Source organism: Nymphaea colorata, chromosome 9, assembly GCF_008831285.2.
Source record: "Nymphaea colorata isolate Beijing-Zhang1983 chromosome 9, ASM883128v2, whole genome shotgun sequence".
NCBI classification, from domain to species: domain Eukaryota; kingdom Viridiplantae; phylum Streptophyta; class Magnoliopsida; order Nymphaeales; family Nymphaeaceae; genus Nymphaea; species Nymphaea colorata.
Window position 1 is genome coordinate 11,052,607 of NC_045146.1, and position 72,089 is coordinate 11,124,695.

At 39.1% G+C, this 72,089-nt stretch overlaps 2 protein-coding genes across 3 annotated transcripts; one reads left to right on the plus strand and one right to left on the minus strand.

Annotated features, from left to right (window-relative positions):
* Nucleotides 1–1,206: 1,206 nt before the first annotated feature.
* Nucleotides 1,207–13,350, minus strand: LOC116260861 (peptidyl-prolyl cis-trans isomerase CYP22). The gene is made up of 7 exons (XM_031639382.2): nucleotides 13,100–13,350; nucleotides 5,424–5,447; nucleotides 4,635–4,722; nucleotides 4,150–4,242; nucleotides 2,772–2,804; nucleotides 1,719–1,775; nucleotides 1,207–1,626 (listed from the first exon to the last, which is right to left on the minus strand). The coding sequence occupies exons 1-7, from the start codon at nucleotides 13,270–13,272 to the stop codon at nucleotides 1,516–1,518; spliced, it is 579 nt and encodes a 192-aa protein (XP_031495242.1). The 5' UTR covers nucleotides 13,273–13,350; the 3' UTR covers nucleotides 1,207–1,515.
* A 20,192-nt stretch (nucleotides 13,351–33,542) lies between these two features.
* Nucleotides 33,543–59,096, plus strand: LOC116260765 (uncharacterized). Of its 2 annotated transcripts, none has more exons than XM_031639237.2 (7): nucleotides 33,543–33,794; nucleotides 33,870–33,991; nucleotides 34,954–35,033; nucleotides 35,386–35,527; nucleotides 35,619–35,768; nucleotides 35,854–36,055; nucleotides 38,264–38,471. In XM_031639237.2, the coding sequence occupies exons 1-7, from the start codon at nucleotides 33,686–33,688 to the stop codon at nucleotides 38,299–38,301; spliced, it is 843 nt and encodes a 280-aa protein (XP_031495097.1). In that variant the 5' UTR covers nucleotides 33,543–33,685; the 3' UTR covers nucleotides 38,302–38,471. The 2 variants fall into 2 exon arrangements, with proteins under 2 accessions (XP_031495097.1, XP_031495096.1); XM_031639236.2 differs by lacking the exon at nucleotides 38,264–38,471 and adding an exon at nucleotides 57,986–59,096 and having other exon boundaries at nucleotides 33,551–33,794.
* Nucleotides 59,097–72,089: the final 12,993 nt, after the last annotated feature.

The window sequence follows — 72,089 nt, forward strand, 5'->3', positions numbered from 1 at the left end:
CTGATAAAGGGTCTCAAGTTCAAGCTTTCGAGAGTCCGAGTGTTACAAACATGAATTGAGCAAATGTTGGAAATTTCTAGTAAAACAAATAGATTTTGTATTATTTGTTGGTAAGGTATTCACAAGCTTGACAGCCTGCTAATTCATGTTCTCTTACCAAGGCAGCACGCTCGAAAGCATGCTATAGGCTCTGATATTTAGTAAATAAACCATACGAGTTAAAACAACTAGCACCTATAATTTTAATTCATTACCTTTATACTTCATTGACAGCAAGTACATTTCAATATACTATATCGAACAACATAAAAACATCAATGACAATCAAGACCCTATGCTGGCTTCGCCTATTAGTTTCCCCATGTATTAGGCTCTGCAGTTTTGGTGAACAAATTGAAAAATAAATAAATAAAGAGCAACCGTACCTGATTTTGTTCCTCAAAATAATTTGTTTCACACCAGCAGTTTAAAGGAAACACAACATTTTAAGCACGAGACCGAAGTCGAATCAAGCGCAAGTTTTTCATGCACACACCTCATAAAATGTTAAATGAATATAAGTTCTAAGCCAGAGCAACTTAAGAGAGAAATTTGGAAACTGGATGCCATTGTAGGAGGCAAGTGTTAGGAATCCCAAGATTCTCAATTGCTCCTCATCAAATCCCAGGAGCATCTGCCTCAGCCATTCGCCAATATTGCACACAAAGGAATGATCAAACCACTAAAGCTCTTTGTTTAAATGCATTAAGCCAACTCACTAATCCATATCTCTCCAGCAATTATGTATAAACAGTAATCCCCATCCACCGGACAAAGCCCTTTCCTCTTTTCCTTTCTATAACGAAAACGCTGGAAGTGATCACTATGCTGAAAGTGTAATCTCTCCAGCCAGAGTTCCATGGAGTAAGGTACCAATATATCTCAAGCTATCAAGCTATCAAACTGGGCCACACCAGAAGCAAAAGCTTCCAATAGTCAGCTGTATTGGTCTTTAGGCAGTGGGATGGATGCCATGTTCCCTTTTCCAGAGGGCCTGAAGGTTGGAGGGGCGACTCACCAGTGGATAAGCTTATTGATAAATCACCCTGACACACGCTCATCCCACCCCAATACTAGGTGCCGTTTGATTGACAAAAGTTTCACGCTGCTCCCCTAGGCCAAGGACCGGGTCAAACCATCATTCCAGGATTTGTAAAAAAACAAGCATTTCAGTATTCTCAAATATCCAAAATGTACTTCAAGATAATGAAAGGTACTCCTCATGAAGGCAGTTCACAAGTCTGATACAAGGATATTTTTCCATTCTTTTTCTTCATTTTCGAGGAAGCAGATTACTTCTGCAAGAAAGCTTTTTCTAGAGCTAGTGATCTAAGGATAATAGTTAATACCCACAGGATTATGGATTGGCATAAGGCTAGACTCAAATTTTGGTGCACTCACAGCTAGACGAGACTTACATATTGTGCACCACTTTAGGCTACAAATAAAAAGTACATTGTCAAGTCATGCTGAGATTTACATCTCACCACACTCACTTATTACACAGGCAAGCTTTGGTCGATTGTTGGGGCCCGTTGAGACATTCTCAATCTTCCTGACAACCAACAAACCTTCTCCAAGCACTCTCTGAATTCCAAACAGATGATAAACTAATGAGCTTGTGCATGCAAAGAGTAACTATATAAAGAGAGAGAGAGAGAGAGAGAGAGAGAGAGAACCCCAAAAACAACATGCTTGTTGTCTAGCCAGTCGCATTTAGCACATGTTATGAAAAACTGCAGAAGATGATAACATTAATCAGCTTAATACATAAAGCAACACGCAAATGATGTATTCATAAAAAATCAACATGTTAACTTGGGACTTCATCTAAGGAAATAAGTCCTTGCTACATCACCATTTGGAACATCAATGACCAACAATTTGACCTATCTTAAAGAAAGATGAATATAGTCATATTAGGTATGCTTTTGGTCACTAAAGCACAAGCTGGGCAGAGTTACTTCTCGTTGTAAGATACAAACAGAATGTGAGGGTCCAAACAAACATAGAGACTATTTATTCAGCCAACTTGTCATACCCACATGGAAGTTTTGGCTTGGGATATATGACATGGTTCCTGTTTCTCGATGCAGGCAGTTTAGCAAAAGCAAGCAAGGACTGGGGGAAAACATTCTAGCCAAGAAATAGCTACAGCAAAATTACATTGCATTTAGTCAAGTTGCCAACTGAATTTCCTCTATTCTTTGTGCCACATTTAAAGAAACTTCCATAATTCCATTTATAGGGCTCACCATTTAACCATAATCCCAAGTGGGCCTATCTATTGCTAACAACTGCCAATCAGGGCTTCAGATTAAACATTATCACTTTCAACATGTGGAACTTTGTACCTTTCTAGCATAGTTCTTACAAGTTTGATAAGTGATCTTGTTTTCACTTTGCTGAAAAGGAAGGGACTACTATAATTTGATGGGCACTGACAGATTCTAACTTGTGTTACCAGGCCACATTTGAAAATTCTTGGGGAGAGCGAGGGACATGTCAGGAAATTTCAGAAGCTTGAGGCCCTTTGGTTATTATGACTAAGGTGGCGGAAATAAAAGGTCGTAAAATTTTTCTGTTTATAGAACGACAAGTGTTCTATATCTTTTTTGTTTTCTTAGATACAACAGTTAGCAGTTGCCTGTCAAATATCCACATACCACAGGTAATTTAAATTAAATTTAAACTTTTAAACAACCACCAAGTTATAGTTATCAGAGACATACCTGGCATCCATTAGTGTTAGGACCACTGTTTGCCTGAAGGAAAGAAAAGAAAAAAGTTTAAATAGTTGTACAAACAAATGAAGGAAAAAAAAAATGAGTTTGCAGAACTTTAGAAGTAGAACTCAATGTAATCAAAATTGCTAAGTGGTGGCTTCTCAAAATGCAAATGAATAAGATAAGACAGAATACAACAAATGAATTACTAAGACTAATAAAAAACATATAACTATCACTATTAACCAAGTGAAACACGCTGTAGTACACATCATCGCCCGATAATAAACTGATATAAGCCCACAGCACTAGGAATACAATCAGATATGCATGTAGTGTTTATCATTTACAAAGAAACATAAAAGGAAAGTGCAAAATGATATAGATGAATCAAATAATAAGATCAATCAGAAGTCCACAACACAAAGATCGAATTCATACATGTATATGATCAAACTGCTGAACAATGTAGAACAGGAACTGCTGCGAAGATGAAAAAAGAAAGCTACACATAATATGCATCCCACAACTAGTCAATTGGTTACTACCAGTTCCTTTCTTAACTACAAAGACAGCACTGACATTTCCACAAAAGACAAGGGATCAAAGAAGAAAGGTATGAAGAAAATAAATGAACTATTACCTTGACTCCAAGACGAGCACATGAATTCTGATGACGAAAACCAATATAACAATTTATTTCATTGGAACCAATATAACAATTTAATGCATCAAAAGGTTTTTTTTTCACACAAAAGATACTGCAAAAGAATATGAACATTTACAAATAGAACGCAAGTGGCTCGCAACATGTCACTATACCATGTCCTTATGGCAGTCATGAGGTTGCTAGCCCTTCTTTTTCAGAAAATTAGCTAGTGTTCCATGACTATCTTCCTTTTAAGAGCATGTGTAAAATGCATTATGTTCCAGAGACATCTGATATCATAGCTACCTTTGGTCCCCCTTAGATCCTCAATTTCTAGAGTGCTAGTTATTCCTTATTGTCTGTTTGCTTACCATCAGCAATTGCATAGAAGTTATTCTTTTGTTCATCAGAAAACATTCAAATGGTTAGTTACCAAAGACCACTTCAAAATCTTAAATATATTCCCACAGGCTGACGAGAAATGGTAATATGAAGAGAATCATGACGAGGAAACTGACCTCCTAATGGAGAGGTGAATGGAAGATACCGCCTAAGCTAAAAAATTATACATTAAAAAAGGTAAAAATTAAGATATGATACATAAATACTGTAATATAAAATGTATTAGGGCTTCTGGAGCACATTGAACATAAATTTTATAACCTGCTACATCAAAAGTACAGCCATGAATTATTTACTGGCCCTAAAATGGGCTCCAAAGAAAAAGGAACACACCATAGATAAAAGACCAGGGCCAGTATGCTTTGCGACAAAGTTTTCATCTTCAAATTTGCTGCCATAGATGGATACACATCCACTGCCATCACCCTGTAAAACAAGAAGTTGCGAATGAAAATGAATCATAAGATGTTATCAAAGAGATGGATAAAATAAAATCATTCTGACAACAGTTCAGAAACACTGAACTTAATGCTTGCATCAACAACCTTTCATCTAAATAATGGAAGCTCTTAAGAAAAAGCATGAAGGTTGAGGTGAAGTTCCTGTTATCAGGCTTCAACTGAACCACATAGACTGGAATATTTCAGTTCCTTAAACATTATTGAAAATCAATTGTCAAAAGCTATAACTAAGTTGCAACACATTAGCAAGCAAAAGGAGAACCCAATTGGAAGAAATTCTATCAGATGGATCATGGTCCTGCAGACTGCAGAGCACTAAAATTAAAATGACACCTCAATACAAGGACGAGTAATGACCTTCACAAAATCACCTGCTTGGATCATAAAATCCTTGATAACCCTATGAAACTGGCAGCCTTTATAACCTACCGGGATCCCTGCTTTTCTGAAAGGCAACAGAAACACAAAAATAATTGCTTACTATGGCCAAATTATTGAACACAAGAAATCATCAGAAATGCATTTTGCATCACAAAGCTGCCTATACTATGAATCCACATCACAGTCAACTTTATGCAGTAAAAACATAATGGGAAAAGCACAATACTGCCTCAAATCACAGGCAATGTGTGGTTTTCTGTCTTGATAAGGTCAACTTCCCTTTTTTCTCCATCATGTTATCCAGTAAAATAGTGTCAACTGTCAAGTTATTAAGAGCTCGACTCTTTAAAGAAATAAAGACAACTATCACTATCACAATATGTCTCCACTCTCCAAGAACAATGTACACTAGCTTTCAAGAACAAATACCATCATTAGAATTACATAGACCTATGAGTTATTTTAGGTTTTCATGCTCAATAGAGAAACCAATTTTAGCCCTGAGGAGCGCTGGGTCTACCCATTGATTTTTTGAAAAAAAAGCATTTAATAAGGCCGTAACATGACGGGGTTGCACAAGCGGCACTACCAAATTTTTCCATCAATCCCATGCAAAGCCAGATGAACATGCCCAAGTTGCATTGGAAAGTTATAACATGTTGTAGATCTCACTGTTTAATAAATTACAAACTCCTTTGTCGATTTGTAGTGCAACGTTTGTCCAGTTACTTGGTCCAAGCAAAACAGGGAATATCTGCTACTAACCTGTATTCACCAGTGCAGAATTGCCTGAAAACATCATAGAAATAATGCATAAGGTATTCATTTTAAGGCTTTAAATTGAAAAAAAAAAAAATCTAAAAGCATGCGAGAATACATAATTCAGGAGATAAGCTTCTTAAAATAAATTGAAGAAGAAAAAGCACTATCGAGACCCTGAGAAAATAAGTTTATAGGGGTCTATTGCTGGATAATATACTGTGTGTGCGCTCGAATGTGTACGAACATGTCTATCTACATCACAGCTTACATCATCAATATAATCACTTCCCAGTGACGGTGTCTTCCAGTCCTGAACAATTTATGCAGGTTGTTTTGAGACCACGTGTAATTATGCTCTCATAGTCTACAGAGCTTAGTTTATAATGTTGACATCAATCCTGAGGATGCAAAATTTTTAGAGCACCTTCACGTTCCCATGTGATCCAAGAATGGGAGACCATAACCATGGTGTTCCACAGCTGTTTTTGAATCAGATATCTATGGTATTCAGCGTCCTCCACATTCTTTCTGTTGAATATTGGAGGAAGAAGGGGACGAGAGAGAGAGAGAGAGAGAGGGAGAGAGAGAGAGAGAGGGAGAGTAAAACACTTTCTTGCTTATTCACGTGACCCTAATCTCATATTAAAAGAGATTAGGGTTGGCAACATAACAATTACAAAATCAGTCCACTAAATATAAGAAAATATTTAAAGAACTACTATTCAACTTTCTAATATTGCATAAACACTCTTTAACATTCTCCCTCAAGCTGGAGCATAGATATCAATCATGTTCAGCTTGTTACAACCTCTCAGGAAATCGCCTATGAAAAGAGCCTTAGTGAACATATCAGCTGCCTGATCTTCAGAGGAGACATGAATAGTGCTAATAATTCCTTCTTGAACTAAATCCCGAAGCAATCCACTTCAATATGTTTTGTCCTTTCATGAAAAACAAGATTGTTAGCAATATAGGTAGCCGCCTTGTTGTCACAATACATCTTCATTGGGAGATTCACTGAAACACCCAACTCTAAAAGTAATGATCTGACCCATGACATTTCAGCCGCAGTTTGAGCCATAGCCCTATATTCCGAATCAGCACTAGATCGAGCCACCATATTCTGCTTCTTGCTCCTCCAAGAAATAAGATTGTCTTCCACAAAGACACAAAAACCTGTGGTAGACTTCCTGTCATCTATAGATCCTGCATAATCATCATCACTATACGCTTCGATGTCAACACCTTCTCCCTTTTTAAACCATAACCCCTTTCCCAGGGCTGATTTCAAGTATCTGACAATCATTAGAGCAACATCCCAATGAACCTTTCGAGGCTTTTTCATGAATTGACTTAGCTTATTCACAGCAAAGCTAATGTCAGGGCGAGTGATCGTCAAATACAACAGTTTCCCTATAAGTCAAAAGGCTCTGATTCATCATCATGTATATGAATTCGGCTATTCATGGGAAGTGTGGCAGGTTTAGCTCCCAATAAATCTGTTTCCTGCAGAAGATCAAGAGCATATTTTCTTTGAAACACTACAACTCCTTTACTACTACGAGCCACCTCAATACTAAGAAAATAACGGAGTTGTCCAAAGTCTTTTGTGACAAAGTGTTGTTGTAAAAACTCCTTTGTCTGAGCTATTTCTTGATTACTTTCTCAAGTGAGAACAATATCATCCACATATACAATCAATATCACTACTTGATAAACAATGAGTGATCAAGCTGGGATCGTTGAAATCCACACTTAGATAAAACCTCAATTAGCTTATGGAACCATGCACGAGGACTCTGTTTAAGTCCATAAATAGCTTTCTTTAATTTGCATACCTTGGAACACTCCCCCTGTCGCGCAAAACCAGGTGGTTGTTGCATATAGACGGTTTCAGACAGGTCTCCATACAGAAAAGCATTTTTCACATCCAGCTGAAATAGAGGCCACTCTCGCTGGACAGCAAGAGATATAATCAGTCGAATAGTGCCCAACCGAGCCACGAGAGAAAAAGTCTCAAAGAAGTCAACGCCATAAGTCTGTGTATATCCTTTAGCAACAAGACGTGCCTTGAACCGTTCAACTGAACCATCAGAATGATACTTGATGGTGAACACCCATTTGGAGCCAACCACATCACAGTGCATCGGTGGATCCACCAAATCCCAAGTCTCTCGAGAGATAAGAGCATCCATTTCCTCCTGCATGGCTTGCCGCCACCTTGAATCTAACAAGGGTTGATGGTGAGAAGACGGGATGATGTGGTTAGACAAAGCTCGATCAAACTGCAGCAAACTTGTACTCAAATGGTCAGTAGAGACAAAATTAGAAATCAGATGTAGTGTGCACTGTCGCTTGTCCTTGCGAATAGCAATGGGGAGATCATCTGCAGTGTGATCATCTTTTGAACCTGAATCAGTCTGATCAGTGGAGTTTACCTCTTGAGAAGACGTTGGTAGGCGGTTGGAAGAAGGACCAAGACGACGAGTGTAAACCAATGGAGGATCAAAGAAACATTCATGTGACATTGGTTGAGATGGTGGTAAGGACTCAAGGGACACTGGTGGAATGGGAAGAGGAACAAGTATAGGCATCTCAGACAGAGGAGGACTCGAAGGAAAAAAATAAAGACGAGACTCAAAGAATGTAACATCCGCACTAATAATCTCTTTCTTGGTCTGGGGATCAAAGCACTTATATCTTTTTTTATTGGCAGAGTATCTAATAAATACACATTTGATGGCTTGGGCAGCAAGTTTGTTTTTGTCTGGGCCTAGGATGTGTGCAAAGCAAGTGCATCCAAAGGGAGGTATATGAAATAGTGGTCGATTTGGATATAAATGTTGAATGGGAATACGTTCTTGGATGGCTGACGAGGGTAATCTGTTAATGAGGTAACATGCAGTAAGAATAGCATCCCCCCAAAAGTATGCAGGCATGTGAGAATGCAGCATGAGGGTACGGGTCACATTTAGGAATTGTCGATGTTTGCGTTCGGCAACACCATTTTGTTGGGATGTGTGTGGACAAGTATATTGAGGCCGAATTCCATGATTGGCATAAAACTGAAGTAGAACGGAAGATTTGAATTGAAGAGCATTATCAGTGCGAATATTTTTGACAATGAAACCAAACTGAGTTTTTATTTCCTTGACAAATTTAGGAAGAATACATATGACTTCGGATCTTTCCCGTAACAAGAATACCCAACTGACTCGAGTAAAATCATCAACCAAAACAAGATAATACCGAAAACGCGAGTGAAAAGGAACCCGACTAGGACCCCATACATCCACATGAAGGAGATCAAATGGACTTTGACTAGATGGTTCTTGACTCGAAGGAAAGCTACTCCGTGTATGTTTGCCTAATTGGCAAACATCACATAAGAAGGACTCTGATATAGTAATACCTAGAAGCATGCGACGAAGTTTTGACACTGAAGGATGACCCAGTCTGAGATGCCACTGAAAAGGAGAAGGCTTTGAGGAGAATGAAGAGGCAGCAACATTTACTGGGACAGACAAGAAATAGAGACCCTCACGTTCATGGCCGCCACCAATCATCTTCCCAGTTAGTAAATCCTGAAAAGAACATGTACCAGGGTCAAAAATGACTCTACACTTTAAATCAATAGCAAGCTGCTTAACAGATAACAAATTAACAGGAAACTGTGGAGCATAGAGCACGTGGGTAATAGTGCCTAAATGTGGGAAATAAATATCACCGTTGCCCAATACAGGAGATAGTTTGCCATCTGCCAGTCTGACATGTTGTGGTGTAGAAAACCTGACTAATGATGAAAAAATATGTGGTTGATTACAACAGTGCCTGGAGGCGCCAGAATCTATCATCCACATCACATCTGGATCATCGGTAGGAGCACCAACAGAGAAGGAAGAGTCTATCACAGTCGTGCAGTCATATGAGAAAGAATTTCCAGCCATCTTGTAGTCATTGGAACCCTCAAACACATTACCATCAGCCATAGTAAAATTCCAACCAGAATTGTACTCACAATATATATGTATAAGGTGCAGTAGTTAACTTCAACCAAGGCACGACAGCATAGAAGAACCTGGAACACACTTATGGCTCTAATCATCAACTCAGAAATTCACTAAAAACAGGCAGCAACATAGGCCACTAACTCAAGCAGCAACTCAACAAAATAATTTCAGCCGATGGCTGCAACACAAGCAGGAACTTTACGATTAGCAGCAGTCCACAACTAATGAGACCTCAACGTATAGATTTCATATCCACGATTTGTAGATCATTCTGCTCCTCACGTCAAATTATATCCACAAGCAGTAGATTGACTCTGCCCCACACGGTCAACATAAAAATCTGATTACAACAACAATAACCTCCACGAGATCCACTTAAGGATCAGGTTGAACACAAACACAAAACAAATTGGCAGACTGTTTTCAGACGTGGATAGCAGGCAGCACTTTCAGATGTCGATAATAGGTAGCAAACAAGCACAAGTTTGACAGTAGAGAAAACCTGTCTCACTTCAACGATGCAGAGAGAAAACAGAAATCTGCCTACTCCATACAATTTCAAACTTGTCTCACTACAACGATGCAGGAAAAAGACTGAACTTGCCCACACGACATACCTTTGCCTGTGAGAATCCACCAGGCACCACACGGCTAAACAAATCAGACTACCCCAGCAGATCCGATATTCTTTGGCCTGAACATCTTCCACGGCTGCACTTGAGTTAGATTTGATTTTGCAGCAAGGTTTAATCTGATTCACCATTTCAGCTACGTGATAAGCTTCAACGGCAGTAGCTTTCAGCAACTTCACGACAGCAGCAGCAACACAAGGGTGCTAATCACGTTTTCACATGTTAAAAACGTGATTAGCCCCTATCCAACCAACCAATCAACTTGTTTGTTTTGTAAACAACAAGAACCCTAGGTGTGAAACCCTAGTTTGGCGAAAGAGATGAGAGATGAGAGGAGAAGGGAACCCTAGGCGTGAAACCCTAGATCACACAGCCCTAGGTCTAAAGCTCTGATACCATGTTGAATATTGGAGGAAGAAGGGGACGAGAGAGAGAGAGAGAGAGAGAGAGAGAGAGAGAGAGAGAGAGAGAGGAAAACACTTTCTTGCTTATTCACGTGACCCTAATCTCATATTAAAAGAGATTAGGGTTGGCAACATAACAATTACAAAATCAGTCCACTAAATATAAGAAAATATTTAAAGAACTACTATTCAACTTTCTAATATTGCAGAAACACTCTTTAACACTTTCATTGCTGTTTCCAAGAAGCCTCACACCCTACCTTAGCACAAAAGATTGTGTTCCATGGGAATGTGGCGATCTCTGCTATCAAGCAAGCTCTTAAGGAATAACACCTACACATAAGGGAGAGGGAAGGTCCCTTCATGTGAAAAAGAAGACTATATAGAAAACCATCAACTTTGGCCTTTTCCCAAGGGAAAGGACTCCTCACCCTAGAAGAGACATTTTATGTGGAATGACTGTCTCCCATTCCACATGAAATGGTGTAGCCATTCAAGGAAAGCAAGGCTGACACCACGCAATATTATGGACCATTGATTGCCATTAATTTACATCCTCCAGGCTCCAAGAAACCAATGGCACAGGAAAGTTGGTTTTCATGTAAAGCAAGTGAGCAAAATTATATTAGAATCCGCACCAGCCTTTGGCTTTTCCCCAAGTTGGATTTTTACCAAATCTGTCCTATTTTCCCATGAAAAGAAAAAAGAACTATAAGGTTTAAAAGTTACACATATTATATTTTCTGCACTAGAACTTCCTGAACTTTGATGACGGTGATCTTTTTGGCCACTTCTTCTTGACACCCTCCCCCTACCATATTATCCTCAGCCACTTCTTTTATCACTTATATAAGAAACACCTATAGAATAGCGACCATCTTTATACTCCTAATGCATCAATAGACTTTAAAAGATTCGTCCAATAAGTGAATAAGCACTCAAATTTATTAATAGTCACCCTGGTATATCAGATTCAGTCCATCCATCAAACTTGATAGACTTCAAAATAACACATCCACCTTGAGAAAACGTGTATAAGATGACTTCAAAAGATCCACTTTTAGAAAATGTGTACAAGGTGTCTTGTCAAGCCTTCAAACTTAAGAAATCACTATCTCTTTGCATACACAAATTTTTCCCTTTGCTCCCTTAACGATGAAACAAGTTACATAACTCCCTTTCGCACATCCAGAACAACATAGAAGAACAACATAAGAAATATTTCTATCTAAAAGTAAAGAGATATAAAGAGTAATTTCCAACTCAAAATATGGACAAGTATATAGAGCATCCTATTCAAACCCGTATTTGAGTCTCTACAACCAAAAACAAGAATGGTTCTTCCATTGTAAAAAAGAATGGTTCTTGCCAAAGGGGAATGGATGCAAATCGAACAATAGACAAATATTCTCCAGCTTGCTCTTTATCCTCTTTTCCTTTAAATCCCTTCACTACTGGCCAACAACCTCAATCATCAAATAAAGGTCACCATCTGGCTCACCAATTGGGTTAATGAACCCAATTTTAGCAGAAACCACAATATAAAAATGCATAACTGGATTTGCTTCAAGTAGCCATTGACAGGCATTGATCCGAAATTCCGATGTTTCGCTTCAGCTGGTTTGCCTCTGTTGATGAGCACAAAGCAGGCAAGGTTAGGAAGACCGTATTCCGCTTGAATGACCTGAACAAAATTTTCTGATGCGTCTCCTCTGATTAATCAGGCACTAGTAAAGCCTCAGATTTCTTGAATGAGGCAAGCTTCAAGCACAGGAAAAGGTTTCCAAAAAGAAACCATTAGACAACTTTATGACGACGGCTCAACTTATTATGTTTCAACTCTTGCACTTCATATCATAAAGACGATTAAGAATAAAGAATAGGTCTGGAATCGACACATTGATTTTCTTTTTTTGAACTTTTTTGAACCATATGTATCGAAAGGCGCATGTACGGAATCATACATATCATAAATATAGATTGATATATCAATCATTTCCTCAAGCGGGTATCTTGAGCTACCCATGAATTAATTATTTTATTGGAATAAGATTCATGGGCCATTATCCATCAACAAAATGGAAAGGAAATGATTTAAATAAGGTTTTGATGATAATGGTGCTTAGGCAAGCTTCATGAGCATGAAAAGGATATGAAACCAGTCCACAACTTTATGGGCAACGATTCAACTTATTATGTTTCGACTCTTCCACTTCATATCATTAAGACGATTAAGCATGAGGTATATAAATGAGATTTTGATAATAATGGTGCTTATGTGCTTCTACTCCTCGAAAGCTTTGCAGGAGTTTCTAAATGATATTGACGCAGGGAGTAAAGCTTTTTGTCGCCCCTTCCAACAAATATCACCTCCAAGAGATTCATACTAAGCTACCTAAGACATGCTACAAAACAAGTGACTACCGAGAAGGGAGAGGGAAAAAGCGCATGAGATTCCCATAGGGCACAATACTACGCGAATACGATTATCAGCTAGTAGTATCAAGTTATAGCAAAAAAAAAGATCAGCATATCAAAGCACTAAGTCTTCGAATACAAAATAAACCCGTTACAAAAGAAAAGACGTAAGAAGCAGCGTTATTCACTAGAAGGACCCAGTGAAGGAGAGGGACCTGAAGTTCTCGGCCGTTCTGGGGGCGATATCCGCGAAGAGCTCCATTTTGATCCTCCCGGCGGGTATGGTGCCGATAGTGACGTCGAAGAAGACGATCGGATTCTTGGGATTTGAGAGCCTCAGATGCCATTCTACCGCCGACCCACCTCCTCCACTACCGGCCGTCGCCATTGCTCTTGCGGTTGCGGACGCGAGCACTTTTGCACCCCACCCCCCCAAGGAGCGTCACACTGTCGGCTACGGAAAAGACCAAGAATGTCCGGCAAGTTTTTGTATATGCCATAAACGCACCTCAAGGTCAAGGGGCGGACCTCATCACACGTGTTTGGGTTTAATTTTGAAAAAAAAAGACTTGTTTGGGTGTAATTTTGAAAAAAAAAAAACATTCCAATCTAATTAAATGTGACCAGAAAAAGCATAAAGCAGTGAGAGATAAGAATAGTTCCAAAACATTAACATGTAATTCGGTTTGGTATTTAAAAACTTGTAATGACATTGCATGTCAAATATCAAACTTGAACAAGAATGAAAAATGAATTTCTTCACTACATTTGACACATCAAATTTGATAAGACTGAAAATCAATTATATCTAAAATCCATTTAAATCCCTGTTAACAACCAAACTGGGTAAAAATAGTTGTGTCCTATTTTAACTAGTGACAAAATTGCACAAAGAGAACTGAGTTGTGTCCTATTTTAACTAGGGACAAAATTGCACAAAGACCAGGGCAAGGAGACGAAGCCGCCTGTAAAAGTAGGGTATGAACAAAGAAGGGGGCATGAAAGGAGGCCATGAGCGGCTTGAACTCTTTCATCTATACATTAATGGCAAAGAATAAAAATGCCTAAAACTGTTTCACTTCGCAATGAGCTCATGACAAACCATTCATCTTTTATGTCGATACATAGTGACGACGGAATAGGCTTTCATTGAACAAAATGTATTTATATTAGTATAGTTGGTCCGGTTAGTAGGCTGGTGACAGCCTCGTCATCAGTTCAACTTTTGTGGGTATTACTTTCTTGGAGCACAAACAGTCTAAAGCCCTAATGCCCTAGTTGATGGGTATCTATTCCTACCCAAATCCCACAGCAACTCTAGACCATGGAGGCTAAGGGAAGCGGGGGAAGCCTCAGCTTCTCGTTCCTTCAAGATCTTGTATATGATATTTATGTAATCCAAACTAAAATATTTGTTGTGGGTTGACCATGGCTGTCAACACATTTTTCAGTAATAGCATCTTCAGGCAATAGAGCATACATGGTTCAACGGAGTAATGCATCCTCTTGGATCAGTGAGAATATGTAGCTACCACCATGTTCAGTTGTCAGCTTAAAATAATAGGATAAGTATTTGTCACAGGCTGCCTTATTTTCCTTTCAGAGAGTTGAGTAAGGTTCTCAACCTAAGCAGCTTGGTTTGGCCTTTCAAACCTTCGCAACAGAGAGTTCTGTATCGCCTGCGGGATCTAAGATGATCAACTCTAATCGTGTGCTTCACGCACTTCTCTGCACAAGCTGGGCCGATCAACTTGTGTATAGCCTTCGTCCTCTGCAGCGCACTTGCTAGCCTAGATGTTCCAAAGACGCACTGCCCCAAGTAGGGTTCTATCCAAGCCACAACTATTGGATTCTCATCATTTGTTGACTGCCCAATGACTTGGCTGGTTGTGCGAGTAAGTGTTTGCTTTAGACGAAGCCAGTTTGCTTAACTCATGAATCACCCCCACATGTAACTAACTCCAGATAGTAACCTAAGTAACAAAACAACTGGCTAGGCATCGGCAAGCAGAAAGCTTTGGCTTGGCCGAGCTTTTGTTCATGTTAAAAGGCCTTCCCCACCCACTGTGTTCACTATCCCTATCGAACCAGAAAGGTTGTGCAGTGCCTGGTCCTCGGACTGCCAGAGGGACCTATCTCGCTTCCAACTGTTTTCACCATCAAGAAGACCTTTCTATTTATCAAGGAACTACCAGTAGTAGAGAGAGGGACTCCTGGAAGGGATTCAAGAAACTTACGTGAAACACGAGGTGGGACTTAATTCTGAGTTGGTAACTTTAGCTGATAAGCACAGCTGTTGCACGATTTGTATCGTCAAACTAAGCCATAGTGCACCAACTTGACACTCATTTCTTCCAAATCTGTGGTGTCAGTTTTAGCATCATCTCACCTCACCACTGACGTTGAACTTCAAGGGCCCCTTGTGCCGGTTGGCCATCTTTTTCACATGACAGACAGCCTTGGCTAGGTAGGCCTTGACATTCTCGAGTTGTTCTTGTCGTGCCTACATGATCCCACTTGCGTTGGGCACTTGTCATTGTCGGTCATTACTAAGTCTATAGGATTTTTACATTGACTACCCTACAATATTCAAAATTCTATGTTTAGCATTTTTCAAACATTTCGTGATAACTTTACAATAACCTTCAAGGCTTTTCCGCTTCAATCACTTCAATTTATCATGGTCAATTTCTTCTTTTATTTGACTATCAACGGATTTATTTGGATCTAATTTCAGACTTTAGACACAATGCCCAATCTCAATTTAGACTTATTCTATAATTCAAATTGGAATCCGGTTCAAAAACTCATATAGAAGCCTAAAACAAATCCCTACATCTAAATCCACATCCAAAGCCCAGACCTAGCTCTAAAACAGAGCCAAATACTAGCCCTTGACCCAAAACAAATCCCTGGATCCAAACTTGATCCAAAATGGATCCATATCCCAACCTAAATTCTAAAACTGGATCAAACACAACTTTAGATCTAAACCTTCATCCAAATCCCAATTCTAGACTCATTTGACCTAAGGGTGGGCGTCGGGCTGGGCCGCCGCCGGGCTGGCCCGATTGGGCCCGGGTCTGGGCCGAGAAAAACCTGGCCCGGGTCAGCCCGGCCCGGCCATTTAGCCCGTTAAGAATAAAAATATATATATCTTTTAATTTTTTTGTTTTAATAATATATATTTATTATTATTAAATATATTTTATATTAAAAATTATTTTATAATTAAAAATTTTATTTTTAAATTTTAAATGGGCATGCCCACCCTTAATTTGACCCCAATTTGTGCCTTCATATCAATTTAGACTCGATCCAAACCCAAAATTCAAAGTCTAGATCCATATACTTGTTTGGTTCCAAATTCTTAATCTATATCTAAATTTAAATCTAATTCCATGTTTTTACCTCAATCCAGATCTAGATTTGAGATTCAGAACCAAATATGAGTCTTGTATCCAAATTTGGATCCAAATCTAAATATATTATTTTTGATCCATTTTCAACTTTTGATCCAGATCCAGATCTAAATCCAAGAACTAGATCCATTTTTAGATCCCAATTCAATTCAGTCCAAGCGAGACATTATGACATTTTCTAAATATCAATATTTTCTAATCCAAAATTCTCAAAATACCCTTGATTTTTTTAAAATATCATTAAATTTCTCAAAATGACATTGGTTTTTTGAAAATATCATTTCTTTTTAAAAAATAACCTTACTTTTCACAAAAATACCAAAATACCTTTGTGGGGCCCACACCCAATGACCAAGCCTGGTCTGGCCATACCTTGCTCCCGACAGATTTTGACCCCCATTCTGCCATCTGCAGCTAGGCGCGGCCTTGGCCTGGCCAGTCCTGTTCTTGTCTAGCCAATCTCGGCCTGGCCGGCCAATCTAAGCCCAGGCAGGCTTGGCCTACGTGGCTTGGCGCTGCCATGCATGGCCTTGGCGAGGCCATTGCCTGCATTGGCTGATGGCCGTCGTGGCTAGGTGAGACTTGGACTGGTGCACTATAGCTTTGATTGGTCGGTGTCATGCTCATCCTTGTGGAAGGGATTCAAGAAACTTGCGTGAAACACGAGGTGAGAGTTGACTCTAAGTTTAGCTAATAAGCACAACTGTCAATCTTGTGCACGATTTGGAATGGCCCATTGTATCGTCAAACTAAGCCATAGTGCACCAACTTGAGACTCATTTCTTCCAAATCTGTGGTGTCAGTTTTAGCATCACCTCATCACTGACGTTGAACTTCAAGGGCCCCTTGTGCCATCTTTTTCACATGATAGACAGCCTTCGCTAGGTAGGACTTGGCATTGTCAAGTTGTTTTTGTTGTGCCTACATGATCTGATTTGCATTGGGCACTTGTCCTTCTCGGTCATTGATAAGTTTATAGGAGCTTTCCATTGACTACTCTAAAATATTCAAAATTCTATATTTAGCATTTTTAGAACATTTCGTTATAACCTTACGACAACCCTCAAAGCTTTTCTGCTTCCAACACTTCAATTTCACTTAATTATGGTCAATCTCTTCTTTTATTTGACTATCAACTATATTTGGGACTTATTTCGATCTAATTTCAAATTTTGGACACAATGCTCAATCTCAATTTAGACTTATTTTATAATTCAAACTGGATCCAGTTCAAAAACTCATATAAAAGCCTAAAACAAACCCCTAGATCCAAATCAACCACAGACCTAGCTCTAAAACATAGCCATAGATCCAAATCTAGATCCAAATACTAGCCCTAGATCCATAACATATCCCTAGATCCAAACTTGATCCAAAATGGATCCATATCCCAACCTAAATTCTAAAACTGAATCTACAACAGAACTTTAGATCTAGACCTCCATTCAAATCTCAATTCTAGACTCATTTGACCCTATTTTGTGCATTCATATCAATTCAGACTCGATTCAAACCCAAGATTCAAAGCCTAGATCCATATACTTGTTCAGTTCCAAATTCTTAATCTAGATCCAAATTTAGATCCAATTCCATGTTTTTACCTCAATCCAGATCTAGATCAGAGATTCAAAACCAAATATGAGTTTCATATCCAAATTTCGAGATCTAAATCTAAATATATTATTTTTTATCCATTCTGAACTTTTGATCCAGACCCAGATCCAAATCCAAGAGCTAGATCCATTTTTAGATCCGAATTCAATTCAGTCCAAGCATGGAGACATTATGACATTTTCTAAATATCAATATTTTCTAATTCAAGATTCTCAAAACACTCTTGATTTTTTGAAAATATCATTGAATTTCTGAAAATGTCATTGGTTTTCTAAAAATATCATTTCTTTTTAAAAAATAACCTTACTTTTTCACAAAAAATACCAAAATACCTTTGTAGGGCCCGCAGCCAATGTGGCAAGCTGACCAAGCCTGGTCTGGCCATACCTGGCACAGCTAGGCGCGGCCTTGGCCTGGCCAGTCCTGTCCTTGGCTAGCCAATCCCTGCCCTTGTCAGCCTGGCCTACATGGCTTGGCGCAGCCATGCATGGCCTTGACGTGGCCCTTGCCTACGTTGGCTATGGCCATCGCGGCTAGGTAAAGCCAAGCCTAGCCTGCGGCCAGCCAGCACAGGCCTGTGGCTGGCCAACTCGACCAGTTTAGGCCTGCCAATGGGCCAGGCATAGGCTGGGCTAACCTTGGCCGAACAGGGCAGCCTACCCCTTGGTGCAGTCAACCCTCCAGTCAACTTTTTTGGATAGATTTGACTCTCTTAGTGTTTTTAAGCTAATAATGACTAATTAATGGATAATTTCATTTTAAAAAAAGATCACAATGCCCTTGAGCCTCCTTTTTCTATAAATACATCCTCATTCCATCATCTTGTCAAGCCTTTGAGACCTCTCTCTCCTCTCTTAGATTTTTTCTTCCCTTTTTATTTTTGTTCAATATTTTTTGTTTGGCTCTCCTAATCTTCAACTCCAAACCTTCATTTCCAATAAGAGGAGACATTGGAGGAGCTTGTGATGGACCCTTGAGGTGCATCTCCAATCCATTCAAGCCACCATCAATGAGTTCTCTTTGCCCAGAAGAGTTAAGGAGCCACCTCTACAGTAAATCTTTTTTTGAAGGTATTCATAACTTTTTTTTTCTACTATTTTCTTATCTATTTTCTTCATAATAAGCCGATGAAGGTCTAGAGTCTCTTTGGAGCTAAGGATCTTCTTTGAAGCTCCGGAAGCATGACCAAGGCAAGTGTTTTCCTCAAGATTTTTTCTCTTTTTAACTTATCATTTTAACATTTTAACTAGTTCTTTCATTTCTTTTAACTCGTTTATCTCTTTTTAACTTGTATCTCTGTCGTTTTAATTTCTCATCTTTATTTCTTTTTTTTATTCCTCTTTTCATTTCTCGCTCATTTAATTTCTTTCTCTTTCAAATACCTCTCTCTCCCTCTCTTTCCCTCTTTCATCTTTATTTCTCTCTATATATTTTCTTTTTTTCTTTCTTTTAATTTTTTTCTACCTATTCTTGCTCTCTCATCATATATCTATCTTTTTATTTCTCTATCAAATTCTCTATTTTGATGACATGATTGTATGTAGATGTGTATGACGATGTAAGAATTTGACATGAGTTATTTTTTTATTTTTCTCATTTTGAGGTTGGGACATGTCCAACTCGGGAAACACCAAACACGCTTGATATACATGTTAATTTGCATTTAGCATGTCATTTTTTATTTTTCAAATTGCAAATCCATCTTTTATATTTTTTTTATTATTCTTCTAGCATTTCATTGGCTCACCTATATTTTCAATGCACCATTGAGTGACTCGCTAGATGAGATCTTACCTCAATCAATTTCCATCAAATTTTGCTCCATGGATGTATGCTATGATATGAATAGTTTATTTTTTTGTTATGCATATAGAATTTATGTAATCATGCATGCACAACCACTTATGGGACTCACTCACATCTCGAGAGGAAGAGGTTGAAATGACTTGTTATAGTTAGTTTATGCACAGAAAGTGAACTAATTTGTGGGTCTCAAAAGCATTTATGCAAAAAGAAGGTGACACCACCATGGAGTGCGAGACAGAATCTGAGACGGAGGATGCGGAGTAAAGCCCAAATCAGAATGCATGTGCAGGTCGATGGGGAACGAGTGGAGAAATGCCCAACAGAACAAGCGGAGGCAAGCCAAACAGGGATGGAGTGTAAGACAGAGGGAACATAGGTAAACCCTAATCAGAATGCGCGTGCAAGCGATGGGCCGCGTGAGGGAAATGGATGGATGGGCTCTTGGGCAAAGGTGGTGGACATCCAAGAGAAGCCGTGAAATGGAGGAAGCGCAAGTCAGCTTCGAGGGGGAAAACTCAGTTGTAAGACTCAATCCGCAAGCAGTGAAGCGACTGGAAGAGCCCTTCAAATTTGCTGCCACTGTTGGATAGTTTGGAGGTGGTGGGAGACTGAGGACATACTACAGTTATGTGTTCTCTTCCCTAAGAAAGCAATGGGCGAAGATAAAGAACCCATGTTTCTCCATAGTGGAAAATAGGAAGGTTTCTAATCAGGGTTGATGCAGAAGCAGAGTTGGCAGAAGTGGTTCAGGGAAGGGCATGGAGAGTGGACGCGCGCACTCTAATCACCAGTCGATGGCAACCTGGCCAGGAGATGAGGATTAATGCGGTGGAAACGGTTATGCTATGGATCCAGCTACCTCAACTACTGATTCACCTATGGAAATACTGCTACACGGGCACAGCGAGGGCCCTACGAGGACAATATGTGGAGGAAGATAGCTCCTTGGGCAAATGGGAGAAGGTTGGTTTTGCAAGGGTGAAGATTGAAGTGCCGATCAACTTCTCCCCGGTGTCGTGGGTCTCTCTGGAGTTGGGGGATGGTCGACGGATCTCACAGGAGGTTGTTTGTGAGTCGAGGATTTCATTTTGTGGTGCCCTCATTCACACGGGGCCAACGTGTAAGAAACTCATAGAGGGAGAGCTAGCTGCAGCAAACCCCTGGTCCAAGATAAAGATGGCCACCAAAGCTTGGAAGGGGCACCACCGAGAGTTTGGACCACGTTTTGCCAAACCAATCGGGTTAGGTGATGAAACAGTGAGGAATGAATCGAGGGAGTAAGAACACACACCAAGTGTTCATCAAAAGAAGCAAACCAAGGGGAAAGGACTGCAAGGCAACAATGGGGGAGGAGGAGCCAAGCATCATGCTATGGAGTCGAGTCCCCGAGGATAAGGTAATCCCTCCAAAACCTTAACTCCTAATCATGTTGATGTTTTGGCTAACAATAAGAAGATGGAGAATCTCAGTTTCCCTCCCCGTTTCACCTTTGAATCTGAGAGGCCAGTGTTGGGGCTGAACTCTAGTGGGGGCGAGACAAAAGGAACCAAAACCCAGGACAAGGTGGTGAGAAGCACTCCCATTAATGGGTATAGACAAAAAAAGCAGGGCCAACAATCCATTGATACAATTCCCCCAACATACAAGACTAACCTAGGGGAAGGAGAAAACGAATGGATCAGGGTTAGACGGAAGAGAAGGAAAGAAAGATATGACTTAATTAAGGAGATAGGTCGTGTTTTAGATGAAAAAGAAAAGGAGAAACAGCCAGGGGGAATCGAAATGGCAATGGACGAGGGGATGGGGAGAAGTCGGTGATGCACCGATGAAACTCGCTTGTTGGAACATGAGGGGGGCTGCAAGGCCGCGGCCCAAAAAGACTTCGTAAATCTTTGTAAATCTGAAAGGCCTATGATCTGCTTTCTCCTTGATGTGCAAGTTAAGGAGGTGGTGATCAATAGTGTTGCTCATCACTTGAACATGGAAGTGGTGCAGAGGAATGAAGATGGGGAAGATGGGCGAGCTCGTATTTTTTGCCTCCGGAACCAGGAGCATGTTCGTAACCATAGATGAGTTAAAAACCAGTGGTGGTTGGCTGGTTATTTCTCTTTTACTAGTGCGGCGCAGATCTTTCATATAATAGCTGTTTACATGCCTAATAACCCTTTTCTACGACGTAATAGCTTTCCTGAGCTAGGACTTTTCCTTAATGTTCAAGACATTCCTACTTTGATCTATGGAGATTTTAATGCTATGCATATCAACCTCAACAAAACAGGTAAGACCCCAATTGCTCAAACATGTATTGATTTTAATAGATTAATCCAATCTTCCAATTTGAAGGAGCTATGTGACAACCAAAGCAACTATACTTGATCCAATAGGCGCTAGGGTAAGGATAAGATCATATGCAAGCTTGATTGAGATTTCACAAATTCTTCTTAGTAAAGACAGACCAATGTTGTATGTGCTCTTTCTACATCCCCCAGAGCTACTTCAGACCACAAGGTGATCATAGTTAAGATGGAGAGTCCTCTTTGGTAGAGTAAGAATAGAAGATGCTTCAGAGTCATAAAACCCTAGCTGCTGACCAGAGAAGGCCGACATGTTATCAGTTAAGCGTGGGGGGCAACGGTGCAGGGGTGTCCTGTGCTGCAGGTCCTTCAAAAGCTTGAGGTGGTTAAGAATAGCCTGATTCACTGAAATAAAAATTCTTTGGGCATATTGAGGACAACATAAAGTCCCTACAATGTCGTCTCGGGCAAGCACAAGTGAATAGTGAGGTAGGGGATGAGTGGGCTTCTAGGGAAGAGGATTCCATCAAGAGAAAGTTGGAGTAGGCATTACACTTGGAAGAGATCATATGAAAGGAAAAGTCGGGAGTCAAGTGGTTACTAGATGGCGACAAAAACACATGCTTCTTCCAAACTATAGCCAACAATAGATCAAGGAGGAATTGCATTGTAGATCTCGAGGTGGCAGGACAAACTTTCTCTTCAATCAACAACATTTTGGAAGCAGCTAGCAGCTATTTTGAATGTTTCGTTAATGATGATAGGGCTAGTGGCGAAATCCCTAATGATATTTGGCAGGGAGAACTCATCCATTTTGGAACCAGTCACCTACGTGAAGGTCAAGGAAGTAGTTATGTCTCTTGATAAGGACAGTGCTCCAGGGCCTGATGGGTTCCTGAACTCCTTTTATCAAATCATGTGGGAGGAGATTAGACATGATATATAGAGAGTGGGGGACAATTTTTTGAGAACAGGTAAGATAGTGCGAAGATTGAGCAAAACTCACTTGATGCTCATCCCCAAGAAAAGAGGAGCTCGTCGAATGAGGATTTTAGACCCATTGCCCTACGCAATAGCCTTTATAAGGTGATTGTTAAAGTTATGGTGCAGCGCATGAAGAAGATCCTACCCCAAATGATTGAGATAATTCAAGGGGCCTTTGTTAAGTCTAGGGAGATCCATGATCAGATTGCCATGGCCAATGATCTGGTACACCTTTTTGACAAAAGGAAAGAGGTAGTGGCTTGTCTCAAACTTGATATCTCTAAAGCATGTGATAGAGTATCTTGGAGATTCTTGCAAAACAGCCTTCTTTATATGAGATTCCACCCTTCATGGGTGGAAAAGTCATGGTTTGTGTCTCCTTGGTCTCCTATGCAGTGATAATTAATGGTGAGGTAGGGAGAAATTTCACTGCGACGAGGGGTGTTAGGCAACGCGACCCAATGTCCCCTTACCTTTTCATTCTAGTAATGGAAATGGTATCTAGGTATCTTAAGGGACAAATAATGAGGAGGGCCTTTCGCCTCCCCTCCTTAGTTAGAGCCATACCTTATGTCCACTACCTAATGTTTGCAGATGATCTCCTATTGTTTAGTGTTGCTTCAGTTAAATCACTAACCAATATAAAGAGTGTCCTGAGTAAGCTAGAAGAGAGAGTGTGCTTTATAATCAATAACTCCAAATCTTCTCTGCTTACTTTTAACGTTGACGCTGCTTTAGAGCAAAGGTTGGCCAACATTGGTGGTTGGTAGGTGGTAAAGCTGCCTTTGGAATATTTGAGTGTTCCTCTTTTTACAGGAAGCTTAAATGTGGAGCATTGCATAGGGTTGATTGCTAAATTTGAGAAGAAGATGGCTTCTTGGAAAACCCAACTCCTATCCTATGTAGGGCGTGCTTGCCTTATCATTCATAACCTGAGCTCCATGGGTAATTTTTGGATGCAATCTTTCTCTCTCCCGCATGAAGTAGTGAAGAAGCTGGGGAGATGCATGGCCAGCTTCCTGTGGGTTGATACAAAGGCTAACCAACATATTCACCAAATAGCCTGGCATTCTTTGTGTAAGCCCAAGGTGGAAGGAGAGATTAAAATACACCTTCTTGAGGATGTAAATGATCCCTCCTAGCGAGCAGACTTTGCTCTTCTTTTATTAACAATTCACTCTTTGCTCAGTGGTACAGAGCTAGATATCTTAAATCTAAGAGTTTGTGGATTGACTATGCGAAAACCTTGGAGGGGATCTTGAGCTTGGAAAAGCTTAGGAAAATGCTGAAAAAAGATAGTAAACTGGGTGAGGTGGAAGATTAGTGATGGAAAATTAGTCTCTTTCTGGTCAGATTGGTGGTATGATGAAATTCTGGTGAAATCAATTACTGGAGAGGACTATGGTGTCATAGTTGATCAGCTGAAGCTTTAGTAGCCAAGGTTAGGGAGATGGGTGAGGCTAGACTAGCTCTGCGGAGCAAGGCATTAGCCGTGACTAGGTGTATTCACTAGCTAATGAGGCTGACCAACTAGTTAGTAATGCAAAAGAGCTCAAGGATCTAATCTCTAGGATGACTTGGGAAGCCACAAGGTAGAAGGAAGGTCAGGAAGGTTGGCAGAAGGGTATATGGAACGGACACATCCCAGCTAGAGCAAGTTGTATTACTTACATCGCCAGTCACATGAGACTACCCACTCAAGACAGATTAAAAAGGCACAGAGTTCATTTGGCAAATAGATGCCACCTATGCAAAAGGGAGGAGGAGAACAATGTGCATGTCATGTTCAAGTGTTCAGTAGTCCAAAAGGTGTGGTGAAAGACGATTGCAAGTTTTGGCAGGAGTAGGCTCCCATGGTAGAGTATAGATAAGGAATTTCAGCTTTGGAGCAATGTGTCTTTCAAGGCTAAATGACTTAGGAAATGTTGGATGTTGCTTTTTCAATCACGGTATGGAAGTTGTGGTGGTTTAGGAACGAAATGGCTCATGAGAGAATGAACACAGTTACAATTGAACATATCTTTTGTGTTGTTTGGTGCTCAACTAAGGACGCTTTTCAAAGTTTGCAACTGGAGGACGAGGAGCGAAAGGCAATGTCGACTTGGTTCCTCACTGGGATCCTCTGTGAGGGCAGGCTCTCAAGCTTAAACATGGAAGCTAATGTGCTTCAAATTGTCACATGTAAGAAGGGCACTAAAACCATGGTGATGGGCATGTGGAGTTTGAAAGGTATGAAATCCAGTGAGTCCTTACTTACTAAAGCTCACTCTAGGGAGGATGAGGCTGAATTACACATGCTTACTGGCTGGCTGCAATCTATGGCGAGAGCCAATGGTAGTTTTGGGATCATATTGAACAATGAAGGATGGAAGCATAAACTTAGAGCGATGCTGGAAGGCTGGAGGCCGATTAATCAGAAATGGCAACACATTAGAGCGCTCAGCCAACATCTAAGGGTACTTTGCCAACTACCTACTTTAAAGGTTGGGGAGCAGAAGCGTTAGTATGGGGAAAGAGATGGGAGGGATGATGGTGGTTAATGTTAAATAGGCTTTACTAATACTGTTACTGCTTAAGTCTTTTGCCTTTAATCAGGAGCAGCTACGCTCGTGGTTTTTTGGCCTTTTGGTGGCGATTTTGGGGCGGCTGGGTTATGCTTTTTTGTTTTTTATCTTCTACTATGGCTGATGCTCAGCTTTTTGTAAATCTTTCTTCAATCATGTATATATCTTAATTTTTTTGCAATAATAGAAAGAGAGCCTACCTCCCAGCAGCCGTTTATTGACACTTATGGGACTCACGAATGCTCACAAGCACATCTATAAGAGTAAGACAAGATTAAACCATAATGAGGTGATAATCGAATTAAGCAAATCTTGAAACTTACTTAAGTTCAAGGGAAACACCCTTACGAATTATAATATTTTTCTTGTTTTAAATATCAAATCTTCACCTTTTTCAACATATTATTTTGATATTTGAAATTTTACAAAATCTCTATCTTTGGCCCTATGATGAACAAGAACTATGATCATGGTCCATCTATTTTGTTGGAAAACTTGCTTTTCCAAAACATGATAAGTTGAAGTCATGTTTTGCAAAATAAGTCTTTTACAACTATATTTCTAATCATATTTCTTAAACAAATTGGAAACTTCGATTTCAAAACTATCTTTGAATACTAGTTATCTTTTAGTTGAGTTCTAGTGACAATATTTGAAGAACTCAAATGACCTTACAAGTGTTTTTTTTTAACAATTTATTTTCTATACTATTTAGCTATTCCAACAATTCAATCTCAAATTTTAAAAGTTACTAATTATTAAGGGTTAGTTAACCCTTAAGACCACAGTTCTATGCATGAGGGCACTTTTTTTTAACCAAAACACATTTTAATCATTTAAAAATTTGTCTTAATATGTAAAAAAAAAATTATTTAGACTTGAGTACATATGCATATAGGATTTATGATAACATTTCAAATATTTGGATGTGCAAAGCAAGAGGCTAGTTCTTGGTTAGGTTACCCTCAATAAAGGCGTTAGGAATGGCTAGACCATGTACCGACGTGTGAGTTCCTTTTCTTTTTCGTTTCAAAATAAACCTCATTTTTCTGAAGCACTTCAAAGACAAAAATAAAATTTGGAGATGCAAACAGGTAACTAACTCCAAATATCAACCTAAATAACAAGGTCGCTGGCTAGGCCTCGACAAGCAAAGAGCTTTGCCTTGGCTGAGCTTTTGTTTGTGTTACAATAATCCTCTAAAATCATTTGGGCTTAGGCTTCAGATTTTCTCTAAACTTACATCCTTCTGTTTATTCACCTGGATTTTAGTTGAATAGTTTTAAGATTGCCCTTTGATGGCAACATAAACACTGCAAGCATTGCATAAGTAGACAAAACCTACACATGGATTACGTGATTTTTCCATGAAGTACTATGAAAAAAATATATATATTCATTGAAAACTAGTGGAGAAAAATTTATTTTTCAACTTTCATTATATCAATAATTTGGTTCAATTCCACATGGAACAAGATCAAGAGTTGAGTCCAAAAAATCTAACTTGAATATTTACTAGAACTTTAAGAAACTTGTTGGGAAATAATAAGGCTTCACCAGCCAGTTTTGAAACTTTTTTTACAAGAACATGCCAACAAGACTAAAAATTTTGAGATGGAACTTGACATTACACTAATCAAGTTAATGCTAAACCAACCTAGACTACTAACCTTAAAGAAACTATTCACAAAACTTAATTTGGCTGCCATATTTTTAAAAAAGAGATGCTAGAGAAACACATAAGCTCATAGGGGACATGTTAAAAGTCCACTGGAAGTCAACTCCAAAAATTTGATTTTTCAGATTCAACACTAAAATATGCTTAAATCGATTTTGACTCAACCGAGATAGATACATAGGTGATCGCCCCATCTAACACCTCTCTGTATAAAGTCTCTTAATCCTAACTCTCAATGTTCCAACACCAGGTTATAAACAATTACTGAATGAGGGTTTGAAATGCCATGTACAAGTTATAAACAAAATTGAAAATTGAGCGAGGGGCCCCATATAAAATCAGATTAGATGCTGGAGATTCCAAACTTTTTCCTAGATTTTTCAAAGAAATCAATTGGTAGTTATAATGACAGGTCACACCCCTACTCCAATCAGACATATGTTGTTTTTGCTCAAGTTTTTAACTCAAAGACTCTAAACTTCTTCCAAAATGCTTTAAACAAAAAGCTAAATTAATCAAGCTAGGACACTAAAATGCCTATTCTACATGGTAGTTAGGGTAGGGATAAGAAAAACATGGTAGCCCAAACTAAGTACTCAAGCAGCCTAGGACCTCAAGGGCAAGAAAGAAGGGGAGGTCGACTTTGGAGCTCGTTTTGGAAAGTGGGTTGTTAATTTCTTGCTCAAGTGGATCAATTTCAAAGTTATTTTTTATAATCTTGAATTCAAAATCTTCCAAATCAATGTAGATTCAAAGTTATTTTTTATAATCTTGAATTCAAAATCTTTCAAATCAATGTAGATTCAAAGTTATTTTTTATAATCTTGAATTCAAAATCTTCCAAATCAATCGTAGAATCTCTTAGCACAATAACTTGATTTGTGCTACTAAAAGAAAAGGAAAATCAATGGACAATAGACACATTCATTTTACACGGTTCAACAAGGAATTGTCTACTTCCATGAGGGGTGTTAGACTCTTCCCAATGATTGTGATGAATTACGAGAGCTGGGATACAAAAAATGAATCATGAGCTTTTACAGGATAGGCAAGACAGCGCAACAAGCAGCCTCCAACAATAATAGGTGACTTGCTTAAAAAACTTTTGTGTGATCCTGTCCAATCATCTCACTATAAAAAGAGCATAGGCCACACAAAGAAATATATCTAACTCCACCAAAAATTGTGGACTTTCTAACACTTCCTATCATGTGGGCATCATATCGAAACATCCCCATATGCTGGTGACAAGCTTGAGTTTGGGTCTTATAATTCCCTTAGTTAAGGCATCTGTAATCTACTTAGTGCCCTTCACATATGGTGTTCTTATCTCCCTTGTAATCACTTTTCCCTTGAAATAGCGGCAGTCGATTTCAATATGTTTTATGTGCTCATGAAACACAAGATTAACATAAATATAAATATCTGCTTGATTGTCAGATAACATCCCTACAGGCATGTTCACTTCTAGACCTAGTTATTGGATCAAACACTTGGTCCATATATGCTTACTTGCTCTTGAAACCATAGCAGATATTATGCTTTGGCACTGGATCATGCCACAACTCTTTGCTTTTTCATGCTACCATATTTTCTCCAACAAAGACACAATATCCAATGGTGGATCTTATGTCACTAGCATGTCCTGTCTAGTCGGCGACAATGAATCCCATGGTGTCTGGACAACCACTTATTTTATACCAAGACCTTGTCCAGGAGTCCTCTTTGTATATCCCAAAATACAGACCATCATTCCCATGTGTGACTCTCTTGGACTATGTATATATAACTACATTCACTACATAACATGTATATGAATGAGCAGCTGTCAAGTATATAAGTTTACCATCAACCACTCAGATCTTCCTTTGTCAACTTTTGGTTAGTAATGGCAGGGACCAATCTTTAAAATGGACTCAATTGGAGTGTCGTCTGATCTAGAATCAATATTCTTTGTTTCTCTTAATACATCAAAAGCATATTTTCTCTGGCACAAGAATAGAACTTTCTAAGAAGGAGCAATTTCAATACCTAGAAATCTTTTGAGTCTCCCAAGGTCCTTAATGTCAAATGTGACTTGAAAATGCTTTTTAAAATTTAGAATAGTCTAGTCATCAGTATGGTGCCAGCATGATTAAAGCATGTTCCAAAATTTTATAAAGAATCTTTCTAATTGTTATTAAGCTTTATCAAATGCAGTGATACTTATTGTTATTGCCAATTTGCTGATTTTCAGTTTAGAGATTTTCATTTTCTCTAACTTAATAGTAGATAATAAATTGTGGATTATAACACAATTTTTAGCTCTACCGATGCAGATAGCAAGCTCGAATGCAAAAAGATGAAGGGCTTGTGCTGAATCTATGCATCTCCTTAGGTTTCCCTAGTCCCTAACAATATGCAAGAAAGTTTAAGAGGAACACATACATAAAAGTAGTTCATGTTAAATATATAATGTTTAAAAGTTTTTCCCACATCCTCTATTGTTATTTTCAAAAAACCAGGCTTTTCATTTTCATTGTTACATTTGGCTAGGATGTATATATTTTGGATTTAGACATTTCAAAATTAGCATCCAAATCAGATTATTAATTTGGTTCAGTTATTTAAGAATTAGCATCTAAATTAGATTTTGAATCGGATTCAATTGTGAATTAAAAAAAAGAAATTTTAGATTGGACTTAATGGATTTAAAAGTTGGATTGAAATATAGTATAATTTTTTTCATCTATGAATATGAATATGTCAACATCTAATAAATTGGATATGGTAAAAGATATAACCAATTTGAATAGATATGTGTGACATCATAGTTAACAATCGACATGGCCCATTATGTTAGCTTCAAAAAGTTTTATTTTTCAAAACTTTGGTATTTCATGCTCATCCCAATCACCTTTGTACTTTAGAAAATCGGCTTATAGAGTATCTTCAATTTTTAAATGGTTTATTCTCACAATTCATCACTGATTCACTAGGAGAGTGAAAAAGGTTGTACTGGACGGCAACTTTGTCCCCAAGGCCTCTTGCAACTACCCAAAAAATTGATTATCAACTTTGATACTCCATGCAATCTCATAATGTATAAATTTTCTAAGTTCTCTACATGCTTTTTTGTCTCATCGTTAACCTCTATTGTGCTTAATTAAAACTTAGAATCTAGAATCTTTCTTTAATCGCGCTATAAAAAAGCAATTGCCTTGCAAGAAGGTGGCATTACTTTTTGCACTCTCTTGTCATGTCGCTATATTATTTGGGGTCTTTCTTTTATTTGTCAAATAAAACTAGGGCTGCACAACGAGTCGAGCCAACTCGGGCTCGACTCGAACTCACTCGAGTAAACTCGACTCGAGCTCGACTCGTTTTTATACGAGTAAAGCTCGAGTTTAAATGTAAACTCGAGTACGTTAATGAGCCCAGTTCGAGTTAGACAAACTCGACTCGATTAAACTCGACTCGGCTCGACTTTAATCTCTATTTTTTTATACGTTTTTATTTTCCCTCTTCTTTTTTTGTTTTGTATTTTTTAATTTTCCCTCCATTTTTACCCACACAGCCACACTTCCTTTTCTTTTTTCATTATTTTTTCCCTCTCCTTTTTCTCTTTCCTCACCAAGCTTCCTTCTTTTTCTTCTTTTTTCACCCCCACTTTTTCTTCTCGCCTTTAACCATTTCTCATGGCAGGTGCCATTACCGGGGACATCTAGGGCTGCACACAAGCCGAGTCGAGCTCGAGCTCGGCTCGACTCATGTGTTTAGTGAGCTCGAGCTCGTCACGAGCTTCTCATCTTCAACTCGAGCTCGACTCGAGAAACTGCTGTCGAGCTCGAGCTCGGCTCGAGCGGCTCGTTTATTTTTCTTCACGCTCCTTTTTTGTCATCGGTAATAGCCATGAGTACCATGAGTTCATGCGCTCTTTTCCATTATGGTGATGGATGTCCTCGCACCTGCCATGAGAGTGGGGGCAAAAAAAGAGGAAAAAGAAGGAAGCCTCGTGAGGAAAGAGAAAAAGGAGAGGGAAAAAATAATGAAAAAAGAAAAGGAAATGTGGCTGCGTGGGTAAAAATGGAAGGAAAATTAAAAAATACAAAACAAAAAAGAGAGAAAATAAAAACATAAAAAAAAAAGAGATTAAAGTCGAGCCGAGTCGAGTTTAATCGAGTCGAGTTTGTCTAACTCGAACTCGGCTCGTTAATGTACTCGAGTTTACATTTAAACTCAAGCTTGACTTGTATAAAAACGAGTTGAGTTTACTCGAGCGAGTTCGAGTCGAGCCCGAGTTGGCTCGACTGGTTGTGCAGCCCTAAGGACATCCATCACCATAATGGAAAAGAGGGCATGAACTCATGGCTATTACCGATGACAAAAAAGGAGCGTGAAGAAAAATAAACGAGCCGCTCGAGCCGAGCTCAAGCTCGGCGGCAGCTTCTCGAGTCGAGCTCGAGTTGAAGATGAGAAGCTCGTGACGAGCTCGAGTCAAGCTCGAGCTCACTAAACATGAGCCGAGCCGAGCTCGAGCTCGACTCGGCTCGTGTGCAGCCCTAAATAAAACCTCAAGTACACTATCTAGCATTTATGCCTTTCTCTTGATCGAAATATATTCTATTCCATTATACATTGAATCAATTGTGAGGCATTATACTACACACACATCTCGAGCAAAGACTGAAACCTTCCCCTTTTTCTCTAGGGTTCAGAGCTACTTTTGATGCGTCAAGGTGATCATGCATTGAATCAATTGCAAGCATCTACACACACATGCTTCCACCTTTGTACCTAAGACATTTGGCATCATATTCACCTTCTCTAGACGGTAGGATAAACTCAAAATCATAACCTTTCAAACTCAATCCGCCTTTGTTAGCTTGACTTAGGGACAAATGAGTGAGATAGCTCTAAGTTCCAAGCCATGGTGTAGTTCATATCGTGCAACTACAAGTCTACAATTGCCTAAAAGCACATATAAACGATCTTGTATTACTTTGAGGGGTCGAAAAGCAATTGAGGCCAGGCAATCCACTTCATAAAGGAACTTGGTTCAAATATTACATTACTGTCATGTCCAAATATAATTTTCTTCTAAGCTATAATAGGTTTCCAAAAAAGCTATTCAGGGTGGTAGACACAAGAGTGGGGCCAGCGGCTTCTCTTGAAATGCCACAAAACAACCACTCACCTTAAAAAAAAAAACGTCCCTTTGCATGCATTTGTGCATTTGTATACATAAAAAAATCCTCATCGTCCTCGACATGAGGACGCGTCAGCTTTTCCTTCAGGGGCCGTTTGATAGCTGGAAACCATGGAAACGGAAAAAAATTTCCAGAAATATATTTCTGGAATTGAGAAATAGGAAAAAAAATTCCATATTTCCAAAACAAGCTTGTGTTTGTTAAGTAGGAAATATTTTTTTGGAAAGAAATTTCGTCGTTTGTCAGAAGTGGAAGAAGAGAAGGGAAGGGAAGGAGGAGGAGGAAGAAGAGAAGGAAGAGGAGGAGGAGGAAGAAGGGAAGGAAGGGAATGGAAGGGAAGGAGGAGGAGGAAGAAGGGAAGGGAAGGGAAGGAGGAGGAGGAAGAAGGGAAGGGAAGGGAGGAGGAGGAAGAAGGAGGAGGAGGAAGAAGAAAGGAAGGGAAGGAGGGAGGATTTTGTGGATGATGGGCGTCAGGCGGTGCCATCGGCGGCGGCGGGGGACGTGGGGAGGTGGCCTCGCCGTGCCCTCCTCCCCTTCTTCCCTTCTTCTCCTTCCCTCCTTGCCGTGCCCTCCTCCCCTTCTTCCCCTCTTCTCCTTCTTCCCCTCTTCTCCTTCCCTCCTCGCCGTCCCCTCTTTTCCCCTCTGCTCCTTCCCTCCTCGCCGTGCCCTCCTCCCCTTCTTCCTCCTCCCTCTTCCCTCCTTCCCTTCCTCCTCAATCATTCCTTTCTTCCTCCTTCTTCCTCCTCCCTCCTTCCCTTGCTCCTCTTCCTCCCTTCCTCAGCGTCCCTTTTTCATCCCAACGGTCAAAAAAAATTTTGGAAAAATTTTTTCAGAAATATTTTTCCATTTCCACTTTTAACGGTAAAAAAAAATTCTAAGTTTGATGGAGAGGAAAAATTTTAAAATTTTGAATTTTTTTCTACTGCTACAGTACATTTGCAAGGCATCAAACGCGCCTTGAGAGAAGACGTTTGGGTTCCACATTGATTGAAACCTGGGTAGGATTCAGATTGGAACCGAATATTTGTAACTGAATCCATATCCAATAGTGTAAGATCCAAGTTTTACATAGTCCGGTCGGGCTCCTATCGAAATATGAAGGCGAGTTCGAATACCTAAAACATATTTTAATCCGAACGCATTTTTTCTGCCGTCTACTTGGCGGAAGGGCTGGCCGGGTGGCGCGCCGCTGTCTGTGTGATGCGTCGTCCGTGTTGCGCGTGGATGCTTCCGCTTCCTATGCGTTTCCGATGCTTCGTTGGTGTTGCGCCAGGACACTTCTTTTCCCTATGATCGTCATGTCGACTCAACCTAAAACGCACTCTCCTATCCATCGTTCTCCTCTTCTTCACCACCCTGGTACTCTCTCTCCCTCCCTCCCTCCCTCTCTCTCTTCCTAAAGGTGACTCGGGGCTTCTCCTTCCTGCTTCTCAGGCGAGGGGGCGTCGCCGTTGGCCAAGAGGCCTAGGAGGATGACGACGATGGCGGCTTCTGGTCCCGCGGACTCCGCCATGAAGGAAACCTTTGGTTATTATGCTCAATACCTCAACGAGCTGGTACGTTCTCCCTCGAAATCTCTCTCTCTTTCTTCCCCCAACCCCCACCCCCACCCCATGTGGAGAGAGAGTTCGTAGCGATATAGGATTTGTAGTGGTCTTCAACCGAATCTTCTTAGGTAAAGGAGGAAATGTGCAAGGCCGACCGGCTCTGGTGGAATCAGCAGAATGGGCCTGAACTTTTCGGGGATTTGGGGCGGTTTTTGAAAGTTGGGATGGGAATGTGGAGTTTCTGATTCATGTAATAGCCCGTGGAACTTCATGTTGTACCACATTCCATAGAATTGTTTCCTTTTGCCACCGAAGAGTTGGGAGTCTGGAATCTGCAGTTCATGTATTTAGGGAATAGGAGTTTGGACTGGGTAGCTGCGTTGTTGATCAATACCTTCGAGTCCTTAAGGGAAGGTACTTCGATTATTCATACCAAAGGCACATCTCTTCTCTAGCAACCTTTTTTCTTGTTGAGTTAATTGGCGACAGACATTTAAAGTATTGATAAACGAGCGCAGCCGAATCTTTCTAGGTATCTTTCTATGATCTAGGGATATTTCTACACCAGGACGGACATTTTCCTGGGAGTGATTTCTTAAAATAAGTTGACCTGTCCACTGCCATCTTGGCCAAGCCGTTGTTTATCTGGCACCGCTTGTTACATAAATGCCTAGGCGTGCACCTAAACTCATGGTTTATCACAAAATACTACATGGTGACTTTTACCTTGATAAACATGACAGACACTTATCTGCTTTAGGCAGTACAGGGTAGGGCCTGGGAACTCATTTTGGACGACTAGCATTTTGAATACTAATGAGCATCCTGATTGAAATTCATATTGTTGGTTATTTCTTTGGTTTCCTGTTGATCTTGTCCTTTTGCATGAAGAAAGCGGCACTTCAGTGGTATCCAGAGCTTCTTTTTTATCAACGTAGAGAGAACTAACCTAAGCTTGTTGTGGTTTGAAGAATGAAAAGCGAGAGAGGGTTGTAAAGGCAAGTCGAGATGTGACTATTAACAGCAAAAAGGTTATATTTCAGGTGCATAGGTAATCTCTCTGCTTTTCTCTCGAGCATTTAATTGTATTCGTGATGCTCATTCAATTGTTGTTCTTTAAGAATCGAAGAGCTCCATTCATGATGATCTGATGCGCTAGTATCGATTCCTCTGAAATTACTGCTGTTTGTCTTTCGTTAGCATTTCTAAGTTTAAATATGCTGAACTTCTGCATTGGGCCTTTTAGGATTTAGTTTATTGGGTTTGGAGTTTGAAGTCTCGTATTGAAAACAGGCGTATGTTTAGATATGCAGAGCATAATGCAACTTCCTCTTTTGCGATAGATTTTTGTCATGCTGGTTCAACCAAAGACCCCTAATATTGCAGTCTTGTCCTTGAAACAGGATAAGTAATCACAATAGAGAAGAAGTGCTAGAGAAGGCTGAAAAAGATCTGTCACTAGTTACTGACCAGTACATGGCACGGTTGGTGAATGAATTACAAGGGAGTGACTTTTGGAAGCTTAGGAGGGCGTATTCACCTGGAGTCAGTATCTTCTACCTATCAAAAGTTTTAATCAATCATGTACGAATTGGCTCTTAATTTGCATATACTTTACTTGGTTCTTATATCCCAGGTCCAGGAGTATGTTGAAGCTGCAAGCTTATGCAAATTTTGCAAATCTGGGACACTGTTGACACTTTCCGAGATCAACAAAAGTTTGTTATGTCTGAGTGATAAATTTGCGGAGCCATTGCAAATTAACATTCTTGACTATCTGCTAGGGGTAATACTTGTGGCTTCTTTTGTATATAAATAAAATTTATCTGTTACTGATTAATGAGAGCAGTTACTTGTATTTTTGTGTTAAGATTGCGGATTTGACGGGAGAACTGATGAGGCTAGCCATTGGCCGGATATCAGATGGTGAACTTGAATATGCTAAGATGATATGTGGATTTGTACGTGATATTTACAAGGAACTGACCCTTCTTGTCCCTGATATGGAAGAGAACTCTGATATGAAGAAAAAAATGGAGACAATGCTTCAAAGTGTTATCAAGATTGAAAATGGTATTACATATTCATTACACATTATAATTTCTAATGATATTTTGCTGGCCGGTAGCTTGTAGATAGTAGTTTCAGTGCTTATAAGTTCTCCATTTTAAGTTAGGGCCTTCTTTCTTTAGTCCCATAACGGTAATCCTTTCACATCCACTTTTTGTTGCTAATTGGGCTATTTCTTCTGTTTTTTCTAGTTTGCTGAATGTTTGGAACACATGTCATTGCATATAATAAAAGCACCCCATTTGGTGCATAGAGTTGCACACATTTATATGCATTTGCATCTGTTAACCGATGATTGTATGTTCTGGTGGCATCAGCTCATGTAATGGCGATTGAGACATGATGTGTTTGGATTTGGATCCCAGCTCAAACCTGATCCAGATCCACACAAATGTTATTTGAGTATAATATGTTGTAAACTGGGGGTATTATTGTATTTTTTTTCTTAGGTGCAGATGGACCTTAACATAAAATCAATAAATTGCAGCTTTATGCCCCACATTGGGGCTGTGGGTTCAGGTTCTCTCGTTCTTTGCTTTTTTGAAATATTTTCTGGTAGTTAAACAACTTCATAGATTCTGATATGTATCAGAGCAAGGTTTGTGAAGTTGCATTCTTTTTTGAAAGCTATGCCTAAAAACATAATGCAATAAAAACGCAAAAAACACTTTGGCTGAAAAGCGGCAAAATATTGCATTTTTTTATAAAAAATCTGTAAAATGAAAAAGACACAAAAAACATGTTCTTTTCGCGTCTTTTTTGCTATGATTGAATTCTGTTCTCAGCAGTCGCATGACTGTAATATTAAACAGTTTTAATGTCAAAATGGAAACAACGATACTTCTTTGGACTTTGGAGGAGACGAGTTGTTTAGAGTTTTTAGAGAAGAAAACATTTTACTTTAGTGGGAAGAGGACTTACCTTAGGGTTTTGATTTGGAAAAAAGCATCAACGTTGCTGGAATATCTTGCCATGCTGGAATATCTTGCCAGAGCGATCGACCGTCCCCACCAGACCCACCGATTGCCAGAAGATCTGCCATAGTTTTTGCTGCAAGCCTAGAACATGGATCTAACACAAGTCTTCTACACATCCTTTTCCAACACAGGCGTTATGTCTTGGATTATGAAGAGTGTGGAGTTTCATATAGCCCCAACTGTTGCATATTATACCAAGGCCAAGGAGATGTGGTCTTTCTTGAGGAAGACATACTCGCATGCCACTAATGTAATTAAGATCTTACAATTGGAAGATGAGTTATGCAACATACGACAAGGGGATCAGGATCTATCTCAATATTTTGCTACATTGATTGCTGCATATAAACGATTAAAGGCTCTTCGTCCACCTTGCACTGGAATGGTAGCAAAGTTCATATCTGACCTATCTCCAGAATACTCTGTGGCAAAGTCTCAAATTCTCACAGGCAGTGATCTTCCAGATTTAGCAACACGTATAATAGGTTAAGTCGTCTTGCAGTCACTCTTTCTCAGAATACGCACGACACACCAGTCTCTGCACTTGTGATATCAGGGGGATGGGGCCCTAGTTCGTTTGGTGGCACTAGGGGGACGTGGTACAGGCTGTGGTGCAGGACACAACAGATTTTAGTGCTCTTATTATGGCAAAGTTGGTCATCTAGAGGATCGTTGTTGGGGCAAGCATCACCTCCGTTCGAGCATCTCCTCTGGACGTGGTGGAGGTAGAATTGCCATAGGCAAAGATCCTTCTTCATCCCAAACAGCTCATTCAAAGGCAACAATATCTATGGTTGAGTATTCGTTTGACCGTTCCATATCTCTGTCATATTCTCTTAACTTAAGTAAGGATGAATATGATCGTGTTCTTGTTCAAAGGTCTGCCTCTACATCTGCCAATGCCATTGTTATAGACTCAGCATTCTCTGTTGGTACTCCTACTGATGATCCAGGTATGACATGGATGATAGATTCTGGTGCTTCTAGACATTATTGTGATCAACCAGAGATTTTTTCATCATTTGTCAGATTCTCTACACCACAGCATGTCAGGCTTGCTGATGGCAAGCTATCCCCTATTTTGGGCAGCAGTAATACCCATCTTCCACATTTAGGCACTATTACACATGTGCTATATGCTCTTTAGTTTCCTGTTAACTTGGTATCCGTCAAGCAGCTAGCTATTGATTTAAACTGTAAAGTCATTTTTGACCCTGGTTCTTGTTCTTTTCAGGACTTACTAACTGGGAAGATGATTGGTGGTGGCCATGAACGTGAGGGACCATATTTTCTGTCGATTCCAGTTGATGTTGTTGCATCTTTAGTCCCTTCGAAGCCTTTTCCTTTCCAATGGCATCTCAGGCTGGGTCATATGTCAGTACCAAAACTTTGTCGCATGTTTTCAGATATTCCTACATTAGAGTCATTCTTATGTGACGGTTGTCAGCTGGGCAAGCATACACGGAGCAGCTTTCCTTCGAGTCAGAGTCCGTTTAGTCAGAGTCTGTTTGATCTCATTCATGTGGATATATGGGGTCCTAGTCGAGTTCCTTTTCGGTCATGTTTTCGATGCTATCTTGTTTTAGTTGATGATTTTACTAAAGTCAGTTGGGTTTTCTTGTTAAGGGAAAGATCTGAAGTCATATGTATTCTTCAGAAATTTGTAAGGAAATAAAAACTCAGTTTGGTCTCTGTAGAAATATGCAACGGAAGAGAGGAAAAGAGAAGAAACACACGATATACGTGGAAAACTTCAAGAAGAGGTGAAAAACCACGGAGAAGCTCTAACCTAGGGGTAAAACCGCAACCCTAGGAGAGAGAAAATTATATTCCACTTAATCAACAACACAACACTAAGTGGGATTATAAGGGGGAAACCCGCCTAGGGTACCGAGCCACTCTCGGTTCCCGTGCCCATGGGACCGGGTCCATATCCAGACCCGGTTCCCTTACACAAGATATTCTAACACTCCCCCTCAAGCTTGGCATACATGTCAAACATGCCAAGCTTGCTCACATTTTTTTCAAATTGAGATGTACATAAGGCTTTGGTTAAAACATCTGCAATTTGATCTTTCAGACTTCATATAAGGCAGGATCAACTCCTTTGAATCAATGCGTTCTCGTATGAAATGGCGATCAATCTCCACGTGTTTGGTTCTGTCATGCAGGACGAGATTATTTGCAAGGTTAAACGCAGATTTGTTGTCGCAGTACATCTTCATCTTCTCTTCCATTTCAATTCCAATATCTGCTAGAAGGATCTTCAATCAAAGCATTTCTGTAACTCCCATAGCAACCGCCCTGTATTCAGCCTCAGCACTGGATCTAGAACAAACTTCCTGCCTTTTACTCCTCCATACAACCAGGTTACCCCCTAGAAAGATGCAGTACCCTGTAGTAGACCTCCTAGTATCAGTGCACCCTGCCCAATCTGCGTCAGAGTATCCTTCAATATTAAGTTGGTCTTGCTGAGTATACAGTAATCCTTTTCCCGGGTCATTTTTCAGATACCCCAACACTCTTTCTGCACTCTTCCAGTGACAATCAGTAGGAGCATGCATAAACTGACTCAACACATTCACAGCATAGGTGATATCAGGGCGAGTGAGGGTAAGATAGATGAGCTTACCAACCAACCTCTGATACCGACCTTTTCCTTCCTCATCCAAGATGTTGCCAGTCTTGATGCTTATCTTCGTACCAGACTCCATTGGAGTTAGAGAGGGCCTACATCCAAGTTTACCTGTCTCTTTTAAGAGATCCAGAGTGTACTTCCTTTGGCTCATAACAAGCCCTGTCTCTGATCGAGCAATCTCTATCCCCAAAAAGTACCTTAGTTTACCCAAATCTTTCAGATCAAATTCAGCAGCTAACCTCTCCTTCATCTTCTTTTTCTCTTCTTCATCGTCACCTGTGACAATCATATCATCAACGTATACAAGAAGGAGACTCACCAAACCATTTCTCTGCTTAATGAATAGGGTGTGATCACCATTTCCCTGTTTGTATCCATTAGTCTTCATCACTATCCTCAGTCTTTCAAACCAAGCTCTGGGATACTGCTTTAGTCCATACAAGGCTTTCTTGAGATGACAACATTTTCCGCTTTGGACATATCCAGGGGGCATGCTCATATAGACCTCTTCTTCTAGACGGCCGTTCAAGAATGCATTCTTGACATCAAGCTGGTCCATGCCCCACTTCTTTTGCACAGCAAGTGCTAAGATGACTCTCACGGTTTTCAGTTTGGCAACAGGGGCAAAAGTTTCAAGATAGTCAATACCATATTTCTGACTGAACCCCTTTGCAACAAGGCGAGCCTTATACCTTTCCACAGTACCATCAGGTTTGTACTTCACACTAAACACCCACTTGGAACCAACTAAATGAGTGTCCTTGGGGATATTAACAACTTTCCACGTGCTGTTCTTTGCCAAGGCATTCATCTCCTCTGTCATGGCCTGTAGCCATTTAGGTTCCTTTCTGGCATCTTCCACACACCTGGGGATCACAGACTTAGACAAGGATGTAATAAAGCATTTGTAATTCTTACTAAGTTTCGCATAAGAGACAAATCTCTGAATGGGGTGAGAAGTACATGACCTGGTTCCCTTGCGCAGGGCTATGGGAAGCTCTTCATCTATTGGACTTGGGTCATCCGGGGAACTCATAGGATTGGGATTGGTTATATCAACATCTTCAACCACATCTGTCTTCTTTCTGATGTACACTTGGCCGAACAGATGATCACGGGCTGTGGGCTGATCATCCACAGAGTTCCCTTGCACAGGGCTGTCGCTATCACTTCTGTCTGTCTCTGTCACATTGTGGCTATCACTTCTGACTGTCTCTGTCACAATGTGGCTGACCTTGTACTCTAAAAAATCCATAAACTGAACCAGCTGGTCTGAGGAATACTCTTCCACACTTTTCCCTATACACTCCCCCTGAAGAGGATTCACGGGAAAATTCGCCTCATGTTCATGAAAGGTAACATCCCGAGAGACATAAATTTTGGAGGTAGTAGGGTCAAGACACTTATATCCCTTCTGAGTTGGAGAATACCCCAAGAAGACAGCTTTGACAGACCGATGATCAAGTTTCTTAAGGGTTGGACTATGGTCATGAACAAAGCAAGTACACCCAAACACTCGAGGAGTAAGAGGCCAAGGGTTATGAGTGGGCCTAAGAACAGAGTAGGGAGAGCGACCATTCAACACACGAGTAGGCATACGGTTAATCAGATGGGCACTAGTGAGAAGAGCATCACCCCAGTAGCGCTTAGGAACATGCCTATGGAACATAATGGCACGGGTGACTTCTAATAAATGGCGATTTTTACGTTCGGCCACGCCATTTTGAGGAGGTGTGTAACTACAAGTTGTCTCATGAATAATACCCTTGCTCCTCAAGAAATCATCTACAGACTGGGAGACATACTCACGAGCATTATCGGTGCGGAAAGCTTGAACAGAGGTCTGAAATTGAGTCTCAACAAATGCAACAAAATTTTTGATAATGATGGGAACTTCACTACGTTTTCTCAACAGGTACACGAACGTACAACGGGAGTAGTCATCAATAAGAGTCATGAAATAATGGAAACCACGACAAGTGGGTACTCCCGAAGGACCCCAAACATCAGAGTGAACCAAAGCAAACGGACGAGTGGTTTTATTGAGAGCTATGTCACACGGATACGGGTACGGGTACGGGGACACGGCATTTTCCAAATTTTAGGATACGCGGATACGGCGAATATTATATTCAAAAAAATTAAAAATGATAATAAAGAAAGTCTCAAACAAAACATTGTTCATCACCAATCTCAAAAGTGATAACTGCTAAGACATAAGCAAGAAAGTCTCAAAAAAAGTGGCTGTGCAATAGACGCAGCTGATCCAGAACCACAACTTGTAGGTTGAGACTGAGACACTGTTTTTCCTTTCCTCGCCATACTACATTAAACATATAATGAACATAAACATGCAGTTACAAAACATATAATGAACATAAAACGTCTGAAATAAAACAGCCGAGGAAATATGCATACTATCATGTTATAAACTTCTAAAATTAACATTTTATATGTTAATGCCATCTAGATTGCATGCTAGAAGCCAATAGAATCATTAATTTCCCAACAACAGCCGAGTTCATCTATAATATCTAGCTGCGATCGACTATGTAGCTGAACCTGCTACATATCTAGCATCATCAACAACAACGAAGGCTACATATCTAGCATCATCAACAACAACGAAGGCAAAATCCCCAAATCGGCAAAATCCCCAAATCCCAAAATCAAACAAAAAAAAGAAAATATCGCACATAGCAGTGAAGAATAGGATCCTTAACCGTCCAATCTTCAAACCAAAACATCCCAAAATCGGTAAGAAATACCCAATCTAAAAAATCCCCAAATGAAAGATGAAACCCTAACTTCTAATGTTGAAAATAATAGATAAAACACTTACCTGTCTGTCGCCGGCTGCCGCCGGACGCCACCAGATGTCGCCGTCGCCCGCCATTGCCGAACTGTGCTGCCGTGGAAGTCGTCGAGGTAAGGAAAGTCGACCGTCGGAGGGTAAAGTCGCGTAAAGAGAAAACGACGGTTTAAAAGAAAATCGGGTTGGTTTGGATCGGGTCTGACCCAGACCCGATCCAAAACGTATCCTGCGGTGTCCCCGTGTCGGGATCCCCGTGTCGGCGTGTCGACGCCGGTACTTGACCTTCCCAGCCGTATCCGTGTGACATAGATTGAGAGAAATAGGGTACGAAGCCCTGACATGTTTAGCCAACTGGCAAACTTCACATGAGAAATAATCAATAGAAACAGAAGTAAAAAGCCTTGGAAACAACTTCTTGATCAACTGAAAAGGGAGATGCCCAAGACGCTCGTGCCATCGCATAATGGTAGATCTGTCTTCCATGCCTGACAACCGTCCACTAGTGGCTGAGATCAAGGCAGACGCAACTTGCACGGGCAGTCTGTAGAGGCCATCAATAACCGAACCAATCCCAATCTTCTTCCCCGTCACCAAGTCCTACAGGGAACAATGATCAGTAGAAAAAATTAGATTACAATTGAGTTCTCTGGTAATACTGCTGACAGATAACAAGTTCACAGGAATATTGGGAACATGGAGAGCATTATGAAGATGATATTTATCAAACAAGGACAAACTCCCTTTTCCAGCCACAGAAATAGAAGACCCGTCAGCCATAGACACGCGTTGCTGCCCTGAGGACAATTGGTATTCTTGAAACAGCTTAGGATTCCCTGTCATATGATGCGTAGCCCTACTATCAACAATCCAATCACCAAGTGAGGGATTACCTTGATCGCTTGTGGCTACAAGAGCTTGAGCTAATTTAGCCCCTTCGGACGTGGAAGTCTCCTCTTGCGTAGTAGACAACCGACTAATATAAGCTTGTAATTCCTTGATTTGATCGGAGGAAAGTTTTGATTTTTCAACAGTTGAGGAACTACCCTGACTAGAGTCAGGAACAGAAGAACCCCGCCGACTAGAAGGAGGGCGACCACGAACAAGTCTCTTCTCAGGATGAATATCCCAACAAAAATCCACAGAATGCCCCAACTTGTTACAATGGCTACAACGTCGAACAGAACGCTGTCCACTCCCAGAGGCACAGCTAACAAATGCTGAGGGGGAACTCCCATGGCTGGAGTCAATATGCATAACTTGACGACGTTGTTCCTCAGATTCCACCCGGGCATACACCTCCTCAATCTCGGGAATCTCGTCACAATTGAGAATTTGGCTTCTAATGGATTCAAATTCATCGCGTAAGCCCCCAAGGAAAATAAAAGTCGGGTCCATCCATTCTTTGTCCCAGTACAGGGCATGATCATAACCACAATGCCAATCATCATTCACATGGTAGTCTAGTTCCTCCCATTTAGTCTTCAGGGCTGCAAAGAAAGAAGCTACAGACAAGTCACCCTGTTTAAGAGAGTAGATGCTACGTTTGATTTGGTACGCACGCAATACTCTCTTCTTATGGCCATACATCCGCGCAAGCACAGTCCACATGTCGTATGCAGTCGATTTACGCAAGATCAGAGGCTGAATATCTGCGGAAACAGAACTAATGATCCATACTTTCACCTGACTATCTTCCAACGCCCAAGTCGCCCATCGCGGATCCGTTTTTGAAGGTGCAGGTTTTTCCCCAGTAATATAGGGCAGGCGACCACGACTGGTTATCCCGATTTCTAGGGCAGCAGACCAAGAGAGATAGTTGTCCTTGTTCAGCCGGATGGAGGTGACTTGAACAGGCAAGTTCTCGCTCTTGGTATTGCTGCCCATATCTAGGGCATCATCAATCTTGGGAGTCATCGCTTCGGCCATCACAATCACCAAAGAGAAACAATACCCAGCACCAGAGACGACAGACAAGAGGCAGCGGAGGCGGAAGAGTTACTGGCGGTGATAGCAGTGACGGCGGCGACGCAGAAAAGGCGACGGCGGCCGCAATGACGGCAGCGACGGCGACGATGACGCCAGTGACGGTGACGATGACGCGGAAAGGCGACAGCGCTGAGAAGAACGCCGGCGACGGCGCTGGAACTGGCGGCGGCGCTGGAACTAGCGGCGGCGGTGGGAGACGTGCAGCGGCAGAAACGATGGAAACACATGATCACAGAGCAAAACCCACACAACCTGGCTCTGATACCATGTAGAAATATGCAACGGAAGAGAGGAAAAGAGAAGAAACACACGATATATGTGGAAAACCTCAAGAAGAGGTGAAAAACCACGGAGAAGCTCTAACCTAGGAGTAAAACCGCAACCCTAGGAGAGAGAAAATTATATTCCACTTAATCAACAACACAACACTAAGTGGGATTATAAGGGGGAAACCCGCCTAGGGTACCGAGCCACTCTCGGTTCCCGTGCCCATGGGACCGGGTCCATATCCAGACCCGGTTCCCTTACACAAGATATTCTAACAGTCTCGTTGTCAAAAATATTCGCACTGATAATGCTCTTGAATTCAAGTCTTCCATTCTACTTCAGTTTTATGCCAATCATGGAATTCGCCCTCAATATACTTGTCCACATACGTCCCAACAAAATGGTGTAGCCGAACGTAAACATCGGCAATTCCTAAATGTGGCTCGCACCCTTATGCTACATTCTCACATGCCTGCCTATTTTTGGTGTGATGCTATTTTTACTGCATGTTACCTTATTAATAGATTACCCTCTTCTTCTATCCAAGAACGTATTCCCATTCAAATTCTATATCCAGGGCGTCCATTATTTCATTTACCTCCCAAAGTATTTGGATGCACTTGCTTTGCACATATCCTAGGCCCAAACAAAAATAAACTTGCTGCACAAGCCATCAAATGTGTCTTTATTGGCTACTCAGCCAATAAAAAATGATATAAATGCTTTGACCCCTAAATAAAAAAGACATTATCAGCACTGATGTTACCTTCTTTGAGTCTTGTCCTTATTATTCCCCGTCAAGTCCTTCTCCATCTGAGATGCATGTACCTGTACCTCTTCCTATTCCATCAGTGTCACTTAAGTCATTTCCACCATCTCAACCTATGTCACATGAACGTTTCCTTGATCCTCCGTTGGTCTACACTCGTCGTCTAGGTCCCTCTCTCAGCCATCCACCAACATCATCTCAAGAGGTAAGCTTCACTGATAAGATTGACTAAATGATGACCATTCTGCAGCAGATCTCCTTATTACCATTCACAAGGGCAAGCGATAGTGCACACTACATCCTATTTCTAATTATGTATCTACTGATTGTCTGAGTACAAGTTTGGTGCAGCAGATCATCTTGATCAAGCTCTCTCTAGTCATGTTGTCCCATCTTCTTACCATCACGCCCTCTTAGATCCACGTTGGTGATAAGCAATGCAGGAGGAAATGGATGCTCTTCTTTCTCGGGAGACTTGATACTTGGTAGATCCTTCGACACACTTTGATGTGGTTGGATCAAGATGGGTATTCACTATCAAGTATCATTCTGATGGTTCGGTTGAAAGGTTCAAAGCATGTCTTGTCGCAAAAGGGTATACTCAGACTTATGGTATTGACTTCTTTGAGACATTTTCGCCTGTGGCTCGGTTGGGCACTATTCGATTGATTATATCTCTTGCTGTCCAACGAGAGTGGCCTCTCTTCCAGCTGGATGTGAAAAATGCCTTTCTGTATGGAGACCTTTCTAAAACCGTCTATATGCAGCAACCACCTGGTTTTGAGCGACAGGGGGAGTGTTCCAAGGTATGCAAATTAAAGAAGGCTATTTATGGACTTAAACAGAGTCCTCGTGCATGGTTCTAGAAGCTTACTGAGGTGTTATCTAAGTGTGGATTTCGCCGATCCCAGCTTGATCACTCATTGTTTATCAAGCGAGGCATATCAGGGATGGTGATATTGGTTGTCTACGTGGATGATATTGTTCTTATCGGAGAAAATGATCAAGAGATAGCTCAAATAAAGGAGTTTTTACAACAACACTTTGTTACTGAAGACCTTGGACAACTCCGTTATTTTTTTGGTATTGAGGCGGCTCGTAGTAATAAAGGAGTTGTAGTGTCTCAAAAGAAATATGTCTTTGATCTTCTGTAGGGAACAAGACTATTGGGAGCTAAGCCTGCCACACTTCCCATGAATCCCCGGATTCATATACATGATGATGACTCAGAGCCGTTTGACTCTAGATTTTACAGATCCCTGATAGGGAAACTGTTATATTTGACTGTCACTCGCCCCGACATTAGCTTTGCTGTGAATAAGTTAAGTCAGTTCATGGAAAAACCCCGGAAGGTTCATTGGGATGTTGCTCTAATGATTGTTAGATACTTGAAATCAGCCCTGGGAAAAGGGTTATGGTTCAAAAAGGGAGAATGTGTTGACATCGAAGCGTATAGTGATGCTGATTACTTAGGTTCTGTAGATGACAGGAAGTCTACTACAGGTTTTTGTGTCTTTGTGGGAGGTAATCTTATTTCCTGGAGGAGCAAGAAGCAGAACGTGGTGGCTCGTTCTAGTGCTGAGTCATAATATAGGGCTATGGCTCAAACTGCGGCTGAAATGTCGTGGGTTAGATCACTACTTTTGGAGTTGGGTATTTCAGTGAATCTCCCAATGAAGATGTATTGTGACAACAATGCAACTACATATATTGCTAACAATCCTGTCTTTTATGAAAGGACTAAACACATTGAATTGGATTGCCACTATATTCGAGACTTACTTCAAAAAGGAATTGTTAGCACTATTCATGTCTCCTCAGAAGATCAGGCAGCTGATATCCTCACTAAGGCTCTTCCCATAGGCGATTTCTTGAGATGTTGTAACAAGCTGAGCATGATTGATATATATGCTCCAGCTTGAGGGAGAGTGTTAAAAGAGTATTTCTGAAATATTAGAAAGTTAGAGAGGATGTCTTTAAACATTTTCTTATAGTTGTTGTACTGTTTTTGCAAAGTGTTTACAGCCAGCCGTAATCTCTTTTAAAAGAGATTAGGGTTACGTTAACGACCTAATTCTTTTTGGCTCTCTCTCTCTCTCTCATTCTCTCCTTTCCTCAACATCTCTCTCGTCTCTTTCAATCTGGAACAAATATAACGGATCTAATAGAACTCAAGAAAATGATCAAAGCAACAAAATTACAAAATAATATAAACAAATATCAAATGAACAATGCCATTCTTTTTCTTTTCTTGAAATAAGATGCAAATTGGAGTGCACAAAAACCAAGTCCACTGAATGTTGGCTAGTGAACTTATTCCTTTTAATGTTGTATATATGAGAATACATGCTCCAATTTCTTTCGCAACACAGTGATGTAATGGGTTGTGATAGTAATCTCATTGCAAGTTTTTGGAGCACTGACATATCTGATCCATAAGATACCCACCAATCCACCAATCCAAAACACATATTGTTGTAAAACAGCAGCTATAATCTGTCACACGTGGAGGAGTACCCGTATGGTACCGGTACGACACCAGTACCGGTACGGGTACGGGGTTGGGTACGCTGTAGGTGCGCGTTGACCGTACCGGGTACGGTCAACACATCGGAGGTCATTTTTGACCTTTTTGGGACACGGTCAACTTTGACCGAGTCCAAATGTGTCTTTTTATAATTTTAACGATTTTTAAATTTTATCGTTTAAAACCATTTTAATGTTAAAAAAAAAGAAAGTTCGAAACCCTTAAAACATGTTTTTGTTTGAAGGGTTTCGTTCTCCTCTCAACGTGCGACGGCCGGCGACAGGTAGGGGCGGCAACGGCAGACGAACGACGACGACGACGTCAGGAGGCGAACAACAACAGTATATTTTTGTTTTTATCATTTTTTAGTTCATTTTCATTGGCTCCGCCCCTGCCTTCACCGCCGGCGACGGCAGACAGCAGGGGAGATGATCTTACATCTGTCGCCGGTGTTTTTTTGTGGTGTTTTTTTGTCAACACCGTCAGACGTCGCTGGGGCGATGATCTTATAGGATTTGGGTGGTGTTTTTGTCTTCAATGTTCTTGAACGTGATGATCTTGATAGGCCGACAGCAAGATTGATAAAAGAACTCACTCATATAATTGGTATTTTGGTATGCCTTGTCCAACAATGACCTGTTATTCTTTGGGTGCAGGCCTTCCCACGTCATATACCTTATTCTGCATAGTCTGCATATTCTGTATTGCATGTTCTATACTGATTGAGAAGAAGTCCTATTTCCGAACATTCTTTGCTGCATGTTGTCTTGTATTGATTGAGAACAAGTCCAACTATATTGCATGCTGAACAAGTTAGACAAGGAGAATTCTGCATCATGTTTTTTCTTAAAACTAATTGAGAACGAGTCCAATTACAATGTTATCTGCATCAGATATTGTCTTGTACTAATTAGGAACAAATCCATTTGATATTGGTGTGATATATCGTTTCATGAGAGGTTTCGTCTATTTGGAATGATCCCTGTTTCTATTGGTTTTGTGTTGCAGCTCTTTTGCTAGGTGCTTTTCATATAAGTTGTAAATTGTAATGGCTGATAAAGGAAAAGAAATGATGCCTGTAAGTGGAAGTGGAAATGTAGTGAGCAACAGTAGTAGTGTTAATACCACTGCAATAGAGAAGGATAATCCATCTCAACCTCTTTGGCGCTATGTGAACAAACTAGGAAAAGGACCAGGTGGTGGTGGGAATGTAATTTTTTCTTGCAAATTATGTAATATGACTTACACCGGCTCTGATACACGTTGCAAAGCACATTTATTGCATATCTCAGGCGTTGGAATTAGACCATGCCCAAAAGTTACCAAAGAGGAGATTCAAATATTCAAAAAAGAACAGGATGCAGCTGAGACGAAGAAATCTTCAGCCAAGTCAAGTGTATCTGTTCCTCTTTATGCTATTGAACAAGGTGAAGATGGTTCAAAGAAAAGGAAAACATTATCACAAGCATTCAATAATATGGGAAGGGCAGAGATGGATAGAAGGATCAGAAGGTTTTTTTTTTGCAAGTTCACTTCCTTTTAATGTAGCTAGAAGTCCTTATTGGAAAGATGTTGTTACAGGTTTGGCTAATTGCAGTTTGAGTGGTTATGTACCCCCGAGTTCAGAGAAGTTGAGAACAGTAATTCTTGCAGAAGAGAAGGCAAACATTGAAAAATTATTAGAGAAGAAGAAATTTTCATGGATACAATATGGAGTATCCATTGTTTCTGACGGGTGGACTGATATACAAAGGCGGCTACTGATAAATTTTATTACTTATTCGCTTGATGGACCAATCTTCTTGAAATCTGTTGATGCATCTGGGGAGTATAAAGATGCTGAGTATTTAAAAGGGCTATTTATAGAAGTCATCAAAGAAGTGGGTGAGGATGATGTTGTGCAAATTGTTACTGATAATGCTCCAGTTTGCCAACGAGCAAGGATGAATTTGGCAAGTGATCCCAAATATAGTCACATATTTTGGACTCCTTGTGTGACACACAATATAAATTTAGCACTTAAAAGTATTTGCAACCCATCAAAAGATGATCCAAATGCAGGTTTGTTGTGTTCATGGATTGAGGAGCTTGAGCATGATGTCAGAAACATCAGAAATTTTGTTGTAAACCACAACAAGCTCTTGCTATATTTAATAGGCATTCTGATTTGAAATTGTTGAAGGTAGCAGACTCGTTTTGCATCCATTATTGTAATGATAAAAAGAATAAAACAGGTGAAACATGCATTAACACTTATGGTGACTGACAATGATTGAGACTTTTATCGGAGTCATGACATTGTGAAGGCATCAGAAATAAAAAAAAATATTTTAGATGATGAATGGTGGGATAAAGTTACATATTTTCTGCAATTTACAAAGCCTATGAGAGAAGTTGATAAAGAAGGGCCCATGCTTCACAAAGTTTATGATATGTGGGATAACATGATTGAAAAAATTCAAAACATCATTTTTAGACTTGAGAAAAGAATGTTGCACTTGATGATTCTGAGTTTTTCGATCATGTGCATAGAATTTTAGTAAGAAGATGGAACAGAAGCAATAACCCTTTGCATTGTATGGCGCACTCCTTAAATCCCAAATATTATGGACAAACATGGTTGTCAGGAGGTACTGGACGTGTTCTTCCTAATCGAGATCCAGAAATATAAAAAAATAGGGAGATATGTTTGGGAGGACTATTTTTTGATCTTCATCGGTTGAAGATAATAAATAATGAGTTTGCGACCTTCTCTGGTGGAAGAAATGATTCAATACAAGCTGCAATGGCAAGAGATGAAGAAGATCCTGTTAATTGGTGGTTATGTTTTGGAGCATTGACATCAAATCTCCAACAACTTGCATTGAAGTTATTATCTCAACCTGCAACCTCTTCATGTTGTGAAAGAAATTGGAGCACTTATTCTCAAATTCACAACATCAAGAGAAATAAGCTAACTAGTAAGCGAGCAGAAGATTTAGTTTATGTCCACTCCAACCTACGCTTACTTTCACGTACTTCAGATGATTACAAGTATTTCTTTCTTTTCGTATCTTTGATATGTATACATAATACATATGTATATTATTATTATGTTGGTTGTTTAAAGTTAATATTAACTTAAATCCTCTGTAACACGGGTACGGCTTCAAAGGAGGAGTACCCGTCCGGTACCGGTACGACACCGGTACGGGTATGGCACCCGGTACGGCAATTTGGTGCGTTGACCGTACCGGACGGGTGCGGTCAACGCACCGGAGGCCGTATCCGTCCATTTTTGGACACGGTCAAAGTTGGCCGAGTCTAAATATGTTCGTTTTTTATTTTAACGATTATTTGATTTTATCTTTTAACACTATTTTAACGTTAAAAAACCTTAAGTTCGAAACCCTTTTTCGTTTTTCGTTTTACGTTTTCTCCTCTCCGAGTCTTCGGCGGCGGCAGCGGCAGGGAAGGCAGGGTCCTCTCCGGCGACGGGAGCAGCGAAACAAAGGCGACATCAGCGGCGAAACGGTAGGGCGACGGCAGCGGCAGAACGGCAGGGCTGAGAGAAGTTGATAAAGAAGGGCCCATGCTTCATAAAGTTTATGATGTGTGGGATAACATGATTGAAAAAATTCAAAACATCATTTTTAGACATGAGAAGAAGAATGTTGCACTTGATGATTCTGAGTTTTTCGATCATGTGCATAGAATTTTAGTAAGAAGATAGAACAAAAGCAATAACCCTTTGCATTGTATGACACACTCTTTAAATCTCAAATATTATGGACAAACATGGTTGGCAGGAGGTACTGGTCGTGTTCCTCCTAATCGAGATCCAGAAATATCAAAAAATAGGGAGATATGTTTGGGAAGACTGTATTCTGATTTTCATCTGTTAAAGATAATAAATAATGTCCACTCCAACCTCTTCATATGTATACATGATTTGTTTATGTCCACGCCAACCTCTTCATGTTGTAAAAGAAATTGTTGCAACTTGCAATTCAGGATCGTCCAAGTATTGGGATGTTAATCCAGAGGACATTGATGTGGAACTTGAAGGAGAACATGATTTGCATGCTTTTAACATGGACCTTACAGAACCTGTTGCTCCTTCTAATCTTCATGATGCGATTGAGGAGAATCAAGAAAGCTGACATGTTTGTATAATTGTATGTTAATTACTTCCATACTGTGTTTTGGACCATGATTTTATTTTGTTTGCAATTTTTTGATATATATGTGTGAATATGTTATTTTGTTTGAAATTTTTTGATATATATATATATATATATATATATATATATATATATATATGTCCGTGTGTGTACGGCCATACCCCCGTACTCAAATTTTTTGAAAATGGTTCGTACCCGTACTGATACCCGTACCCGCACCCATACCCGTACCTATGTGACATAGCTTAAATCATATTTTGATTTTGTTGCAACTTGCAGTTCAGGTTCATCGAAGTATTGGGATGTTAATCCAGAGGACATTGACGTGGACCTTGAAGGAGAACATGATTTGCATTCTCTTAATATGGATCTTATAGAACCTGTTGTTCCTTCTAATCTTGATGTGACTGAGGAGAATGAGAATTAATAAAGCTGATGTATTTTGAATGTTAATTATGCGACTGAGGAGAATGAGAATCAAGACTGATAAATTTTGGATTATGATTTATGAATATGTTATTATGTTTGTAATTTTTGATATATATATGTCCAAATATGTTATTCTGTTTGAAATTTTTTGACATATATACATGTGTGTGTACGGCCGTACCCCCATACCCAAGTTTTTTAAAAATGGTCCGTACCCGTACCTGCACCGGCACCCGTACCCGCAGCCGTACCCGTACCTATGTGACATAGGCTATAATGCATTATGAAGTTGAGGAGACAGAAGATATACACAAGTGTCAAAGGATTACTAGTCCAAGAAATGTTATCAGTTGGGACCGGCCAAAGTAGGCGCAGGAGTTATAAAAAGCAGCCCACCAGACAGAATATTGGAAGAATTCATAGACAGCCAGCATCAGAGCATTTCCCACCTGCCACTATATCGTCTTCTAGAGCTGGACTCATGTTCTGTATCAACCTCAAAGCAGGCCTGAACCATAGGTATGCAATTTTGATAGCATATAGAGCTAGGATAAGGAAACTCCAATAACCAAGTAACTGGAACCAGATATGGACTGCAGGTCAAATCCCTTTAGAACTGACCTAAATCATGCTTATAAATAAGGTTGAGGCTTGATTGAAGGGATTTTATTGGAGGTTGAAGTAAATCGGCCCTCTAGGAGGGATTGCCTTAACTAGGTTAGGGTTTTGTGGGTGTATGTGTTGGGTTTTCCTCGTGTATCCCTGATAGCAAGGAAACAACCCTATCATAGGATCACCAAACTGGGAAGTTGATTCGAGAAGATTTTAGAAGGGAGATCTTTACTACATGAACAACTTATGTATCCCTAAGAAAAATTTTCGTAATCTTGTCAAAGATGTTGACATCAACACTTGGATCAAAGGTTAGGCCATCCCAACTTTAGAAAAATATCTATGATGTCTCCTACTAAGACTTTTTGTATTAAGGACTTCAAGTGGAATGATTGCATACATGGAAAAATGAAATCCTTATTCTTTAGACAAAGAAGTTTTTTTTTTCTTCTATGCCATTTGAGCTTGTTTATTCCGATGTATGGGGGCCATCTCCCATTATGTCAAAAGGAAGATTATTTTGCTATGTGATCTTTGTTGATGGTTTACTCAATATTGTTGGATATACTTTGCAAGGTTCAAATCTGAAGTTTTTAAAAGTTTTCACAACTTGATAAAAATTCAATTTGATGCTAAATTGAAAATCTTAAGAACTGACTCTGGAGGAGAATTTGTTTCAAATGAATTCAAAAGGTATTTAGAAAGCTTTGGAATAGTTCACCAAAAAAAATGCCTAAGAACACCTCAACAAAATGGTCTTTTTGAAAGAAAACATAGACACATAGTAGAAACAACTCGAACTCTACTTATTGAAAAAAATATTCCTAAAAACTTTTGGGTTGAGACTCCCTTTGCCTCTGTTTATCTCATAAATAGGATACCTTCAAAAGTTTTGAATAATATGACCCCTTATTGAAAAATTATTTAGGACATGATTACAATAGGCTTGGAGTTTTTGGATGCAAATGCTATGATTTGAATGACATGACTAACAAATTGAGTTCAAAAGTGATTGAATGTATGTTTCTTGATTATATTAAACTCAAAAAGGCTACAAATGCTACGACCCAATCAAAAATAAGTTATAGTTTCTAGAAATGTAATATTTAATGAAAAAGAAGATGGATTTGAAAAAAATAAAAACCACAATAGGATAAAGATTATTCTTTCATATTCAAATATCTTTCCAAATTTGATGATGATGAACCATATGATGACGGAATAATGATGATGGAAATAATATTGATGTTAGAAATGATGGTAGAGCACCCAAAGAAATATACCTATCATAAAAGAAGTAGGCAACATGACCATATAGAAGAACACCATGATCCTATTGACTTTTATCATCCCTAGAATCTACTTCAAATGAAGTCAATCTTATAAAATCCACTAGAAACATAAGACCACCCAATAGATTTTTATGATATGAGTCATTCTTCCCAGCTCATACTACATTTAATGAAGCATCAACTTATAAAAGGATGCTATGTTGGAAGAATTAGATGCCCTAAGAAAAGCAAAACTTAGGAAATTCAGGATTTACCCTTAGGGAAAAAGACCATTGGATGTAAATGAGTCTACGATGTGAAAATTAAAAGTGATGGATCTTTGGAAAGATATAACTAGGTTTGTTGTTAAGAGATATACTTAAGAATATGGAATTGACTATAACGAAACCTTTGCCCCCGTAGCTAGAATGACCACTGTTAGAACTTAGAACTTAGAACTCTTATTGCATTGGCTTCTATTAAAAAGTGGAACATCTACCAAATGGATCTTAAAAGTGTTTTTTCAAATGAAAAGCTTGTTGAAGAAGTTTATATGGATGCTCTACTAGGATTGCCACTTCTACAAGGAAAAGTATGACTTAAGAAAGCTCTATACGGACTGAAACAAGCTCCCAAAACCTGGTTTGATTGATTTAATTTTGTTATTTCTAATTATGGTTTTAACTCATGTTTGACTGACACTCCTTTGTTTGTCAAAAAATACTTTTACAGGTATTATAATTCTTCTATTGTATGTTGCTGATATGATAAGTACAGATAGTGACAAAAAAGGAATTAAAGATTACAAGAGTTTGCTTCAAAAGATTTTTGAAATGAAAGATCTTGGTTTTCTAACATACTTTCTTGGAATAAAAATTGCATATTCTTCTAGATGCTATTTTTTATCACAAATTAAGTTTGCTGTAAATATTATTGCTAAATCATGCATATCTACGACCATGGAAATCATCTGGTTACGTCAAATGCTTCTTGATATGGGAACAAGAATTGAAGAACATACTGAATTGTGCTGTGATAACAAAAGTTCTATTTATATTGTTAAGAATCATCATTTAATGAACGTACCAAACATATAGAGATGGATTGCTTTTATGTGCGTGAAGAATTTCTGGAAAAGACTATCAAGCTTCCCTATGTTCATTTTGAATCTCAGCTGGCTGATTTCTTCACTCAACCTCTATATTCACCCATATTTAATTTTCTTTTAGACAAGCTTCCGATAATAGCACTAGAAGTTTGAGGGGAGGTGTTAAGAAATATAGTATTTGTAATACATACATATGCATATATTACCTATTTTCATGTACGTATATCTACATATGTGACTATAAATAATATATGTTTATATGTTTTTAGTATGAATACTTGTATATAGATAATACTTGAAATACAGGAGTTAATGTAAAATTTAGCATTTTTATTTTATTTTATTTTTTTATTGTTTTCTATAATAATACTAGCCGTTGGCTAGTTCCAAGAGCTCCTAAAGGAGCCGTTGGACTTGGAACTAGTCCAACGGCTAGTACTTGCTGTTTTTTCCTTTTTGCTAATTCCTTCTTGTATGTAAATAGGAAACTATTCCCTCTTCATCGTATGCTGTTAATTTTACAGGGGATTCAGCAATTCAATAAGTTATTTTTCTTCTTCCATGCGGCCTTAGTGCCTAAGTGGTTGTTCTTGTGACTGTTATAGTCACTTTTCACCAGTGTCACATAGACACAGGTGCGGCACCAAAAAAGGAGCTATTTACATAGGTTGCAGCTATGTGCCCCACATTGGAGCTGAGAGTTCCCATCATCTCTCTTGTCGTTACTTCTCCTTCTCGAAATGTTTCATGGGGGTGGAACAATTTCATAGGTTCTGACAATTTTATATCCTTTCCTTTAGGAGGAGCTTGTTTGTTCCTCATCTAGATGATTAGGAATAATCAACATGATGGTGTTTAGCAAATTTACTTAGCAAAGGTAGGCACCGTGGAAATGTGGAATTTTGAATCTCCCTGGTCAGAACTTGGAGATCTGCTACTCATTTTTTCAGTTTGACCATTTTTGCAGATAGCCATTGTATTGTTGACTATTTTTTTGACAACTCAAATATGATTATTCTTTTCATTTTTCCAGTATCTACGTACTGTTTTAGCTCGGAAGATACTACATCCATCACCTTCAATGGGCTGTTCATCACTGAAGGCATTTGTATATATAATTTGACCCTCTATATTAAAGGGATTGCCTGCATAGTTGCTCATGGGTTTCTGAATTTCTTCGAAATGTGACATGCTGAAATTTTGGGGAGCCTTTTTTTTTTCACAAGATGGGATGAAACTTTTCCTTTAAGCAAGGTTTGAAATTAGAGCTTTCAATGGCATTTGTAATCATCCTTTTATGAAACCTGGATATTTTAGTTGTAAATGTCACAGTTAAAACCTTGTTATGAGACTATGTGCAATATTCTTGACATAAATAATTTATTACGATGGAATGCTTAGTGAAGTGGGGAAAAAAAGTCAAAAATGTCACCAGGAATTTTTTTTTTTTTGGGAGAGATTAATTCAATCTCAAATTTATTATACAGAAAGTTTCCAATTGTATAAAGTAAACTTCATGCCTCGTGATAACCTATGTACTCTATGTATGCCCAAAAGGCTTTCAATTTTTTAAAGATTCCAAAATGTAATGGCAGTCTCAATATTGGTATTGGATGAATCATTTTAAAAAAGGATGGAAGGAACTGGGTCCATAGCCTGTTCGCTCTTTTTGAATGTAAGAAGTGAATACAAACTAATTGAATATTTTAAACTAATTGAGGAATAAAAAAAAAACTTTACCAAGATCCATGTAAAGCCTCTCTATTTTCAGTGAGGGGCTCATATGATGTGCATTGGCCAATATGGATGGATATTGTTAAGATTGGTTTAGTATAAATTTTAGTTGAGTTGGCAGTCTTCTGGATCCTTATGCTCTATGATGTTGACACTCTGTTTTCAGCTCACGGCAATCCATATATACTTCTTAGATCTCTCTGTACGGTTGAAATTTATGACATAAATTTATTCTGGAATTGGTTTCATGATGTTAGGGCATCTGTGTTCAATTTATGCTAATCTATAGCAGCTCTTAAATGCTCATGCTGCTGAGGTTTGTTCTCTCGTCAACTTACTTCAGTGTTGTTTCAGCTTAAGTTGGCATAATCTGCTTGATGGGACACCTAGCGCACTTTACCATGTATGAGAACCATTATAGTCAATGTTTGTTATGTACAAATATTAAATTTGGTTGCTTTTAAGTTCAATTGGTGGTGCTGGTGATACGCTGCCATTTTTTGGGGACCTTTGATGTTTTCAAGTGTATGCATAGTAGGCGATTTGCCTTTTTTGGGTATCTGAGTGGTATTCTTATCTGTACTCTTATCATTTCAAGTTTAATACCAATCTCGAATTCTGGCTTATTGTCTTGCAGCATGCTATAGCGTTCATGTTAGAGGGTCAGAGTACATTCCATTGCTTGGATCAAGCGACCCCAACTTTTCTCTCTTTGGAATGATAGACCTGGAGATGTGATGAGAATGACATCGCTGGAGATACTTAGCATTTTTGCGATCAGAAGAGGCCTTTTTTACCCCTTTATTGCGCTGATGTGCACTTTCTCATATTTCTTGCAGACCAATTCCTTTGAGTACCATCTACACCATCTGGTTGTCAGTTGTGTTTAACTTTTTTGCCGCAGCATATGACTTAGTAAAATGATGTGGGCCATTAATTTCGTCTTTCACCTCTTAAGAGTATGTATTCAGTTGTACCGAATTTTCTGGGTGAGGATTATGTTGCTTGTGTACATGGACTTGTCTATGGTAAAAATATACACAGAAACGGTTCAGGAACGCTTCCAAAACTCAGTGCCGCTTCACTCTGATTTGGTTGCACCCTTGATTTATTTGCACTGAAATTTATCATGGACACAGAAAAGTAATTATCCATGTATCACTTTATGCTATGAGCAGATGCTTGATTGTGCTCATGCCAATAAGAGCTCCCTCCACTTGGCTAACGGATTGGACTTGCAAGCTGACGGAGGTAAACACTCGATACCTGTAGTGTGGGGTCTTTGGCATAATTTGGTAAACGCCTGCTTATGGTTCAGAAAAAGAAAGAGGCCTTCTTACTTCATATAGATGTTGATTAGCAATTGTTACACCGGGATCTACGTTCACTGGAATTGGTAATGGCCTTTCACAATTACATGAAGTTTTTGCATGTTAAGGGTGCTTGTCAGTCGCTTATGGCTGATCATGGGCTGCGACTTTTGGTTCCACAGGTAACCTTCCAGGACTGAAGTTTTTTTTACTCCAAAGCTTTAAATTGTCAAAGAGGTGATTATTATATATATGACAATGTTAGGCCATGTCCATGAGGGCCATGCAGTGGTTTCTTTGTTGTAAGAACAATTGACATTTGGACCTGGGATCAAGCTTTACTGCATCTAGTTTTTCTAAAGTATGGTATGTATTTGACCTTGCTGAGAATTTTAAGACTGTTTACCTGCCATTATGTGACTTCATGCTTTTATTCCACTTTTAATGTAGTGTGACGTGGATTGAATTAGATGAATGTCCCCTGTGAGACTCGAGCTCTTCCTGGAATTGACACTTGACCTAATATCCTCTTAACTGAATCGACCTGAAATTCAGGTTTCCGGAGCCAAAGTTTTCATTTGAGGAGCCAAAGCTTTCATTTATCAGGTCAGTAGGAGGGTTGCAAGGCAAGTACAGTTCAAATAATCTATAGGCACAGAAAATTTGATTCAGATGGGATTTTGTAGGCAAGGGATGAAAAAGTATAATATCATATCAGAAAAAGAATAATTTTATATCAGAATTCTTTGCATTTGCAGAACCTACTATGGTCGGTTATAAGGATGCGCCATGGGCTGAGCCAACTTAATTTTTGCTTGAGCTTCGGATAAGTTCTGCTTCAACATTTTGCCTAAGCTTAAACAGCCGCCCCTGCTCATTTTTTAAAGAACATAAACCCCTACGAAAGGTCTAATTAAGCAGAGCATACGTCATTAGGCTTGCCAAACTATTCCTGCACAAATATTTATGGCGTCCTATTTTATGGAAAGTTCCCTCAAAAATAACTTCTGGCCGTGCTCTAATTCAAAATATTTACTTGCTGCTTAATACATTACAATTAAGCCGTCAAACTAACGTATTTGAAACTTAATTAACCCATTAAAATTTGAGCATTTTTTTGTAATTTCTTTTTTTATTGAAAAACTAAGGTTAGGCAAAACTTTAATGCATTATGCTAAGAGATAAATTATAATATCTAGAAAATATAGCAGCACGTACAGCACAAGACAAGTTGCCTTCACAGTGACCAAACTCCTTGGATGGTGGTGGTAGAATCAAATTCTTTCTCATGAGGGTAGCGATTAAGGGCTCGATCAAGAGATTCTGAAACCAAGTCAGGCACCTGACTTGCACATTCGAGCATGGTTTTTGGAAGCTAAAATTTAACATGGTTTTAACATTTTCTGTTAAGAAATGAAGCGGTATGGGTCTGGATCTAGATCCAGTTCCATATGACTTAACACATGACCTCTTTTTATGCTTGGACGCCTCAATAATGGCAGTCTTCTAATATTGTCTATTATGTGGGGTATTTTAGTTCTAATGCAATTATGTTTGATAAATAAGAGATTAGGGTTAGGAGGCAGTTTTTTCTTTCCACGGCTCCAACCATTCCAGCACTTCTTCTCCAACTATGTTTTCCAGTAAATACAATATGTGGTTTATCATCCATACGTTGGATATTCTCATTTCTAATATGGTATCAAGGCCACTTGGCTACCAAACTTTACCATCTGTTTCTCCATTTTTAAGAAATTAGTTTTTCTCTAGCCTTTGTTGGTTTTCTCTCATCCTGCAGAATTTTTTTGGTGTTCCCATCTTTTTATTTCTGCCGTTGTATCCATTTTTCTATTGCATACCATGCTGCATACATCTGTCATCTATTGAACCTCATGGTTCAGCGTCATATTACTGAATTATTTTGGTTGATGTCAACTTGATCTTCCCTTCTACAGCCTCATATTGCTTCTTGGTTCAGCGTCACATTTCTTGATGTCATCTCCTCTTGCTCTCTCAGTTTAGCGTCACTTTTGTTGCTTCTTATACAATTTGCTATTGTCTCTTTGTGATTAGTCTTGCTTACAAGGAATTGCATTAGAAACCTTAAAAAGGAAGGGAAACAGCTGCGGTTAAGCATTCAGGTTCTGACTTTCTGACATCGGACAGAACTTTGCCAACGTGTACCATCAGCTTGCTTTCCAAAAAAAGGGAAAATAAAACATCACACTTTACCTATCTTGCTGATTGATTGAGAGCCTCTTCGTTCTCCAAGCTGGTTATATATGCCATGTCGTGTAAGAATTTTTTGTACGCTATTTTAATCATGATGAAAAATGCCCATGATGAATATAAAAATATAAAAAGAAAACTTTTGTAGGACAAAAAAAGAAACAAAAAAAACAAAAGATTTTGGGATTCTATAAAGGTAAAATGTGTCAGTTTGTATATGCATAAATATACCCATCTGAGCGACAAAAAATATCTTTGTTTTTTTTGTGCTGCTTATAGTGTTATCTCATACATCCGTTGTTATCTCATACATTTGTCATTATCTTATACTAATTATCTTATACTATTGTCTTTAGGTATAATATAACAACATGAGTATAATAATAATAGATGTATGAGATAATAGGTAAGAGACGTTATGAGTTCATGATAATAACAAGGGACATGAGATAATGAGTATGAGATAATGACATGAGTATGATAATGACAAGGGTATAAGATAATGCAGATGTATGATAATGATAAAGGGTAGATGTATGATAATGATAAAGGGTATGAGATAATGTATATGAAATAATGGTCAGGATACAAAATAATGACAGTGGTATGAGATAATGACATATGTATAACAACATGACTAAAAGTATTCTTTGTTCACATGCAATGTATAAGCATTAAATATGTATATTGATAGTAGAGTCCACATTCGACATATGCTCGTTATGTACACAAAGTAGCATACAAAACTTGATCTCCTTCATTCTTCTTATGTTTCTCATAAATATTGTTGGTTTCTCTTTATCCTTGGTTTCTTAGTTTTTTATTCTCATTATGGACATTCCCTCAAGTTCCGATCTATTGGCCAGCTTCCTAAGTCAGCTTGCTATTGAAAAGCTTACTCACTAATTTCTTGACTTGAAAGAGATGGATACTTCCATTTATGTGGAGTCAAGATCTGGTTGAGCATCTTGATTGTTCTGCTTCCGCACCATCACATTTTGTTGAGCAAGAAATAAAGGGCAAGATGGGGGTCACATCTTCCAAAACTACAAAAAATTTAGAATATATAGCTTAGAGAAAGCGTAATCAATATGCAATTGCTTATATCACACATGCACTTTCATAGGAGGTGTTGGCTACACTTTCAGATGACTACACATCAGCAGATTTATAAAAGCACTTGGCTTAGACTTATTCTCAGATCCTAGATGCACAAATTTTATTCTTGAAAAAGGAATTCTAGAATCACAAAAAAATTCCATGACTATGATTATGGAATACATAAGCTGCATGAAAGGAATTACCAATCACTTGGATGTTATTGGTAGTGCAGTTTTAAACACAAAGACATAGTGCAATAGTTCACCAATGGTTTAGGGCTCGATTTTGACATACTTACACCTGCCCTATAGTGCCTTCTTCAACTGCTTAGTTTTGAAGATCTTTAGACGAAACTTCTTCAATGTTATAGTACTATAAAGCAGAGGGTATAGGAAAAATGTTTTCACCATGAATTCTCATTCAGTGCTTGCTACAGAGGCCTCCACAAGATATGGACGAGGAACTAGAGGGTATTAAGGTGGGAGATGCCAAGGATGGTTTGGACAGGGAGGACATGACATTCTCCCTATGCCTAGCATTTTAGGTGTCTAGAATGTAGGAAATCAAAGAAGAGTGTCCACTTGCTTTCAATGTAATAAAAAGGGGCATATGAAAGCAAATTGTTGGTTCAATCCTTAATAAAAAGGAAATATGAATAAGGAGGAATGCAAATCAGTCAACGCTCAAGGCATAAAAGGGCTGCCTATAGAAATACAACAACTCTAATTGTCAGCCGTGTCACAAATGACGGTCAAACAAAATGACTAACAAAATTGGCATGTTGATTCTGATGTTGCTGCACATGTTATGTCTCCTTATTCTAAAAAAGCAGGATAAGTTGGAAATGCATGTATCCTTATGTGTAAGCCTACATTCTCTTTCCCAATGTTTTTCTTGCTCCCAACATAAAAAAAGATATTGTGTTTGGTACTAAACTTACAAATGATATGAATTATTCTGTGGGATTTACCCCATCCTTTGTTTATGTTAAGGATTTTCAAACGAAAGAGACGCTTGCTGAAGGGGAAAGACGAAGAAACATATATATCTTCAAGAAGACGCCTTCTGTCCCAGTTCTTTAGTTGGAGCCATCCGTGTACTCTGCATTGTTGTCTTCATCCTTTAAGTCATCCTCTAATAGTTCATCTTCATTTGGGGTTTTTGAGTTTTGTCATTATAATAAGCTAGATGTTTGGCATGGTTGTTTGAGTCATTATGGTTAGGGTATTATTGGAAAACTTGAGAGTGATCATCTTATTCCAACGTCTACTTAAAAAAAAAAAAAAACAATATAATGTTATAGTTGCAAACTTTGCAAGAGCTATGCACTTTTTTTTATGTCACTAATACAAGAGCTTCCAAACCATTTGAAATTGCCTGTTATGAGGTTTGGAGGTCTCATCTCTATTTCTTCTGTATATGGAAGTCGTTATTATGTGATCTTTAATGACTCATATTTCCGATATACCTAGACATATTTCCTAAAACATAAACATGAAGTATTTCCAATTTTCCACCTTTCTATTCTATGGTCAGATCCAAGTTTTCTTGTAATGTTTTGCATTTGCAATGTAATGGTGGAGGAGAGTATACATCAAATGATTATACTATTTTTTCTAGAATAATGGTATAAGTTGACAAATTTTTTACTCATGTACTCCACACCAAAATGGAGTCACAAAAATAAAACAAAGGCATGTAGTAGAAAGTATCATGAGCATGCTTCATGACAGTCATTAACCATTAATATATAGACAAAAGACTTCAGTTCACATTATAAATCGTCTTCGTATGACTCTTTACAAGTCACCATACTATGTCTTGTTTGGGTCACATCCCCCTTATGAAGAGTTACATATCTTTGGTTGTATCTGTCATGTGCATATTGTTCCAATTCCAAAAAATAACATTTCATGCTAAGGCAGCTAAGTGTAAATTTGTTGGATATGTTGATAGTATAGGATCATAACGCCTAATGGAAGTATTGATAGATATAAAGCTCCATGGCCCAAAGGAAAAAATGTGGTTGGCTCAAGGGAAGTCCATAAAGTAAAATATAAACCTAATGGAAGTATCAATTGATATAAAGCTCGACTGGTGGCTCAGAGATTCACATTGTATTATGGAGAGGAATATAATGAGAATTTTTGTCCAATAGGGCAAACATGCACTATTTGTGTAACACCTCAGAAGTTTAGTCCTGTATCGAAGACTGTGAAGGATTTTCAAGGGTTTATAAAGGGAGGCCATTAATGAGATAATTGTCCTGGTTCCTATCCTTTTAAAGGCTGGAGCCAAAATTGCTAGGAGGCGGGTTGGGATCCGTTGAACCAGAGACCCAAGTGCAGGAGTGGTCGGGTTGTTATAGTGGTATCAGAGCAGTTTTAACACTCGGATCTGGGGTCCCACACGCGCGGACGCATGTGCCTTAAGGGGGTAGATTGTAACACCACAGAAGTTTAGTCATGTATCGAAGATTGTGAGGGATCTTCAAGGGCTTATAAAGGGAGCCAAAATTGCTTGGAGGCGGGTTGGGATCCATCGAACCAGAAGCCCGAGCCCAAAAGTTGGTCGGGTTGTTATAATTTGCATTATTACATCTATAGCCATTGATCGATGATGGAAGCTTAGTTCGGTGGATGTGAAAATGCATTTTTACATGGTGATTTAATGAAGGAGGTGTATATGGAACAACCCACCAGATATGTTGAGAAGGATCCTACTACATGGATATGTAGACTCGAAAAATCCTTGTATGGCTTGAAGCAAATGTTCCGTTGTTGGTTTAACAATTTTTTTTTACATATAAAAAGGTATGGTTTTAGGAGGTACTCTCTTAATCATTATTTTTTCATTTATCAAAAAAAGAATGTCACTACTCTTCTTTTTATATATGTGGATGACAGTGTGTTGACTCAAATTTTTGAGGAACATGTCTCTACAATAAATGGATATTTATTGAAGGTCTTCAAAATGAAAGACTTCACAGAATTGAGAAATTTTCTAAATCTTTATGTTGATAGGGAAGATGAGAGGTTAACAGTTATGCAACGTAAGTATATTGTTAAAAAGAGCAAAAATGTCTAATTGCAATCCAGTTAATACTCCAAGTGTACTGCATCAAAGATTTAAGTGCCGACGATCGAGGGCCTTGTGCTGATCCTGCTAGGCAGTGGAGTTTGGTAGGTATATTAAAGTACCTTACTTTTACTAGACATGATATTGTTTATGTAGTTGATCATGTATCTCAATTATGTGTCTCTAAGGGCCCGTTTGATGCACAAGAAGAATTTAACATGGTAAATTTACCATGGTAAATTTTTCAGGAAAAATTTACAAGATGAAATTTCTCCCTCTTTCAATTTAAGGTCATTTTTTATTGCACAGGAAGAATTTAACGTGGTAAATTTAACCCTGTTTGATGCACAGGAAAAATTTAACGTGGTAAATTTAACACTGTTTGATACACAAGAAGAATTTAATGTGGTAAATGTTGTTTAGTAGAGTATAAAACATTCCAACGCGTGAGAAATACATGGATAATTTTATTTAGTTGATTTAAATACAATACATTTACATTTCAAGACCAACAAGTGGACCCTTTTGAACATATCTACAATTTCAGATTTGTGAAATAAAATAAACTGAACCGATGACCTACTTGGCTTGAACACCTCTTGGCTTGAATATCATACATTCTCTTAACAGCAGCCTTAATCTTCTTTTTATCTGCCCTAACTTCACTGCTTTTGCTGCCTTCAAAGTCTGAGCCTTCACATCAGGTTTCTTAGCAGGAGCTGTACGCAGAAATTTCAAATTACCAGCAAGGAACATGAAGTAGAGAGAGACACAAGCTATAACTAGTATACTACAAACTTAAACTATACGATATGTAGTGTAAATAAATGAATTGCACATCAACTCAGAAACAACGTGGACATACTTTTTGCAGGAGCAATTCTATCGCAAATTGGCTACCTCAGAAGTGCTACCTGCAAAAGGGCAACAGGTTACGATTTTAACAAATTATAAACATAAGATCAGACACACAAAAAGATTTCAATAAAAATTGTTCAACTAGAGATTACAAACTTGAACTGCAATTAAGCCTGGGCACCGGGCCGCCGCCGGGTACCCGGTACCTGGCCCGACTCGGGCCCGGGCCCGGGCCTTGCTTTTATAGTAGTCGGCCCGTTAGTTACCGGGCTCGGCCCGGCCCGGTAACTAACGGGCCGGGCGCGGGCCAACCGCTTTGATTGGCGGTGGCCCGCGAAGCCCGTTTTTTTTTTTTTTTTTTTTAATGAACTTCGTTACTCGTTAGTCGTTAGGGACCTAGGGTTAAATAAAAATGAACTTGAGCTTAGAGAGTTAGGGTTTACCTTTCGACCTTCCGTCATCGCTGTCGCCCGTCGAGACTCGAGAGATTGCATTTGCGGCATGGCCTCCTCTTCACCCATCGGCTGCTCCTCCGGTCGTCGCCGTCACCATCGGCTGCCTTCTCCGGTGACCGTGTGCCGACTGCCGTGAAGATCTTCAAAGCTCGTCTGGAAGCCTGCTTCAAAAGGGATTGTTTAAGAAGGCGCTAGAGCTCTTCGTGTTCTGCGAAGCTTTTGTTCCTCTCATCGTCTTCTTCACCAACGGATTGGCTCTGAGATTTTCACCGCCTGTAGGTTCGTCTCCTTCCCCCTTGATTTCCTTTGTTTTTTTGTTTTGCTGCTTTGCATGGTCGTGTTTTTTAAGGGCGCCTGTATGGTCGTCTCCTTCCCCCCTGATTTTCACCGCCTGTATGGTCGTGCTTCCTTAAAAAAGATGCCCTAGCCCCATATCATAAGTTATGGGGTGTATCGGCCTTATTGTCTGACACGGCAGCCATATCGTAAGATATGGTGAATGACACGGGCCTGTGTTGTGGAATGCTCCAAATTTGCCTATTCGTTGTTCTATTTGTTAATAGATAATATACTATAGTATTGATTACTTTTGAAGTGGTTTGACCAGTCAATCAGAAAAGGCATGTATTCAGATTTAGACAATTTACCTGTTACTTTTATGGTAGTTGCCCATTGGGATTTCTGGAATTTAAGTTCTGTTCTCAGAAAAGCGCTTCTATGGATGAACAGTTTTCCAAAATCAATTTCAGCCCTCACTGTCTCATTGGCTGCCTTAGCAGTACTTCTGGTTCTTTCTTCATCTCTTTCGACTATTGTATCAGTTAGTTCAACATTTCAAGGCTATTTTAATGGTCTATATGGTGATAGAGAAGCACAATTTGGGTATCTTGGTAAGCAGACTGTCATAAAGAATGATAAAGAAGAAAGCCATCGTATCCTTCATAGAAAGGGCGGTTCTGGTTCAAGCAACTTTCTGTTACTGCACCATTGGGTTCTAATGACAGATTGAGCATGACTGTGAAGAATGAGAACAACAGCTTAGGTTCTATACATGGTTCTATGACATCAGACATTGACAATACTTTATCAGCAAATGTTATCAATGGCTCGGGTATGTGCAATTATGTGACTGAAATGACTACCACTTGTATTGGTATACTGCGTCTAGTTGCTTCAGAATGAGCATGCTGGTTTGTGAAATTATTGACCTAGGGGAATCTTTCAAATTTTGTGGTGTATGCTTCATGTTTCTTCCAAATGGTTCTTTTTTTGTTACCAAGTCATACTTTTTCCTTGTTATAAAGGACTTACGTATGTTTTGCACAATGTTTATTGTATCCTTACAATCTGAAAAATGTTTTGAGACTAAGAATCACATTCTACTTCTGGCTTGTTCTTAGTCTCTTATGTTTGGCGCCTGTGGCATGATACTGGCTTGTTAAGATAATAGCTACTTTGTGGTTTATCTTTGTTGGACATATATCGCTCTTTTCCAAAAGTTAAATTATATTTGCCTTCAGTCGTAGCTCTTTTCTCCTTTCTATTTTCTGTTTACATATTCAACAGAATCACACTTATATGTCACTGGTGGTTTATTCTTCAGGATACTGCGATCTATACCACGGCAAATGGTTTTTTGACCCCACTGGACCACTATATATATTGCATTCATTTTCTGCAATGTTTGAGCTACTTGATATTTGATTTATTGTATTCATAAATGTATGAGGTAATCCATTTTCAGATACCAGCTATTAACAATGGTAGAAGTTTTTAAGACAGAAAAAATCAATCGGCAGGAGTGAATAGATGTTAAAAATTGCTGAAGAAAAGATCTCTAATTGGCTAGATTTAATATATTAAAAAAGTGTATGCTTCAAATTTAGTGATAGCTTCAATTTTTTTAAGGTCAAATTTAGTGATATTATGTTCTTCTACTAGTTAGTTTCTTCATAATTGCCTGCTTTTAACTATGTCATTAATTCTGATTAAGTTATTTCTATATTAATGAAATTACGCATTGTGCATCTTAATGGTCCTTTTTATTGTTTTGGTTATTTACATGTGTCATTTCAACTTTATGTCAGTTATGTCGCACGGTATGTCTGATAAAGAATATTGTCCAACTTCTAATATGGAATAATTGGAATCATCTACCGAGAGAGAAGCTGTCTCCAAGAGAAAAAGGACTTCAAAAGTATGGATTGATTTTATATTGGTTACATATAAAGGAGAAGATTTTGCAAAGTGCAAACATTGTGGAGAACGATTGAAAGCAAGCAGTGGTCATAGAACTAGTCATTTAAGTCGACATATAAAATCTTGCTTAAGTAGGCAAATCAATGAAGGAAAACAAAGAACTTTAGCTCTTGCAGTCAATGATTCTGGTGCCGCTTCTGTATCTATACAAAAATTTGACATGGAGTCTATTAGAAAGTTGATGTCAAAGTGTGTAATAACACATGAGCTTCCATTCAATTTGGCAGAATATAAATATCATAATAAACTTCTTCAAGCTTGCAATCATAGGTTCGTTCCATTTTCTAGAAGAACTATGAAAAGAGAAATTCTGTCAATGTACAAGATTGAGAAAGCCTGACTTGAAGGATTTATAAATGATTCTACCCAGCGAGTTTCATTGACATTTGATATGTGGACTTCACAGCAGACATTGGGTTATCTATGCGTGACAGGACAATATGTTGATAGATATTGGAAGTTGCATGCTCATATGTTCAGTTTTGTACATGTACCTCCGCCACATAATGCAAATAGTTTGTGTGAGGCTTTATTAGATTGCATCTCTAAATGGAACATTCAGTCAAAGTTGTTTTCTATTACTGCTGACAATTGTTCGACGAATGATAGTGCAATAACTACATTGACAAGGAACTTAGGAAGAAGACATCTTATTCCAATGCAAGGGCAACATTTACATATTCGCTGTGGTGCACATATTCTAAATCTTATGGTTCAAGATGATATGCAGGATCTGCATGATACAATTTCAAAAGTTCGTGAAAGTGTTAAATATGTAAATGGATCACCAAAGCGGTTACATTCCTTTAAGGATTGTATAAGAACAGTGGGCTTGATTGGTACAAAGAAATTAACCTATGATGTTCCAACTCGATGGAACTCTACATATATTATGTTGAGAGATGCATTGTTCTACAAAGATGCATTTCAACATTTGGCTTCTGTGGATCCCAATTATATAAATTTACCTTCTGAGGATGAATGGTCTTATGCAACTACCTTGTGCCAATTTTTGAAGTTATTCTATAATGTTACAAATATCTTCTCTGCTACTAGAAATGTAACAGCTAATGTGGTTTTTGAAGAAATACTGAAGTTACGCAACCATTTGCATACACATAGTGTGGCAGGCAATGATTATATAAGATCATTAGCCATCAAAATGCAAGGAAAATTTGACAAATATTGGAAAAATGACTACAATGTCCTCTTTGCAATTGCATTTGTCTTAGATCCCAGGTCCAAATTAGGATATTTGAAGTATGTGCTTGAGAAATTAAATGAACGTGATGCAATGGTACAATATGAAAAAGTAGAGAGAAGTCTTCATGAATTGTATGCTGAGTACAAAATTGTGTATGCAACATATGATCAAGAAAATGAGAATGCAAACAACACCAATGTGGAATTTGAAGAAGAGAGACCTTCAATTTTTTCAAGAGATGCCTTCTTCACATATTACATGAGTTCTGTATCTCCTCAAGTACCTCGCACAGATCTGGAAGCATATTTAACTGATCCAATAGAACGTCCTCGACCCAATGAAAACTTCTGTATATTAAATTGGTGGAAGGAAAATGAAAGTAAATATAGAGTTTTATCCAAAATGGCTCGAGATATATTGGCAATCCCTATATCCACGGTTGCATCTGAGTCTTCATTCAGTACAGCTGGAAGAATCATTAATGATTATCGATGTTCTACCACTCCTGAAACTGTTGAAGCACTAGTTTGTACACAGAGTTGGATTCGTGATGAAGATAACTCATGCGAAATGTAAGATGTTCATTGTTTAATGTTAAATTTTGCTCATTCCTTTTATTTTTTATGATACACTAACATTGTAGTTTGCTTGTGGTGATGTGTCTTTTGTAGTTTTGAAGATAAGGAGGACTCTTCTGGTGACGAATTAGCATGATTCATATTTCGTTGTGGTAAAATGTTATAACATTTCATTCATATTTCGAATTAGCATGTCCATATAACATAGCCTTTTATATGTGTAGGTTTTATTGAATTAATTTTTACTTGTGTTTCCTACCGTTGCTCTTGTAGGTGAAATCCAAGTTTGTCATTGGGCCATTGCAAGTGCAGGAGCAGCAGGATTGCAATCATGGTGGACATAGAGGAGGACTGCAATCATGGTGGACATAGAGATACAGGGTTATTCAGATTTGTTAGTGAAACATGTAACTAGGCCACTGATTAAGTGATTTTCATTTGTCTATAGACCCCTTAGAATTAGAGGGTTATTCAGATTTGTTAGTATATCTGAAACATATGCTTGTTAAATCATATTGAACTGTTGAAGCTAACCAAATGAGCAGCGGTGCTGCGTTGGTGTTGGCCTTGGTGGATACAGGCACACAATTGCATTTGATAGTGTAAAACAGTCTTATGCACTTGCTGATCAACTGCACCCTTGTGCGGGATTTCAAATCTAAGATTTTGGTTTGTCTGAACTCTGAAAGGTAACCCAACATTGCACGTTATCTGCAGAGTGAAACTTGTTTACAGCACAATGGTGTCTTGCTAATTGCTATGTTCATAAATCTAGTTTAGCCCATCAGTCTGTAAACTATCAATGTGCCTATAAAAGAACTTGATACTCCATGGTGTTTCATCGTCTGAAGCTGTAAATTGTGCTGCCTCCTGCATTCGTTGTGTCTGAGTTTTTTCAATAACGGGCCGGGCCGAAGCCCATCTCAGCCCGCCCGGCCCGTTATTAATCGGGCGGGGCCTCGACCGAAGCCTGAGGCCCGATATGACTTGGGCCCGACCCGTTTAGGTTATTGGGCTTCATTTTTACATTTTTATCGGGCCGGGCCGGCCCGGCCCGATGCCCAGCCTTAACTGCAATACCTACAGGACAAAATAATAACAATTCGATTCACTCAAGCACATCAAGGCAATTTAATAACTAATGAACTTGGGAATGTAAAACTGCTTCTAAAATGCAACGATACATATACTCAGAACTGATCTAATATGCAGAGATTAAATGAATGGATTGAGCAAGGAACCCAAGACACAAAACTACTTAATTTGATATAAAGTGTGGATTCTATGTAGTCAAAATACAGAATAAGTCTAGAAAACTATGTAACATTTAGCAGGAAAGCAACCTAAAAACTACGCCTGGTCGCTAATCCAATATAGCCAAAGCAAGAAACAACAAACAGGATGACTCCATAGCCCCCTCAAGAAAAAGACAATATTAACTCCCTTATTGATCTTCAGTTGCAGTTGAAGAAGATGTGCAGCAGGTCTCATGTGAAGCAAAAAAAGAGCAGAAAACATAGTGTTAAAAACAGGGCACCGAAAACAGCAACATCCGATCATAAACATTGATGCAAAAGCAAGAGTGAAAGGGAGACAATGAGCGCAAGAGAAGCAAGAGCAAGAGAAAAAGGGAGAGAACGAGAGCAAGAGAGAAAGACAAAAAAAATTT

Excerpts from the sequence above, each read along its gene's own strand:
- LOC116260765 (XM_031639236.2), top strand. The coding sequence starts at position 33,686 with ATGCTTCGTTGGTGTTGCGCCAGGACACTTCTTTTCCCTATGATCGTC. Across the intron at positions 33,992-34,953 it reads CTCAATACCTCAACGAGCTG|AATGAAAAGCGAGAGAGGGT; the intron begins GTACGTTCTCCC and ends TGTGGTTTGAAG. Across the intron at positions 35,528-35,618 it reads GGAGGGCGTATTCACCTGGA|GTCCAGGAGTATGTTGAAGC; the intron begins GTCAGTATCTTC and ends CTTATATCCCAG.
- LOC116260861 (XM_031639382.2), bottom strand. The coding sequence starts at position 13,272 with ATGGCGACGGCCGGTAGTGGAGGAGGTGGGTCGGCGGTAGAATGGCAT. Across the intron at positions 4,723-5,423 it reads TTCTGCACTGGTGAATACAG|AAAAGCAGGGATCCCGGTAG; the intron begins GTTAGTAGCAGA and ends GTTGCCTTTCAG. Across the intron at positions 1,776-2,771 it reads CTAACACTAATGGATGCCAG|TTTTTCATAACATGTGCTAA; the intron begins GTATGTCTCTGA and ends CATCTTCTGCAG.